General features: G+C 30.0%; 2 protein-coding genes across 2 annotated transcripts; one reads left to right on the top strand and one right to left on the bottom strand.

Moving 5' to 3' along the window:
- Positions 1-30,591: 30,591 nt before the first annotated feature.
- On the bottom strand, positions 30,592-36,653 carry LOC129959384 (uncharacterized). Its single transcript, XM_056072204.1, has 4 exons — positions 36,552-36,653; positions 34,592-35,636; positions 32,785-34,374; positions 30,592-30,719 (listed from the first exon to the last, which is right to left on the bottom strand). The coding sequence occupies exons 1-4, from the start codon at positions 36,651-36,653 to the stop codon at positions 30,592-30,594; spliced, it is 2,865 nt and encodes a 954-aa protein (XP_055928179.1).
- Positions 36,654-56,737: 20,084 nt separating this feature from the next.
- LOC129959383 (uncharacterized) lies at positions 56,738-57,907 on the top strand. The gene has a single exon (XM_056072203.1). It carries the CDS (start codon positions 56,738-56,740, stop codon positions 57,905-57,907), a length of 1,170 nt encoding a protein of 389 aa, XP_055928178.1.
- The last annotated feature ends 14,182 nt before the right edge of the window (positions 57,908-72,089 follow it).

Raw genomic sequence — 72,089 nt, 5'->3', positions numbered from 1 at the left:
GCATTTATGTACTTTTCATTGCCCTGTAACTTTATTTATATATAATATTATTCAATCTAAAGATTAATATTTAGTTTTGTTTACCTATAATCATTCATAACACATTTATTTGTTATTATGCAAATTTCTTTCTAATTCAACAAAATATAATATATAATAGTTACCTGATTGACAATGATTATATAAAAAAGTCATCTTCTGTCTTTAGATTTTAAGCTACAATACTAGATTTTGATCCACTTATTTATTTTTCATTTGGTTTCTATATTATAATTTTGTCTGTGTTTTTTCAGTGATTATATCTCTGTTTTCTAAATATCGCATGTTCAAAAATTGATACAATATTGCAGTATTGATGTTTGATAATATTCAACTTGAAAGTATTGAATAAAAAAGTGGAAGCTTTGCTAAGGAAGAAAATCCAGCTGGCAGCCATGGCAAACTAGATAATCTGTTCATCTGTGATAGCAGTTATTTGCATGCATCACAGCTGTGATAGATCTTCTTGAATGGATATGCCAATAAATTATTCACAGGTATCTTAGTGTAATATTGATTTTCATATTGTATTGAGATCTGTGATCCGCCTTCCCAAACAACTCTTTTAAAAAAATTTAAATAGTAGCATAATTATTAATTCTTTTAGGTGTATATTCAGTTTTGATATATTTACAATAGAAAATTGAAATGCTATTATTTCATTCTTTAAAACTAATTCAAAAAATGTCATGTATGTAAATATTTTGAGCTACACCTGCAAATTTTTTAACTTTTTTTAAATTTTTCTATTTTTAAATTGAGGTTATTTAATTTGTATTATACGGATTTTAAATGTATTTTTATTTCATATATAAATTAATACTTTCAAAAAATAGAATAAATGCCTTAATTCTGAGATGATTATAAATGCATTTTAACATTGAGTACTAAGAAAACGAATTTGAATATGAAATAATTATTCATATTTATTAGCTAATGAATATTAATTATTCTAGATAATTATTAATAATAAAATTAATATGATTTTGTGAAATTACTAATCAATATTTCGCTTTAATATTTAACTTAGCAAAAATTATGAGAAACACACAATTGAAATGCTTACCATAAGAAGTTCATTTAATTGTATTTTTTAAAGTTATTAAATAGTATTTTAATATGAAACTATTTTTAATGCATTCTGTAAATTGGTACTCGACAAATCTGTACTATTGTTTTTTTAATTTTTATTATTAAATAGAATTCACAATGAGAAGGTATAGCTTTCGAAAGATAAAAATATAAATACTGCTTACTGATACACGGTTCCCCATTTGCTTTCTATGTAGAAGAACTTAAATGATTATCCTACTTTATATAGTATAAAAGTAATCCTGAAATCCTATCTCAATTTCATGGTCATCTACTCCAATTTAATTCCTCTCCCTTTCAATATGGGTTTCCTGTTACTTTCTTTATTAATTTTCTTATCTTTAATTTTCTACGGATTAGGTACCACAGTGTAAAATTATTACTAAAATTTCGTCTTTCTCAGCTGATTATCTATTTCTGTAGTTGAAGGGCTAAATTATTACTTTTAATATGAAAGGTGAACAACTGGTCACCGAAGGCGGTTAGTTTCTTTTAAGCTAAAAGAATATCTATCAGTATTTTGTTTATTTAATGAAAAGGATTAATTTTGAATAATATTAACCTCAAACGTCGAATTCTGATGCTATAGTGTGATTCTTCTTTTCTGTTTGAATCAAAGATGCCAATAATGAGGGGATTCCCCCACCCACCGACTTTTCCATCGAAAATGTCATTGCTGAAGGCGAGTACCTCCATTTTAAAAATGTCAGATCACTTAAATTGATGAGAATAATATTAATATATTTTTTTTTCTAAATTAATAGAAACATTCTAAATTCAATAGGTTAGAAATGGTGATTGATTATTTAAGTAAAGATCCTTTGATTGTTTTTTAGTTAGTTTTCTTCCGGATTGAAATCTAACGGAGATCCATACCGAATCTGTAATGCAAGTTGAAAGAAACCATTTTTTTTTCTTCTTTTTTTTTTCTAAAATAGTTGAGATCTGTTTGTGGAATAGTATGATTCAGTTGACTTCGTTATTTATTCAAACTGATATTATCAAAGAAATATAGACAAATTTGCGCAGTTTAAAATAAGAAAAGTGACATTTTGATACTTTTTTATCTTTCGATATCTGTTTCTATGTTTGTTAAATTATATTTTCAGATTTTTTTTTAGTGTTATATCAAAAGTATAAATTTATTGCGACTTATTATGCACTTTTGTACCTCCCTCTAAAATTGAATTGAATTTTATTTGTTATTTCAAATTAATATTTCTTTATCAGAAGATATGCTAGATTAAAGAATATGCCATTCGAGTTATTGAAAGCTGACATTGTTTATTTCAGCTCGAAGTTCAGAAAGGATATAAAAATTTCCCATAATAGTTATCTGTTTATAATAAAATTTATTATAATTCATAAAAGAATTAAGTGATTTATGAAGTCAAGCCCATTTTTACTTAATAGAAAAACGAAGTATGCATGTATTGAGAGAATGTATTGTAATAGTCAAAGATCCGACTCGAGATTTTAACTAATCTCAATATCTTAGTTTTAATTAATTTCCTGAGTCCATAAAGCACAATTTGGGAACTATGTCTGTTCATAAGTCTGTGAACACAATAACTCAAAAGCGTCTTTAGCAAGACAAATTGAAATTTGGTTGCATGTTCTTTCAACAAATTTGAAGATTTCTATTAAATACATTGATGAATGAAATCCATTGATGTGAAGTCTGTCTATTTGGCTATTCGAATACAATTGAATAAGATAGACAGTAAATAGCTATACGAATTAAATCGGTATAAAAATTTAAATTTTAAATTAGATACTTATCGAATTTTGAATTAAATCCGTCAAAGAGTTGAATGTTAGTTAGTCCTACGCGATAATATAAAAACACAACGAGTTAGATAAATGAAATTTAACATATGATCGCGATATTAAAAATGCATTCTGCGTTAAATTTTGATTTCAATTGATTGAAAAAAGGGTCTTAGCAATACATATTTGGTTTTCTTCACTGTACTGTGAAGCACAAAACTCATATGCCATTGTCTAAAAATAAAAATCTGTGAATTTGTGGCGTTGACGGTATTGTCCAATGCCCATGATTTTATTTGGGGAGGGAGGTGATGCCTTTATTAGAGAGTATACTCGAAAGTTATACTTATTCATTGGGCTACTTTTGTACAGTAATTTTCGTATTTCTAATATTAAATTATACATAATTTTTTGATTTTATATAGAAGAAACCCGTCATTCGAAATAATAAATCTACTTTGAGCAATGAATTGCCTTGCGGTTTTTCAACAACGAGCTTGCATTTACTTTCAGCCTAAGAATTTTACTCAAGCGTATTTAAATTTTTTAGCATGAAGCATTTCGCTCATTGATTTTTTTGGGGCAATATTTTTTTTCTTTCAGTACAACAAATTTTAAATTTTACATTATAACTTAGTGAATAAATTTTTAAAGAAAAGTTTCATATGATGCTTTCAAACGTTTTTGTTTGGTTGTAATGCGTTGAAATTAAAAACTGACATTAATACCCATTTTAAAAACATTAATTTTCATCTAATTTTCACGAAGCTTTGAAATTATTAATAAAAATTATTTTGCCAAATTTAAATAGCAGATCATATATTACCATATAAGAATTTTGTTATTTGTCAAATGCGATTCAATAATAGTGATGATAATGTTTTAAATCTTTATTTCATACCGAAATAACGGAACCTACTAAGCAACCAATAATAAATAACACTTTTTGAAACATTTTATTCATTTCGAAAATAATATTTCTTACGACATTTGGCTTGAAATTTTACTCTAATTATCTTCAGTATTGCATCTTCAGTATAAAACATTATATTTATTGCTTTTTTAGAGTTGAATTTTTCATTATAAAACATGATATGGAATTTTCTGAAGCAATACTAAGAGATTCTTTTTCTTAGAATTTTAATTAAATTTTTAAAGAAGTTTACACATTATATTTCTAAAAAGTTATTCATTCTTATTTTGAACCAAATCATTAGAAAGGAATTTGAGACAAATATATATTCCAAAACCATCTTTAACTTGCAACTTATTTTTACTAATCTCTTAATATACTTAATCATTAAATAGATTACTAATCTACTAGAAGATTAAGTAGATATACTAAACTACTTATTCTTATTTTATAACTTTTAAAATTTTGTCAAACCAAGAGATTATATCATATATTATGTTTTGAAAATTTTATTTCCATCAAAACAATTCGATAGAGGAAATAACAAATTTTTAAATCTTCATTTAATGCTGAAATACAAAAGTGTGCTAAATAAAATTCGGAATCGAAATATATTTTGAAAATACATTTTGCAAGCTTTCAACCTAAAAATTTACTTTAGTTCGTCATAAGCATTACTTCCTTAGTATAAATCATTATGCTTTTTGATTTTTGCATATTGAATTTCTGAAAAGGTAATCTGAGGTTTTCTATAATAATATTAAGATAAGTTTTTGGGCTAAAGTTTCATATTATATTTCCAAAAATTTATTCCAATCCAGTATAATCTAATTTTTTCCAAAATAATTCTCGATAGTTTCAATTCATATTCTTTATTGAGATACATGGAAGATAAGCTAAAGTATCTGTGTTTTAGTCAATCATCAATTTCTCTTGACAAATTATCATCACTTTCATTAGCAGCAAGCAAAATTGCATTAATATCTTCTTCAGTGATTTCAATTTCTTTCTTTCTTTTTTTTTTTTTTTCATAATGCAAAAATTACTTGGATGACTTCAAAAATAGATTTAAAATACGTAAAATATAAAGTAACAATTCATGACTAAATAAAAATTTTCAGAATAGCACTTGAATAATGAATTTAGAATTTTTTCTTATATATATATATATATATATATATATATATATATATATATATATATATATATATATATATATATATATATATATATATATATAATAACTTCATTCTAAAATATTCTCTTATTTCGTGATCCAATTCCACTTTCAGTTTAATTAATCCCTTTGTAAAAATAATGCGCCATCAATACTACGTATCAAATGAAAGTGATATTTTTGCCCTTGTCTAAGGTCACTCCAACGGCGCGTGGCCGGAAATCCTATGTTATATAAGGCAAGTCATCATCTGTTCGTCCCTTTTTTCCCTTTTCTTACTTCTGTGTGTGCCGCGCTGAGTTTTCTTGTATATAATCATGCCTGCCACTCGGAATAGAATAAAAGGTAATTAAAATAACCGAGTCTCTTCACTGTTTCGAACCTGCATTCTACTTCAATCAAAATTCATTACATATTATTTAGCCGATAGGATTTCAAGGACAGGATCTATTATATATATATATATATATATATATATATATATATATATATATATATATATATATATATATATATATATATGTATAAAATAAAAATCAACTTGAGGCTACCTTTCTGGATTTAAAAATCGAAATTGCTAATGATAAAACAATAGTTGGTATATACGATAAAAGGGATGATTTCAACTTTAAAATAACAAAACCATGCAACTACCATTCCAATCTAAACTCTAAAATTTTCAAAAATCTAATTTTCTCACAAGTTAACAGGATCAAAAGGGTTTGCAATAATAAAAATTCTTATATTGAAGCATCAAACAACCTCCTTAAAAATTTAATTAAAAATGAATTTCCTAGAAATTACTGTAATGTCAATTTTTTAGTTAAACAAGGTATGGTTTGGGATTAATCCTTTGGCTTAAATAAAAATAGAACTTTCCTTGCATATTGGATCACTCAATAGATGGCGCTGGGAGCCTACATCTGTTTACATAATTTACCGCTAGTTTTTTAAAAACAGGGAATCCCAATCGATAGTTTAAAGTTTCCTTGACTGTTGATGGTATGTACTGGCCTTTTCGTCTTTAATTTTAGTGCTATTTTTTGTTTTTATTGTTATTTTTGTTATTGTATTTTTACTTTGTTGTGGTTAATTTCTTCTAATTTGTTGTTTTATATTTCCTTTCTGTTAAAATGGTATATCTCTTGAGCATAATTTCAGGGGATTTTGGGGTCACGAGGAATCATTATTAGACAATGTCTGTATTTCCTCACAGAAAAATCCCTTTCTTTGAATCCCTGCCTGAGGGTGACCCTTGAAAAGTCTTGAAGTCTTCAGGCCGGATTCTTTTATATTTTTTATAATTTTTTTGGTTTAATTTTTATTTTTTGTTTTTCCTATTAACTTGATTCTAATACTTTTGTATATATATATATATATATATATATATATGAGCATAATGAAATTAAATCTAAATTTAAATTATTTCGGAAACGAAACTAAAAAAATTATCTCGGAATCAAACAAAAACAAACTAAAAACTGTATTTATTTGGTTTAATTTTGATTCTATTTTTTTTTTTTCCTTTTAACTTGGTATTTATTACTAATTAGTCTCTCTCTATATATACATAAATCGAGGCAGTTTGAAGTTTTTTGGGTCTTCCTATGTTACTTGAAACCGATAGTTTCTACTGAGCATCAAAACTTCCGATAGCCCCTTTTACAGCATAAGATGATGACTTCCTTCCGCAATAACAAAATTCACAATACATTTCATGAGCAAACTGCCTTGATAATTTAATAGTTTGCTATTATATCCTTACAAAACCTGAAAAGAGGGTCTGACATTTATCGGAAAAATAAAGAACGTGTCGGTATTCTTACATATCATTCATCATTAAGAAAGCAGTGGAAAACATTTCTTTTAGTAAATAGCCATAAAATCTTCCCTTTTTTGAGCTAACAGTACAGGAATATAGACACCAAAACCCTTTAGAAACACAATAATTACTCAAACCTATTAAGTGAGTGCCTCCCCGACCCCTTCCGGCTTAAGGTACAGGGGAGTTGGCTGCGAAAAAGCCACTAACGTCAGAGATAAAACAGACCTCTTACGATGCTGTAGCCGCACAGTAGCACAACCCCCGACAGACAAGGCCTCTGCGGTCTTCCGTGACGTCACAACGAGACGCTACACTTCATTCCTTTAAAGTTAAGTCTCCGCGTTAGAGAGTCAGGAGAAATTACTTTTCTCTTGTTAATATCATTTCATATACATCCATATCATGCAATTCAACACACATATATTGTAGAATTCATTAATAATTAAAATGCAGCCTTTTTCCACATCACCCTGGAGGTACGGCACTTGGTATGCATTACCTTTTTTTGCATTATTTGCAGGGCGGGTTTCCCAGTAGGTGTATCTTCCCTAGATTTAAAACTATTGATTTAGCAAAAAATGAGTGAAAAAAAAATTGTTGATGAATTTATAAACAACTCCGTACAAAAATGGTTTTATAAATATTTGCTGTGGCGTCAACTCCAAGAGAGCAATAAAAACAATATTTCACGAAACAGTATTCTACTCTATTGACACTTAAAAAATATCAAATAAATCTTTGAAACATTAGAAAAGCTTTCTTTTTTAACTATATATTTTATCATTACTTTGTTAGAAATATCTTTACTAAATTTATCAAGTTTTCTTTCCTTTTCGGTTTTAGAACAGCTTTTCAAACTATCATTTAATTATTCAATAATGTATTGACTGCAGACCAAATTACCAATCTATAAACATTTTCTGGTTTATGTCCGGAAATGCCTTCTCCATAATCATGTACTTGTTCTTCATTCACTAAATCATTAAAAATTATATCTGCTGTAAAATATTTTTGATTAGAAAATTTCAAAAATTCTTCTTCACATATGGTACATAAATTTTTAAATTATAATATAAAAATACACTTGCAATGTTTTTGTTGATTAATTTCAAAACAATTCCATGCGAAAATGGTTTTATGAATATTTGCCGTAGCGACAACTCCAAGAAAGCAATAAAAACAATATTTCGCGAAACAATGAATATAGCAGTATTCTATTCTATTGACACTTCAAAAAATATCAAATCAATCTTTGAATGGAGTTTTTACATTAACAATATCCCACCATCTATTTATTATTCTTATATATTCTGCTGTTTCTTTGTAATGTGGTAACTCATATTTCTCTCCCAAATTCATTAGACTTTCAGGTATAAATTTATTGAAAATTTTAAGTACTCATTTGACATTTTGTTTGTCTAAATTATTGGGCTCCAATGCTTTTAAGGATAAATTGTATGCATATTTAACGATGTTATTCTTTTCAGTTTCATACAATAATTTTAATGCTTTGAAGGATGCTGTATTAAAATCAATTTTATTGTCAGATTTACTACTAGAACTTTGAATTATTTCATCATTAGAGTGAATGACATTATCATTAGTTTCTAGAGCATTTTTAATACAATCTTGTGAATTTTTTTCTGAGATGGTTTCTTTAAAATTGGGGTAAAACATATCAACATTCTTCCGATTGATCCAGTTATTGCGAATATTCTTCAATAAATGGACAGTATCAATCATGAAAAAAAGAGGTTCTTTATTTACCAGATGAGGATAAACAATTGAATATGACCGTAAAGGAGAAGCGAACTGAGACATTGCTTTTCAATTGATTGAATTGTTGTCTGTTACTGCACATATCACTTTAAAACCAATGTTTTCTAATCCAATAATAATTTTTTTAATGAATGTATATAAAACGTCTGCTGCTATTTTATTTACAGCAAGAATGTGAACAACATCTTTATATGACGATGAAATACTATTTATCATGAAAGTCCTAACACTCGTGGCGACATTTTCTGATTTATAAGTGATACCAGATACATTTCCCCCTTTGTAATCAAAGTAGGGTTTGATGTGCATCTCATCTATTTGAAGAGTCACATTTTTATCTGGAGATACTATGAATTGTAATTTCTGCTTAATGTACCTTAACAAATGCAATTCGCTCTGCTCTGACTGAGGGCAAGTGTTGATAAGTATACATATATTTTTCAAAGTTACAGGATGAGGTAACAAAATATAACCAGACTTTCTGACAAATTTATATGCATGAGGAGCCATTGAATAAAATAATGAGCAGAATATCATCATTTCAGTGAAGCACCTTTTACTATGTTCATTTTGAATAATCAAGGCAGATTGCTCTTTAATAAATGCTACAACACTGGTTAAATTTTTTTGGGTTATATTTAAATTATCCCTAAAACTATGAATCTGTGAAATAATATCTGAATTCAGCAATGAATTATTTGTCTTCATTTCTGGTAGATGTTCTAATATTTCATTTAAATTGTTGATGTTATTGACTTTTATATGTAAAGAAGAAATATTTGAAATATTTGACAGGCTTGTTTTTCCAACAAAAGTCGACACATCTAATAAATCATTTATTACAACAGACAATGCCATTTCAGGACCAGAACTTAATTCAATATTCATGTATAAAATTTTGTTTTCTTTATGAATGATATTCCAGAAAATTTTCAAATTTATTAAAGAAATGCGCTGTGACAAGATTTTTAAATTCTTTTGTTTTATCGCATTTCTTTTTTTTTCTGTTATGCTTTCCTGGAGAGTGTTTTCTGTATATTGTTGCTCTAATTTCATTTTTTTTTTCTGGATTTTCCCTATTAAATGTTAAAAATGACATGTCAGAGGCACAATTTGGCGTTCTGAGTGGAATTGCTTCAGTGACTAGTCTCGGATAATTAAGAGGGGCACTTAATAATTTTCCTGACTTCGAATCAAATAGGCTAGTTTCTCTTTCAATATCATTTGTTTTAAAATGTATTTTACAGACCTACAGTAAAAGAAATTATTCGTAAATATTGATTTCCTTTAATGTTTAATTTAAATACAGTAACAAATATTCAGCACAACAATATATAATTATAAGTATGGTGTGTTTTTATTTTGTTTACTCTTAGGTATTTATCGTAATGTTATTTTACTAGTTTTATGTACCAGTTTCTCTTTCAATATCATTTGCTTTAAAATGTAATTCACAGACCTACAGTAGAGGAAATTATTCGTAAATATTGACTTCCTTCAATGTTTAATTTAAATACAGTAACAAATATACAACATAAAACAATACATAAGTACGAAGAGTTTTTATTTTGCTTAATCTCAGATTTTTATCATTATGTTAAATAATAAAATTTAACTATGTAAACGTAATTATAGATATAATAGTAAATAAAGCATGTAAACATAATTATGGCAAATATTGTAATTATTATTGACAATAATACTGCCTACATAACAGCATTTTATGAAATAATTCTTTTTATAATGCACTTGATTAAAATCACGAATAAGGGATATTACTGAGCTGTTAAATTTCTAAAGTGAGAATAAATGATTTTTCATTTAGAAACAATTGGCATTAATTTAAAATAATTCAATGAGCTTACCCTACTATGATGCGTCGAATAAAATCCTTCACGATGTATGGCACTTAACCATTTCTTTTTAAGCTCTTCATTTTTAGGAAAGGCAAAAACACTTACTCTTGAGCCATTCCTGTAATTTCCATTACAGTTTGGAACACAACAGATCAAAGGCATTTCTATTCCTTATTTTTAGTAAATCCATATGATTTTTCTTGCAAATAAGAAAAGGCGCTTCCTGTTTACTCGAAGACAGAAGAACCACTGGCTAAAAAATGGCGTGGGAAGGAAAGAGTTCGTTTCTTATCAGTAAACTTGATGAGGGTGAAATTCTTCCCTCGGTCCCCAAATTCCCATCCACTCGTGTAACCTCTCGAGACGACGTCACGACTTTCTGTGATGTAAGTGTTCAGGCCTTGTCTATCGGGGGTTGTGACAGTAGCCGCTTTTCACATTGATCTCCCCACCAAAGAAAGCAGGCACCCAAAATCGTCCCTCTTGAAATTCTCAAAGCGCCCCTTCCTCTAAAATAAAAACTTCTAATATTTAAATTGTGACGAGTGGGCGGAATGAAAACAACGAAATTATTATTTTGTAGTCTGTTTAACAAAATAATGAAGATCTTGCTAAATTTGTATATACAGATACATTTAGAATTTTTAGGAAAATTGTTCGATTTTGTTTCTTATCCGAAGCTTAGTGAGCGTTGCGCAAGTATGGAACAGTACTTCCAGGGCTAGTCATCTGGGGGGGGGATGCTATGGACCGGGGACCAACATGATCAAGAGCTAAAATAGTGTTTTGAGCGGTAATAGCGGGATGGAAAGAAGAGAGGTAGAAATTAAACTGGAACAATCGATGGGTTTTGAAATGTACGAAGTTTACAGATATATGACAGTTTAATGCAAGTGTGCAACATATTATAAAGTACGGTCATTTACCTCACCTACTAGGTTATATCGCATATATTACTTTGATAATATTATAAAATGTTTTATATTGTTAGATCTAGTCATATCCATGCTAAGGAAGAATCCCTCTGGGTGTCAAGACTCAGTTTCCAAAAATAAAATTAGCTTTTCTTCTACTTTTTTTTTTTGGTGTGTGTGTGTGTGTGTGTGCAAAATTTCAAAAAGTCATGAGTATATCTGTTTTCTCGTCTACGAAGTAATACTGGTTACGAAATTGCTTCGACTTCAGAAGTTACAATTCAAACTTCAACTGGCGAAGAACATTCCGCACAAACTACACAATTTTGCAATTAAAGCGTAGAAACGGTGAAACTCTTTGAAGAACCCTATGTTTATACAAATATGATTGAATCATATAAAACGACGATGTCAATAACACATTTGATCAAGTTTATATAAGTGATTCAGGTTTGTGAACAAGCATTATAATTGATCAATTTAAATGTTTTGTGTTAAAAACCGACCTGTACAATCACAAAAAAGTTTTTGCTAAGAATGCTGAAGGCAGATCATTTTCCATTACTTACTACTTTTTTTAAAAAAATGCCAAATGACGAAATGCAGCTTCGCATCTGGTTAATTTATTCAAAAACACAAAACTCGGTATTTTTTTTTTTTTTTTTTTTTTTTTTTGCTATACATTATTTTCTAGAGAAAGTGAAAATTCTACACGATTTATAGGTTTCTATTACAGTTGGAAAAAGTTATCAACTATAATTCAGGATCATGAGCGTTCTATTTGTCATTTAATTCATTTATTGCTTGGAACAGTTTATTTCAAAAGAAAATTTAATAGGCGAATAGACAATTTAGTTAACACATTAATGCAAATGGAGAAAGATAGACATCTGACACATGCTTACAAATTATATATGGATTTTCCATTCAAAACTCAGTGATCCACAAGGATTGAAGTAAATCACAAAAAAAGGAATCAGAATTAACACAGAAGACGTCTATCAAGATTCAGAAAATACTTGGAATATATCAGCAAATGAAGATAAAAGCAAAGAATATAAAGAGGTAAAAATTCATGAAAATTGCCCAATACCAGAGCATTGTTTGGAGAAATGTACGACTATGGCATGCGACTCATTACGTGGTCATCTTTATAAATGTACTTGCCCAGATGATAATTTGTGCAAACATATCCACAAAATTCATTCTACCTTTTTTACAAATAAATCCATTTTAAAATCAAATGTTTTTTCAATAGAAGAAAGAAATATCAATGAAGATAATATGACCATTTCTGCAAAAGAAATGAATATAAAATCTACAGAAAGACAAATTATTCAATGTCAAAATCTTTGTTCTGAATTAACCAAATTAATAGAAAATCCAGATGTTCAAGAACTAATGCTTAAAAATGTTATATCTACATTGAAATTTTTAGGAGAAGGCTAACGTGGAGCCGCAAAAACAAAAATCAGCCTCAAGAAATGCTCTCCAATGCTTCATTATTCAGTGCCATCGAATAAAAAAATGACGTACCTAGATGAAATTTTACAAAACTTCTCAAAAGAGAAATAAAAAAGAGTTTACAAAAAGCAAAAAAAAAAAAAAAAAAAAAAAAAAAAAAAAAAAAAATCTAACTGAAACTTCTAAAAAAAAAGGAAAAATACCAATGATTTGATCATTAGCGATAAGAAAAAACGAATATCGAATGAAGGCAGTAGGGGAAATAAAACTGAAAATGAAATGTCTAATTCTGTAGAAAATTTTCCAATTAGTAGTAAGAATCAGCCAATTTTGGAAGAAGATAGTGATATTTATTCTAACACTTTTACGGGTGATGTTTAAAAAAAAAAAAAAAAAACGGGTGATACTTTAAGCAAAAAAAAATTAATAATGTTTTTTTTTTTTTTTTTAACTAAACAAAATTACGAAGAACTCATGTGAAACAATTATTAAAATAAATGATGTAAACATTTCCATTTCTATGCTGAAATCGCTTGACTTAAGTGTAACAGCAGAAGAAGAAAAATATTTCAATCTCTCTCTCCATCTTTTAAGATAGGATCGTTATATAACGGAATCATTGATGCCCTTTTTTTTCCCCCCCCTTCAAATTAACTAAAGATTCAGAATCGTGTAAAGCAATAGGACTCAATTCATTCAACTTTACTCTTCCATAAAAAAGATATCTTGAACTTTCCAATGATTCAGGATATATAGAAAATGAAATTTTTATTAATTCCGGCGAATTTAAATAATCATTGGATTCTTTTAATAGTTAATATAAAAGAAAAAAATACTTGAATTATATGATCCATTAGGTCCAAATGTAAGTGAAGATGTCTGCATATTAATTCGTGAATGGAGTGCATTAATTAAAAAACTAGTGAACACAAAGGAGCACTGGAAATTGATTAATCCACGTCATTTGATTAAAAAAGATAGCTACAACTGCAGAGTCTTCACTTGTTTTTTTGCATATCAAAAATACCATAATTTAGAAGTCGATGAAAACTTTGATGCCACTAACTTCAGAGAACTCATCTTTGAAACTATCACCGAAAACTTTCAGTGCTAACATAATTTGAATTTATGTTTATGTGATGTGATTTGCATATCTGTGCAAATGATGGGGACTAGGCCTGATTAGATTTCTAATTGGGGACACCTCTGTGATGACTTTTCAAATTTGATTTTGACAATTCATCAGAAAGAAAAGCAAACCAGAGCTTTCCACCTCTTGGGTCTGGTATGGAAGAGCAAGCAACTCATTTTGTCTATCACAGCGTTTCTCAATCTTTCAGTATTCGTGGCCCAGTTTTCAATCATAATTTTCATCGCCCCCCCGCTTACAATAAAAAGTATACATCAATAATGTATATAGAGTATTTTGTATTCTGTTTTTGAATTATTTTTTACTAACTGCCAATATTAATTGGCGATAAACCACATCTGGCATTTTGCAAAGCGGGCAGTGAATAGATGAAGCGAATGAAAGCGGGGAAAATTTAAATATTATATTTGAAACGAAAGCCAAATTGGGAGATAACGTTAAAAGAATATGGAAGTAGAAAAATTCTTTATTGAAAGTTAACCTAGACAGGGTGAGCTAAATTTAGAAACTGGGAATACATTTTTTCGAATAATAAAAGAAATAAAACAGAAACATGACTAAACAAAAGAGAAAATAAGTAATGTTTGTGGAAGAGAATCCACACGACCGATGCCGTCTCGAGCATGCGCAGATGTCTCCTCATAGGAAGAAGGAAAATGTTTGATAACGCAAGTTTCAATTCCAGTCAGTCTCATTCGAGTCGATCCTTCTATCGCTATCGAATATATCGTGAATGCGTATGTTATATATGTTTTCATGTTAATTGCAATTCACCATATTAAATATTTACGGCAACCGATTTATGTAGATTCATGGATAAATTTTTAAGTGGAAGTAAGCGAGCATTAGACGACAGTCAAGCATCAACACAGTACACAGAAGAGCGTATTTCCGAAAATAAAACATTCTCAATGCTTAAATTTTGGGTTTACCAGTACTGAAGTAAAGGAAGAATAAATGCCCCTGTGTATCATTTGCTCAAAAATGTTGGCCGTAGGCAGCATGAAACCTAATAAACGACATATGGAAACGCTTCATAGTGAGTACGTCAACAAACCCAGAGAATTTTTCGAATTAAAATTAAAATTATATAAAAACCAAAAATCCTTTTTTAAAGAAATTTTGTCTGTGAAAAAAAAAAGCTCCAATTGAATCTTACAAAGTTTCATATAAAATAGCCAGATGTAAAAATCTTCACACCATTGGTAAAGAACTTATTTTGCCAGCAGCAATTGAGATTGTAGAAACTATGTTTGGAGATAATTTTTCAAAACAATAGCTGTCCGCACCTGTTTCAAATGATACTGTTGCTCGTCGAATTGGTGATATAGCTGAAGATGTACAGTATCAGTTTTTTTCGAAGTTGCGTGACAAATTGTTTTCAATACAGCTTGATGAAGCAACAGATAGTAATAAAGATGCTCATTTAATTGTCTTGTTCGACGCTGTTCGATTTTGTGATAATATGTCAGTAGTAGAAGAACTACTTTTCTGCAAACCAATAGAACTCAAAACAACGGCCCTCGCATTATTTGCTATTTTAAATGATTTTATGAACGAGGCAAACATAGAATGGAAAAATTGCGTCGGAGACATGGGTTCAGTACATTCAGCCTTACTATTTTATTGCGAGGTAAGATGGTTATCAAGTGTAAAATTTTTGCAACGTGTTTATGAATTAAGAGAAGAAATCGCCATTTTCCTAGAAGAAGAAAACATACCGGAGATCGAGAATTTTCGCAATGGTTTATTTGTGATGAAATTGAGCTACTTGGTTGACATATTCGAGAAATTAAATAACTTGAATCTTTAACTCCGAGGAGTAAATACACATATGCTGGATACGAGTCATAAAGTTAATGCTTTTTGTGGAAAATTGGAATTGTGGAGCAGAAATTTAAAGCAAAGAAATCTAACAATGTTTGCAAATGTGGATGATTGTACTAAAACTTGCAAGGCTGAAGACGTAGTAACCACTGAAAATCATTTAGCCATGCTGGCAAAGAATTTTAAAAAGTATTTTCTTGCTGATGACAAACTGATGGCAAGTTAAGAGTGAGTTAGGGATCCATTTCATAAGACTCCTGAAGGGCTCTCAATTGATGAGGAAGAAAAATTCACAGACTTCACGACAAGTGATATACTATAGACAATTTAGTAATAAATCACTATTTGAATTTTGGGCAGGAGTAGAGGATGATTTTAATTACACTAAAAACAATGGCATTTCGCATTCTATTACCATTTTCAACATCCTACCTTTGAGAAACTGGATTTTCTGCTGTGGCTACTTTGAAGACAAATATAGATGTCGGCAGAACTGAGAGTGGCTATTTCTAATATTAAGCCTTCCTTCGAAAAACTTTGCTCTGCAAGACAGGCCCCAGGGAGTCACTAATAATTATTAAATTTGTTTTAATTTAGTATGTCGTTTTACTTTAATAAGTTATTAAATATGTCGAAATGTATTTTGTTTTCTATGTGTATGTGTGCTTTCCTTTCAGTCAGTTAATCAATTTTTTTAAATAATATTTTCTCTTGGATATTCTCGCGCCCCCTAGGGGGGCGCGCCCCACAGGTTGAGAATCGCTGGTCTATCACATGAACCTGTATCTATTAATCACTCTCTCTCTATATTTATATATAATCACAAATAGAAATGTGATGTGTTGTTACTCTATAGAACAGACCATTTCACCCAGAGCTACTTAACTTGGACAAGTATTTTAAAGAAGTGAAACCCTAGGAGCGTTTTCTCATCTCTAGAAATTTTAATTTAAACAAAATTTTTGCGTTTTTCTGAAATAATTTGCGAAAATACTACAGAACAAAAAGAATTTTTATATCATGATAAAATTCTTTAAAATTATCTTTTCAATAATACTTTATGTTGTTATTAAATCATTTTCATTATTGTTATTAATATTTTATCTCAATTTTTTTTCTCCATTGTTAATGATCAAAATAGGAAGATTTGGCATGTATGATATACTACATAAAAAAATTGGTATAATATTTTGCTAAGGTATACATGGACTTATTATATAAAGTATCTTATCGAAATTTCTAGCAATCATTCATTTTAGCAAACCAATTGGTCACGAAAGCATTCTTTCTCTTTCTGTCTCTATCTCTATACATATGAGATAAAACTAATTAATATTAATCATATTTAAAGAAAAAAAAATCGAAATGTTATAAAATTAGTCTACACTGATGGTTAGTATATTTCATTTCTTTATAATTCAACTTTATTATAACTTTATTGTGAAAATGAGTCATTCTAATATTTAGATGATAATAGTTAATATTTGTATGATTTGGAAAACTGAAAATAATAAAAATAATTATACTTTCACTGATTGCTTATATGATTCAAAAGATGTGGATTTCATTCATTTGATTCATTAATTTGAACAAGCAAAAGAAAAGAAGAAAATGTTGATTGCTTTTGACTAGCATTTCAAAAAAGTGTTGATAAACTTTTTTTTTTGAATATTTTATTACTTTTTCCTGACATTGCCATGAAAGGAAGGTCCTAAGATATTCCAGCTATCATCGTTGAGAGTTATATAGATGTGTATAAGGGCTATTGTTAAAAAATAATAACCATAAAAATGGAAGCATCAGCTTATTTTCTCTGATCAAACAGCAATTAAGATTGTGGTGATAAGTAGGATCGACTGTAAGAAGTTTGAGGTCCATTTGGAAACAATATTTGTAAGTTGTTCTGGTTTTTTTACACTTGCATCACAGGAGTTTTTTTTCTCTCATACTTGTTTCTAAATTCATTAATCTAGAGTGAGTAGTAATCTTAAAAAAATGCATAAATAAATAAGCAAAATTTAGGAAAAAAATTGTGGTCTATTTCTTTGACATATATATATATATATATATATATATATATATATATATATATATATATATATATATATTTTATATATATATATATATATGTGTGTGTGTGTGTGTGTATTTTTATTAAATGAATCTAGAATAATAAGCTTTTCTAGTCTTTTCTTTCTTTTAATACTCATTCTTGCCATTTTGAGCTTTCAGATTTTAATCATTCTACAACTGTTTCAAAACCAAATTCAAACTCTGTCACTAAGGTATGCTTTTCATCTTCCAGATTTTGTTTAAATAAATGTAAGAGAAGAATTGTGTACATAGACAACATATAAAGTAAGCATATATGTATAAATGAAAACATAGACAGCCAACTGCCTAAGATGCAAACTGAATATACTGAAAATAGTTATGATTCTTTACCAATTGTTTTAAGAAACAATTAATAAAGAATAATAAATAGCAGAAATACACAGTTAACAAGAAATGGACCTCAGAATGATATGTGTAAATTGCATGTCGTAAATGTTTAGTAATGTAAAATTATTTAGTTAAGGAACTCATTAAGACAATTTCACAAAATATTTACTTTACAGCAACCCTTAATTCGAGCTAGTAGAAATAAAATTTATCTAATCTTATTATTTCATCGAAGCCTGTTTTTTATTTAGCTATTTTTGTTTTTATAAATTCTATTGTATTACTTTTTATGGTATTTCTAAAGAAAGAAAAAGTGTCTTAATACACTAAATCATTAGGCAGGCTTTTTTTCATTATTTACACTTCTCTGCAAATAGCAAATTTATATTAATTTTTATATTTCTCTAAAAAATGTCTACATAAAATTTCCTTACGTTTCAAAACTCACTATTACAAAATAATGCTTTATGCCAGCGTTTCTCAACCTTTCAGTATTTGCGGCCCAGTTTTCAATCATAATTTTCATCGCGCCCCCCGCTCACAATAAAATGTATACAACAATAACGTATATTGAGTATTTTGGATTCTGTTTTTAAGTTATTTTTAACTAACTGCCAAAACAAGAGTAAAAGCGAGCAAACGTTGGCGAGAAACCGCATCTTGCATTTTGGACAAACTGGCGGATAACAGATGAAGCGAATGAAAGCGGGGAAAATTTAAATATTATATTTGAAATGAAAGCCAAACAGGGAGTTAACGTTAAAAGAATATGAAAGTAAAAAAAAAAATCATTAATGAAAGTTAACCTAGACGGGGTGAGTTAAATTTAGAAACTGGGAATACATTTTTTCGAATATTAAAAGAAATAAAACAGAAGCATGACTAAACAAAAGGGAAAAAAAAATAAGCAATGTTTGTGGAAGGGTATCCACACGATCTATGCAGTCTCGAGCATGCGTGGAGCAAATGTTTTCTCATAGGAAGAAGGAAAATATTCGATAACGCAAGTTTCAATTCCAGCCAGTCTCATTCGAGTCGATCCTTCTATCGCTATCGAATCTATAGTGAATGTGTACGTTATATATGTTTTCGTGTTAATTGCAATTCACCATATTAAATATTCACGGCAGTAGATTTATGCAGGCTCATGAATAAATTTTTAAGCGGAAGTAAGCAAGAATTAGACGATAGTCAAGCATCAACAAGTACACAGACGAGCGTGGTTCCAAAAATAAAAAATAAAAATAAAAAAATTCTCAAGAATACTTAAATTTTGGGTTTACCAGTGCTGAAGTAAATGAAGAAGAAAGGCCCCTGTGTATCATTTGCTCAAAAATGTTGGCCGCAGACAGCATAAAACCTAATAATCTTAAACGACAAGTGGAAACATTTCATAGTGAGTACGTCAACAAACCCAGAGTTGATTTTCAACAAACCCAGATTTTAATTTTAATTCTTGGAATTAAAATTAAAATTATATAAAAAACAAAAATCATTTTTAAAGAAACTTTGTCTGTGAATAAAAAAGCTTTAATTGCATCTTACAAAGTTCATATAAAATAGCCAGATGTAAAAAACCTCACACCATTGGTGAAGAGCTTATTTTGCCAGCAGTAATTGAGATTGTAGAAACTATGTTTGGAGATAATTTTTCAAAATAATTGTAGTCCATACCTCTTTCAAATGATACTGTTGCTCGTCGAATTGGCGATATAGCCGAAGATGTAAAGTGTCAGCTTTTCTCGAAGTTGCGTGACACAGAGAAGCTTTTACTTCGAAAGCAATGAGTCCTGGTCTGAATATTGTGTTAACTACGGTTGCAACCGCAGTAAATTATATAAAAATGAGACCCATGAAATCGAGAATTTTTTCTGCTTTTTGTAAAGGCATGGGTTTCAGTACATTCAGCATTACTATTTTATTGCGAGGCAAGATGGTCATCACGTGGGAAATTTTTGCAACGTGTTTATGAATAAAGAGAAGAAATCGCCAATTTCCTTGCAGAAGAAAACAGACCGGAGGCCGAGAATTTTCGCGATGGTTTATTTGTGATGAAATTGAGGTACTTGGTCGACATATTCGAGAAATTAAATAACTTGAATCTTCAACTCCAAGGAGAAAATACAAATACTATGTTGGATACGAGTGATAAAGTTAATGCTTTTTGTAGACAATTGGAATTGTGGAACAGAAATTTAAAGCAAAAAACCTAACAATGTTTGCAAATGTAGATGATTGTACTAAAATTTACAAGGCTGAAGAAGAACATGTAAAAGTTGTTTTGTAACCATTAAAAATCTTTTAGCCATGCTGGTAAAGAATTTTTAAAAAATATTTTCTTGCTGACGACAAACTGATAACAAGTTACGAGTGGGTTAGGGATCCATTTCATAAGACTCCCGAAGGACTCTCAATTGATGAGGAAGAAAAATTCATAGACTTCACGATAAGTGGTGAAACTAAAGGACAATTTAGTAATAAATCGCCATTTGAATTTTGGGTAGGAGTAAGGATGATTTTTCTGCACTAAAAACAATGGCATTTCACATTCTATTACCATTTTCAACATCCAACTTTTGTGAAACTGGATTTTTTGCTGTGGCTTCTTTGAAGACAAAATATAGAAAGTGGCTATTTCTAATATTAAGCCTTCCTTTGAAAAAATTTCCTTTGCAAGACAGGCTCAAGAAAGTCGATAATAATTATTAAATTGGTTTTTAATTTAGTATGTTTTTATTAAGTAAGTTTTGATTTAGTAAGTTGTTTTACTTTAATAAGTTATTAAATATGTTGAAATGTATTTTGTTTTCTATGTGTATGTGTGCTTTCCTTTCAGTCGGTTAATCAATTTTTTAAAATAATATTTTCTCTTGGATATTCTCGCGCATTGTTTAGATGATCTTGAGATTTATAATTATTATCAAATATGAAAAGGAATTTCAGTGAAACAATATAAGTGTGAGAAATTCCTTGCAAAATGAAAACTTAAATCTATTTCGTGGGGGGGGGGCAACTTTTTAAGTTGTACAATAATTTAAGAAGTGTAATTTTTTTAAATCATATTTCAAGCAATGGAGTCATGTTTGAAAATAACTGATGAATGAAATGTTTATTTAAATTCCTTTGTAATACAACATTTTTTATTCATTTCTGTTAGTTACAGAAACACTTAAAAATAACACTGAACAACTTGCAATTTAATTAATAAAACTATATTATTAATAGACAATAGTTTTATAATACTATAATAAAAGACTTAAGGAATATCCCCAATTCTTTTGAGAAATGACTATGTTATCGAAATCACAATCTCATCTTTTAAATAAAGAAAAGTTATTATATATTTATAATTTTATTAAAAATTATTTTATTACATGTTATTGACTAAAGGAAGAACTTTATTTCTATTTGAAGGACCAATGATTTTATTTAAAACAATACCAATGCAAAATGGTGAAGAATTTCTATCAGTAATTCACTTGAAAACATTTGTTTAAATTTGCCAGAACTTTAACTGGATATTTGAAAAGGCCATTTTAATTCATACCTATAACTTATAATACAAATCTTTTTGCGCATACACATATTTATCATTTATAAAATGAATATACGTTCTATTCAATATGAAATATTTGTTTCAAGGCAACATAGATCATTAGCCAATTTAATCACAAACAAGAAATGACTTGAAATGAATTCTATAATATTTTAAAATTAAACACAGAATTAGTCAATAAAAGAATGAATAGGAAACCTATCTAAAATACTAAGAATTATTATAGTACAAACTCTTCATTTGAAGTGTTAAAAAATTAATCTTTTACATTAATTTTCTTAATCTACTTAAAGCAATTAATATAAGAAACAAAAAGAAAGTGGAAAATTTATATCTATTCTGATTTAATATCACAAGTACTATTCTACACAAATCATAAATACTGTGATGTTATTTTCAAATATCTCTAAATGCAGCAATTTTCTTCTATGTATAGAATGCAATTTCTTTTTCGATATTTGTTCAAGTGATTATTTAGCAAGACAGTTTATAAAGGTGCTATATTTAATATAACCAACATATTTCAATAACATTCATAATAATAAAATATAACCATATAAAAACACAAAAAGAAATATAATATTCAATCATCGTTTCTAATACAAGATTTTTAAAAATTTTCACAGCACTGAGAAAAAAGCTAAACACTCAATATCTGAATGCATTGTCAACTGAATTTCATGAAAAAAGATCCCCTATTTAAAAAATCTATTTAAATAATAATTATATCTACACATTAACAGTATCATGAAGCAAACTTTCAAAAGTAATAAAAAGTAAACTTTAAAAGTAATAAACAGTGCAGGATGTTTCTACAAATTTTAGTTAATTCTTTTAAAGATTGGTATGAAACAAGAACTATTTCTATATTCTATTGTCCAATACATATTTCATGATAATTATGAATATTTAGAAATTACAGCAATTATTTTCTCTTTTTAAAAAATTTTTAAGATATAATTCTATGAACTCTCGAAAAAATCAATAATTCTGTTTCTTAGCACTAATTAAATCATTAGCTAATTATATCTAAATTAAATACTAAGAAGTATATGAATAAAGATAAAATAACAAAAATGCATAAAACGATGTGTTTGTCAAAAAGAGGTAAACAGAATTAAAAAGAGTGAACTGTTTGTAAAAAAATTCATAAATTAAATAACTCTTTAAGACAGGCACAAATTTAATGGAAAAATTTTAAATTACTACACAGTATTAAATATTGCTTAAATAATAATTGTAATTGTTTTCTTTAAACATTCTTGAAGTCAGGAATACAATAGCTTTCAATACTTATTCTGACTTTACTGCTGTCTATCTTCTCTAAAATTTCTAAAAATGCCATAGACAGCATGGAAATAATTTTTAAAATGCTTGTTACAAGATTGAAAGTATGGGGAAAAAAATTTTTTTTAGTATGATAATTCATCTAAAGTGGAGAATATTTTGGCGCTAGAAAAATGACTCTCCGATGGGAGAAGAAAAAAAAATGAGAATAATTCAAGGTCGGACGACTATTTTGTTTTGCAGCTAGATGGGGAAAGTGGGCCAGATGTTAGAGTTAATCCCCGAAAGTGATATTCTAGCAGTAATGAAGAGTATTTAGAACATAATAAATTTCGAGAAATGCAAAGAAAAGGTTTAACATTAAAGAAAACCTTTAAAGACGCTAGTGTAAAAAAGAATAATTTCTTTTTACGGGATGAGTTATTATTTCACGAGGATAAAAATTTGTGAGAACCGCGTGCATCAGTTAGTATCATCTGAAAGTTATCGGGATAAAGTTCACCATCTGCTCATCATGAAAATAATTTAGACATGAGATAAAGTAGAGAACGAATTAAACTATCTTTTTAGAAGTCAAAGGTTTCTAAAAGATACAGAAAAGTATTGCAGAACATGTGGAAAATGTCGACTAAAAAGTATGGAGAGATAGGCGGATAAATTTCCTATTACACTCGTCGTTGCAGCTCCATATCATTTCCATATTGTAAACGTAGATTTAATTGGAAAAATTGTACCACATTCGGAGAGAAGGCATAAATATTATCGATGTTTAATTGATCAAAATGCTAGATGATTAGAAGAAGTGCCATTAAAAAAATCTTTAAAATAAAACTATGTGTGATGCCCTTTTGAAATATTCATGTATACCGGAATCCTAGAAATAATTTTTACTGATAAGGACACTAACTCTATGTCACAAATGACAAAAGATTCTGAAGATAGGCTAGGGGCAAGTCCCCATTTTTTCATTCCAGCATCGAATGGTTTAGTGAGAAAATGGGTTTAAATAGATGTTAAATCATGTATTAAGCTCAAATTCTGCCGATTGGGATAAGCATATTACATATTTACTTTTTCCGTACCGTAAAGTACCTAACTGTACTACTGGGGTAACCCTATATCAACTCATGTATAAACGTATAAACGCGAAGGTAGAGGTCCTGTATCTGTCCTAAAATCTTCTTGATCAGATGAGATACTATTACTCTTAAATCTGAGTAATTCAGTAATAGATTATCTGCAAAAACTAAAAATAAATTCAGAAAGAGCAACCGATCGTGTATCTTTGACTATTGCAGACAAATAAAATTCTTATGCCTATTTTTTAATCATGGCAAGAGAATTAAAAATTCAAGAGAGGTGAGTTAGTCTATTTGCCTATCTCTGATTCTTTTTACGAATTATATGCAAGATGGACTGGACTTGGTACAAGAACTGATGGAGTAAATTTCAATTCTTATAAAGTTAAATGATCACTTGGTAATGAGCAATAGTGTAATGAGCGATACTATATAAATGTATTTTTTTCGTCGGTAACACAAGATTTCATACCAAGGAACGACTAAATGACAAAACAGAAAAAGATGAATTTTACAGATTTAAGACCTTTAGCTCATATTATCGGCTTAATATTGATGCAATAATCATATAAAATGCCATTTTTATAATTTCTATGATACACGATATTCGCCAATATGCTTTACAAATGTATGATATGTAAAGAAAATTCTGTTACAAGTACTTATATACATAATTACACGATATAATTTGAGTCAAAAAATTTTAATTTCTATTACTGATTTTAATTTAATAAATAATCTTAAATAATAATTGTTGATTTCAAATAATTATTCACCGGAAATATTTAAGATAATTAAATAATTATTCACACTGTAGGTAATGGGATCCTTTGTTAGTTTCTAAATACAATTTTCATATACTTATGCAGGGTATAAATTTCTTTGCTCACTTTCGGCTCAGGAGGCGACGTTTCGGAGTTGATTAGCCATTGCATTTTTAATTTAAATAATCCAGTAGCTGCTCACAAAAGATTAGTAACAATTTTGATGCGCAAGTGTAAGTTAAAACAACGGACTGGATGCTATATGGGACATATAGACAGAAAAATTATCAATCATAGCGCAGATAAAATATACAACAAAAAAGAAAGGCAAAGAAGAACAATTATTTTTTGCATACATAATAAAATAGTATATAGCAGAAAATATCAAAAACAAATTTAAAGGAAGTACTTCGTAATTATGTCTTCTTTTGTCGCCCTACTGCGCAATGAATATGTTAGAAATTTATGTGTTAAAACATCAATTCAAGCGATTTACATGACAAGCAAATCAATTTACATGAATAAGCATATCTTTCATTAAATGTTCATAAGTTTCAGGTAGGAAATTGTTCCTATTTTATTGGATACATTTGATAAATTCGGATAAATATGATTATTCAAATTCCGTCACAATCAATAAAATATTTCGAAAGGAGCAGCTGGGCCGATAAAGCGGCGATGCAAGCACGTCTTAAAATAATTGATATGAGCCTATTTTTCCAATTAGTAAAAAATATCAATTTTTTGAGCTATAAAATCATAAGAATACAATGCGTGCTCTCCAAGAACTATTTAAAACACTAATTAAAGTATAAATAAATACTTAAATAACGTGTACTGTAATATTAATCATTCATGAATTCTTTATGTTACTTTCCAGATGGTAAAATGCACATATTTACTTTAGTGAGTTTAATGTATAATAAATTTGAAAATAAATGCTCTTTAATTGCAAATATGGGTAAGGAAAGGAATTATCTGTTATTAAGACGACTTCAGTTTAAACAAACTAGAACTGGAAAGTCGAAAACTAAAATTAATTTTCGTATATAAGAATAGGTCGATTTATATTACATGGAAATTGTGACATGTGCAAGTAGAGATTGTTTTTTTATCTAAGCAGAATTTGTTAAGTCATACAGAATCATGAGAAATGTATTAATTACCATCACTTTGCTCTGCTGGGATGACTTTTCATTGCCTTTTAGACGTTATTAATTTAAAGAAGCCTTTACTGAGGACCAAAAATTTTGTAATAATTTTTATCCGCAAGTAGAAACTACTTTAAAAGAAAATAAACAGAAACTATGGCTCTTTATTTGATGTCGATTCGGGCATACAGACAGCATCATTCTCAATTACCATGCAGCATGGAACAGAAAAAGAGAGAAAAAACAGACAGAATGGGAGAAAGTTAAAAAACGGTTTGATAAAACTATTAAATTTTATATGTCATAAAATAAAATAAATTATATTATAAAACACCAGTTCCGAGCTTAAACAGAGTAATTCAAAATTATATCTTCTTCCATCTTAATATTACGCAATGAATATCCCAGAAATTTATTAGTTCAAAACATGAATTTAAGAAAAGATAAATTTTATTTATGGATGAGCAAATAATTAATTGATTGTTCATTAGTTTTAAGGAGTTTCCCTCTTTAACTTTCGAGTTATTAAATTTTTTCGGATCATATTAAAAATTCGATTATACTTCTCTCACAATCCCTGAAGTATTTTGAAGAGTGTAGCTAGTCCGATTAGTTGGGGCCACAATCAAGTTTTAAAATAATCATTTCTATCTTATTTTTCAAGTAAATAAATTATTCAAAAAGCATGAATTCTTTATATTGTGAAATGTGTGGACTACAATGCATGCTCTCCAAGAACTAATGCAAACACTATTAAAAGTATAATTAATTACTTAATTATCATGTATTGCAATATTAATCATTCAAGAATAATTTATGTTACTTTCCCTGTGGTAAAAGGCATATATTTGATTTTCTGGGTACTATGAATGATAAATTTGGAAATAAATGTTCTTGAATTGCAAATATGAGAAAGGTAAGGGTGTATCAGTTATCACCAAGACTTCAGTTTGAACAAGCAAAAACTAGAAACACACACACACAAAAAAAATAGAATTAATTTTCATGTACAAGTATAGGTTAATTTATATTAAATGGAAATTTTGACATGTACAGATACAGATCCATTTTATCTAAGCAGGTTTTGTGACATTACGCTGAACCATGAAAAAATAATTACCATCATTTTAGACTGCTGAGATGACTTTTCACTACTTATTAAGGAATTTGGGAAATGATGAAATTTGGAACAGCAAAAAGAAACAGAGAGAAAGAGAGAGAGAGAGAGCGAAACAGTATGAAAACGTGTTGCTAAGAGTATTAATTTTACATATGCAATAAAATAAAATACATTGTAATATAAAACAACACACAGAAGTTTGTAGAAAGTAATTCGTAATTATATCTTCTTTCATCTGAATATAACGCAATGAATATTTTAGAAATTTATTAGTTCAAAACACCAATTAAAGCAAACACAATTTTTCTAAATGAATTATCAAATATTTTAGTAAAAGTTCTTTAGTTGTGCGGAATTTTCCCCTTTCATTTCTGAGGTATTAAATTTATTCGTATCATTTTAAAAATTTGATTATTCAATTTTAGTCATCATCAGCGAAATTATTATAGGATGATAATGTGTGTTCTCATGGAACTATTGAAATAATTAATTATGGTACAAGAAAGGACTTTCTCATGATGTATTGCAACATTAATAATTCCTTAATTCTTCAACTTTTGTTTCATTTCGTAAAATTCGTGTATTATTTAACTGAGTATAAACAGTGTTATATATAAAATTAAACGTTCGTTAATTGCAAATATGGGAAAGGGAAGAAAATCCGTATGGTCTTCTTAACTTCAATTTAATCAAAATAGAGCAGGTAAGCCAATATTCAATAATAATTTTCATGTGTATATGCAGATACATAATGCAATTGGTACATAAGAGAGGGATGAATAAATAATTCAATACTTTTGTTTCTTGGCAGGCAATAAGCTGAAAAAGAAAACAATTAAAAAAAAAACAGAACCTAGAAATATATTTAAATTATCACATATTTTCTAAATAATGAAAATTTTTGGTAGACTAAAAGCTTCTTTTTATTTTTTCTAAATCAAAACGTCTAAATAGAAGAAACACGAACTATAATCACATTCGAATTTTTTAAAATTTATTTTAGTTATCTTCGTATAAAAATGTTATGCAATGAGAATTGTCCAGTTTTTATTGTTCAGCTTGAATTAGAATTGCAATGATGTTGCCACTGCTAATCACACTTAAATCAACATTAATGAAGGGCATGAGTTTTTAGAAGCCCAGTCCTCGATTAAAAGAAAAAAAACACTTCTAAAATTTTATTTTCGCATTCTCACAATATTAGTGTCGATGAAAAAGATTCGAAGGAACAAGTTTATTCCAATCAATAAACTGATTAACTGAGTTAATTAATGTAGTCAATTAATTGCCATCTCGAAATTTTTCCATTACTAAAACTGATATTTTTCAATAATTCGATCCAGCAGACATTTTTATATTCCAAATTTATTCCTACTTCGCAGTAGTTGTAGAGACATTATTAATTTTGTTTGATGAAAACACCAAACAGAGCCAATCCATTGAGGATCTTATTAAAATTTTTTTTTTTTTTTTAAATAAGATTTTTTTTTTTGTCTTTATTTGCAGAAATTTCAAAAGGATAATGAACACTATTAATCCTTAATACGCGCATAAATTTACAAATTATAAATATTTTACTGCTTGTTTCTTTTAATATTGAGGCATTTTCATTGCTTTTCAAATCAATTCATAATTCAGCCTTTTCTGTTGATTCCGACCTAAGAAATTAACAGTCATTTTAATTTTAATTATTAAGTTTTTTTAAGTATTTTAAGTTTAAAAATTATTTTCTTAAATATTTTAATTGTTTTATGCTTTAAGCAAATGTCAATATTTTTAAAAAAAAAAAAAGATTTCTAATAACATTATAATAATAAAATTTTAAATTATGCGAGTATTAATAATTTAAATCATGCATATTATGCGAGTAAAAGTTAATTAGGTGTATGACATTTAACTTATCTGGCTAAAGAATTGCCTGAGATGAAACAATATTTGGAAGAAACAAGTTTTACTTGTTCGTATGAAAATTATACAGGACAAAAACCTGTAGTCTTCAAGTGAATGGACCACAATATTTTCACGAATCTTCACATTTCAGACCATTCTGAGCCCGAAAGAAAGAATATTTGAAATTATACTCGCCTGTCTGTGAGCAAAAACGGAACGAGTTGGAAGAATGAAATTTGTAATGTGATCTCTAGATCAAAATTATTAATTTGAATCAAATTTTGGACGAAATTCATCTAAAAAAGTCTGTCTCATTAATTGTTTCCCAAAATCTGTGCCAAAATAATAAATAAAAAAAGCTCTGGTTGAATGAAATGTTGTATAAGCTTAATCATCAAAGCATTTTTAAAGAACAGAAAAAGTTGTAATTCTGAAAAAAAAAAAAAAAAAAAAAAACTCTAAAATACATATAAATCAGCATTTTTTTTTTATTACAATGATAAAAAATACCTTTCCAAATATTTAAAAAAATTGAGACTATCTATTGACTTTTATTTATAAATATGAAATTGGTCATTGCAACCTTACTTGTCAACTCTTAACCTAAATCTAAAATATTTTTACTATAACTGATTGATATTTGCATTTAATTTAATAATTAATAAAATAAATTCCACTGTACAGTATTTGCCCAACTAGCTACTAATAATTAACTTTTTACAAAGGGAGAAAGATAAATAATGTAAATGATTTTTAAAGATCGCATTTCAACTACATGCTTATTCTTTCTGCTTATATATATATATGTATTATATATATCATTGTACTTAATTAATTAATTATTTACGCTCCATATTAAAATTATCTGGTCAACATTTATTCAAAGGCGGTTTCATAACGTCATTTCAAACTCGAGTTTAACGACAAATAGATCGATAGAAACAATAAAGTGATCGTATATTATTTATATACGATGCTTCAACAAGTAGGCGTGTGAAGGCGTTACCTCTAAGCAGTAGGAATTTTACAGCATTTCTTTTTTTGTAAATATTTCAAAAACTATGACAGATATGCTCATCATTTTTAGGATTCCCTTGTTTTAATACGTCAGATTTATTACCATATCAAAATTTTACTACATTAAAATCCTTTTTTTTAATCACAGTCATGTCATAAAAGGTTAATTTTATTGTATATGAATTTACAGTGTAGTAAAATCACTTTGTGTAGAAAAATCATGTTCTTTCAATGAACTAAAAAAATTCCAGCTATTTATAATAGTTTCCGAAATATTGCCAAAAGTTTTAGTGACTCCTTCCTCTATCTATGAAATCGTCATTTTTCGAAATTTTATAATTCTCAAAATTTTCATCAGAAAGTTACAAAATGTTTTGGAGCCTTATTTGAAAACGAACAATCACGTGTGCGAAAAAAAATTGGTTGATGCAATGGAAAAATCCGAGGTGCTAATTAATTAATTATGTTAATTAGCCTATTTATTCAATCCGCCTATCGAAATAAACCAGTAACTTTGAGCCATTTCCAGCTGCAGCCAGTTTTGTGAAGATGCGATAATGAACGGAAGATGTGAAGTTACGAAAGTGCCCAATTTTCTTGTTGAACACTTTACAAGGAAATATTTCAATATAGAAAATTTATCAAATAAATTAAAAATCATTTCGCTATAGAGAAATGTGTGTTAAAAAGTGTGTAGCATCAAACTACAAGTAAAAATCTTCTTTAAAGATAATGTATGAAAGAAAAATACTTCTTCAAACATACCTTTAACTAAGGCAAAAGAAAATGTGATTAAATAAATTGATGTAACAATGAAATTAGCTTGAATTCCACAACAATGAAGAGTTTTGATGTAAATCTTCAAAAAGAAATATGATTTCAAATACATTCACCAGCGACTCTCATGTAAGCTGTCGCTTTTTTACGCGAAAAAACAAATTCTTCAAACTGCTGGCGAATGATCTGAAGTAGTAATAAGACTTAAGTGAAGCAGGCGTAGAGTTCTTTCAATGAAAGCTTTATTCTTTCATGATAATCAGGTATGAAGCTCAGTTTTTAGATATTTCTTAATTATTATTGTTCAGTCAGTGCATGACAATTCCATAAATGACGAAGCAGGAGTTGAACTTTCATAGGTTTATTTTCACACATATATGGACACAGACATTTCTAAGCTACCACACAAACACATCACAACACAAAAGACGGGAGAGTGAGTATGTACATGTCGCCGGGTCGGCGTCTCGAGTACATCTGGTTAGGGGAACAGAATTTCCCCTTTTCTCCACCGGAGGGAGTCAAAACTCTAACATCCACCCCCCGGATGAAGACCTTCATAAAACTGCATACAATAGTTACAATAAAACAATAAATTCACAAAAATACAAATTATACAATCAGTATAAATACAAATACAATTCTGATACTTAAATTCCATTATATATACATTATAAACTAAAACAAATAACAATAACATTAATACACTTCATTTCCAGAGGGTAAAATAGCTACATCACGAACATTTCGTTTTATTATATTGCCATTTGGTAATTTAATATTGACTACTCTAATTTGGTTGTCATTACCTGGGAAAACTTCAGTAATTCTTCCTAACAACCACTTTGTTCCAGGTAAATTTTCATTTTTTATCAGAACAAGTGTTCCGAGTTTTACATCATTCTTATTGAATTTCCATTTCCAGCATTTAAGTTAATTAACAATGGTTCGGCAATTCCATTAATTGGTCTGCCAATCAAAAAATGACCAGGTGACAAAGTTTCAAAATTGTCGAATTCTGGAGATAGTGGAGTAAGGGGTCTAGAATTTAGGACACCTTCAATTTCAGCCAAAATTGTTAGGAATTCTTCCAGAGTTAGTTTTGATTTCCTAGTACGCGTTTTAAATGAAATTTAAAGGATTTTACTCCGGCTTCCCAAATACCTCCGAAATTCGGGGATTTAGGTGGAATGAACTTCCATTCAATAGATTCTGAAATTAAAAATTCACTTAAACATTGATCAGGAGAGTTGACAAGATTATACAGCCTTTTAAGTTCTTTGTTTGCACCGACAAATGTTTTGGAATTGTCGGTAAGAATTTTTGCACATTTACCTCTCCTTCCAAAGAAACGCTTTAAACTTGCAATAAAACAGTCAGATGTTTGATCTGTTACGAAATCAAGATGCAAGGCTTTAGTACATAAGCACACATAAATTACAACATAAACTTTGTTCAATATACCTTTTCTCTGATTTTTGAATTTTAAGAAGAATAAGCCAGCAAAGTCAATACCAGTAATGTTGAATACATGATTAGGGATTACGCGATCAGCTGGTAAATCACCCATTAATTGAGATGTTAAAACAGGTTTGTTTTTCACACAAGTAATGCAATTAAATATCACCTTTTTATTCTATTATGTTTACCATTGATTGGCCAAAATTTCTGACGTACTTGATACAACAAAGCCTGTGCTCCCAAATGTAAATATTTCTTATGATAATGCACTAAAATATTGTAAGTTAAAATATGATTTGACGGTAACACAATAGGATATTTTGAATAAACATTTAATTTGGAATTTTTTAATCTGCCTCCTACTCTTAGAATATCATTTTCGTCCAAAAATACATTTAAGGTTGACAGTTTACTTTTCTTTGAAACATTCTTACCTCCTTTCAAATCTCTAATTTCCTCCTTAAACTTACCACGTTGAACCATTCGGATTGATTGGTTTTCTGCGTGAATTCTTTCATCAGTCGTAATGGGCCCTGCAGTCCTTGACTGAGGGTGCCTGCAATTAGCTGAAAATCTAAAAATATATGAAATAATACAAATCAGTTTTACATTGTCATTTGTGATTTTGAGAAGTTTGTCGAGAAAATCATCACAATTAGTTCCGGTTACAGTCATTACTAGGTTGCTCGCTGGAACATAGTCCTTCTTTAGTTCGTTTGCTACTTCAATTTCGTTGAATTCGCTGCTCACTGTGTTGTCAAGGCATAGATCTGGGTTAAACAACCAGTCTGGACCATACCACCAAACATCATCTTGCGCTAACACTCGGATAGACAGTCCTCGGGTTAACTTGTCTGCGGGGTTCGTCTTTCCTCTGCAGTAATTCCACTGGTCTCGATTGGTTTTCTCCTGGATCTCCCGTACGCGATTTCTCACAAACTCCTTCCATCGTAGAGGGTCTCCTTTTATCCAATGAAGGCTGATTTGCGAATCCGACCAGAAGAAGATGTGGTCAGATGTAATCCAGGGAAATGCTCGTTTTAAGTATTCTGCTAATCTGGCAGAAACAAGGGCTCCCATGAGTTCAAGTCTGGGCAGATTCAATTTTTTCAATGGAGATAGGCGGCATTTCGCCACTATGAAACTGGAGCTCACCTTCAAGTTGGTCACTTTCCTGAAGTAGGCCACACAACCATAAGCCTTTGGGCTTGCATCGGAGAAAATGCGAATTTCAGCCATTGGAGTCTCTGCATCAAGGAAGTAAGGACGAGGCAAAGAAATCTGGGGGATAGTTTTTATCTCATCCAGCCATGACAGAAATGTCTCTTGAATGTCCGGTGGTAGTGGTTCATCCCATTTCAGCTCCCGTTCCCAGGTGTTCTGAAGTAACAACTTCATTCTGACAGTAAAAGGGGTTATCATCCCCAATGGATCAAACAGCATCCCACAGATGCTCAGAATCAAACGCTTCGAAAGATTACTGTCCTTCATCTTAGAAATTTGATGAATGTCTATAGTAAATTTATCGTTGATATTGTCCCAAATGAGTCCAAGAATTTTTAATGGCACACCTAATTCTTCGGATGTTTCACGACGGTCAACATTAGCTTGTTTCCAAGCTTCATTTAGAATTGGGGAGTTCGTAGCCCATCTTCGAAGATTCATGCTGGCCTGACTTAGAATGTAAATCATTTCTTTGCTCAATTTTATAGCTTCGGAAACGCTTGACGTGCCAGCTGCTAGGTCATCTACGTACAAATAGCTCAACATTTTACATGCTTCTTCATATTCACTTTCGAATTTTTCTAAATGCAGTTTAATAACTGCGGCAAGTAAGAATGGGCTGCATTTCACTCCAAAGGTGACTCTTTTATATTGGAATATTTCAATATTGTGAGGGCTGAAACCGGGATTAGGACAATCCTCTTTTATCCATAAGAATTTTAAAAACTGCCTATCTTCCTCGGCGATCCCTACTTCTAAAAACGCGCTGAATATCTGCACTAAATGCAATTTTGTGTAACCTAAACCGTAACAAGATTTCAAGTAAATCAGGATTTAAGTTCGGTCCGCTCTCTAAACAATCGTTTAATGATAACGCGCCTTTTCCCTTTGATGATGCGTCAAAGACAATCCTAACCTTTGTACTATCCTTCCGTTCTCGCACTACAGCATGATGTGGAAGAAAATAACCAGTGTTTATATTTTGGTCTAAATTCAAATGTACTCGTTCTATAATACCTTCTCTTAAGTGTTCCTTAATGATGCCATCGTATTTAACAAATAATTCTTTGTTTTTACTTAATGTTTTGCTTAAACCGAATAAACGACGTTTCGCAATTCCATAATTACTGCGCAATGCCTTATTATCCTCCTTCCATAACAAACGAGTTTCGTATCTTTTGTCTTTATACGTCGTATTTTGTTGAAAAGATTTAAATGTTTCTTTATCCATATTTATCCGAATCGTTTCTAATAACCACAAATCTTTTACCCTATCAAAGCTCGATTCCTCACCCTCGACGATCAAATGGTTAGCAGATATCTCCTTACAATCAATTCCCATCTCCTTTCCCAGTAGCAAATATCCGAAAATACTATCAGCTGCAATCAATCTTTTACTAATCCTTATATTCCTTTCGCCTAAAATCTCTGAAATATAATCCGAACCAATCAAAACATCAATCCTCTCAGAAGTACTAACATCTGCTAACTCAATTCCCTTTTTGAACGCTATGTTTCTAACAAACTGCGATGGAGTATGAATTTTCGCCGACGTAATCGAGTCATTAACAACCGCTTGTATTTTAACACACCGAGTCGGGTGTTGTACATTCCTTAACGTAATCTCCACTATATCGTAAGCACGACGCTCAGCGGTTTTACTTCCGAAAGTGTGAATAGCTATTAGAACTTCCCTGCCCACTGTTTTCAATCCCAATTCCTCTACCACCCCTCTCAAGATGAAGGATTTATTGGCCCCGCAATCCAACATGCAACGCAGGTGCGTCCTACTCCCCCTTCGTCCGGTCACCACAGCTGAAAATGTTTGTAATAAAACCGATCTAGGGACCCTATTTTTTCTTTTATTTTGTTCGGTGCTGAAAGATACCATGGTAGAAGCGGTATTATTTTCTTTGGGGATAGAAGTCCCTTCTTCGACTGGAGGAGAAATATTCTTAGTTACGGTATCGGGTTGCTGTCCTTCGCAAATTAAGGAATTATGCGAAAAAGAACCACAGAGCTTACATTGATAGTTACTATTGCAGAATTTTCTTATGTGATTCTGAAAACATACAAAGCATTTTCCCTTAGCCATTAACGATTTTTTCTTTTCATTAACATTAACGGAGCAATCATGGCTCATGTGTTTTTCAGTACAAAAGATACATTTTTGATTACTCATTATTTCATCGGAAGAAGGATAATAGTTTCTTTTTGGATTAAATTTACGATTCGATTCAGATTTATGGTGAAATGAATTAGCGTGTGTCGTTAAGGCATTCGTATGCGAAGAATATCTATTTTTGTAACCTTGATCAGGTTTGCTTCTAAATGAATACTCCTTTACATTAGAAATTTTAGGGTTTGCTATTAATAAAGAAGCTTCCCTGCACTCTACTTCTATTCTTAAGAATTCTACTAAATTAGTGATATCAAATAATTCACCTGCCCTACGGTGACGATTATAGTTTAAATTTAATTCTTCGGGTAGCTTTTGTAATATTACAGGGCACAATAGATTACTATAGGTACCTGTAGCTACATTTAATGATTGCAACGATCTAATTTGGGTTTCTATTGCATCGTACATTTTTCTTAAGCCTGTTTCATTTGAGCAAGTTTTTTCTGGATCAATCAATAAAAGTTTATGCATATGAGAAGATATGATTATATCTGTTCGGCCAAATCTTTCTTTTAATAACTGTATCGACGCATCATAATTTTGCTCAGTTAATGAAAATCCCAATACAGCATTTAAGGCAATTCCACGAAGATACGTTTTTAGATAAGTAAATTTCTCAATTTTTGTTAATGAATCATTTTTATGAATTGCGACTTCAAAGGAATTCCAAAAATCTATAAATTGACTGCAATCGCCCTCAAAAGTTTGTATATTTAATTTCGGTAAATTAACACTCTGATTTCTTAAGGGGATAACATTTTCCGCATTATTTGTAACTGGACTGTTTGTCCTTACTTGTGGAATATCCCTCAAATTTTCAATTTGTCTTTCTAGTTTAGATGTTAGTTCGATTGCTTTGTCTTTGTAATCTTCGCATAACTCAATTTCTCCTTCCATTTCGCTTAAATCTATAATTAATTGAATACTCTCATCCAAGCTAATTAAATCCTTCAATTTTTCCGTGAGCTGAGCTTTCAAACTCACAAGCTCATTAATTTTTGTTTCTTTCGTATATTCATTACAAATTTCTCTGCTTAAGGAATTTTTTATTTTAGTTAAATGTTTCGTGAAGATAGTACGTAATCCTTTCCTTTTTTCCTTTAATCTATTAATATCCATTTTAAACTTAATAATTCAAGAAAGCTTAGAACAAATAATAAATGTGCCCACCTCTGGTTTCAGCTCCTCACTGTGCTTCCTCCAAATTGTCACGCTTTCCAAAAAAATTTCAATTTCCAAATTTCAACGTATCACGTCCAGGGTACACCACGATGTTCAGTCAGTGCATGACAATTCCATAAATGACGAAGCAGGAGTTGAACTTTCATAGGTTTATTTTCACGCATATATGGGCACGGACATTTCTAAGCTACCACACAAACACATCACAACACAAAAGACGGGAGAGAGAGTATGTACATGTCGCCGGGTCGGCGTCTCAAATGCATCTGGTTAGGGGAACAGAATTTCCCCTTTTCTCCACCGGAGGGAGTCAAAACTCTAACAATTATTTTTAATTAAATCCTTGACCAGGAAGTACGCGCTCACAAGGAAGGCAGAAAACAGGAGAAGAGAGGGTATGTGAATGCATCCAGGACAAGGATGCATTCACAAGGATGCATCAAAAGGAAATTTTAGCTTAATTTTAAATGAGCATCTCAGTTTCGACTAGGGTAAACTCTAAGCGTAGGAAATAAAGATTTCACAATCCCTACTTTAAAAAAAATGAATGCGTTTACTTCAGTGTTTATGCGATCAAAACGATCGCTGTACAGATCAGACTATTTCACATAAAGCTACCAAATTTGGCATATACATACTTTGGAGGATAGAAATGCACAATTCGGAGCGACTTTAAAAATTTAAATGAGAAGTTTAATTAATTAAGATTTAAGCCTAGTTTTGGCGTCTTTCAGTGATAATTTTCAAAAATATTACGGTATAAAAACAATTATTGTATCAAATTACAATTCAAAAAATTATCTTTTCAATGATGCCTATTATTTTTATGGTATAAATGTGTTTTAAATTTAAAAATAAATATTTTAAGTCTATCTTGCACTATATATCATAGTTAAAGTGAAACTCAAATCGCTTTCATTGTTGCTACTAATACTTCTTAGGAGATTTATTCCATCGTTGAAGATCAAGATATGAAGGCTCTGCTTATTTCTCCATGTTGAGTAGGTTTCAATAAAAAGTATGGTTTTAATAAAATCTTTGAAATTTTATTGTGTTTGCAATTAAGATTGAACTCCGTAATCAAGCAATGGTGGCTAAAGTGTGATGTTTCTTAAACTTTTTTCAACCAATTTTAAATACCGTTGCCTTCTTTGTGATATAAATAAATATATAGGCTGAAATTTAGGGAAATGTATAGCAAAATGAATAAAACGGTGCATGGCTTCTAAATTATCATGAGTTATGCATTTACATTAAAGTTTGAAGTTTAAAAATATTTTCCCGAAGAAGGTACAAAAACACAAAATACTTAAATGCAAATTATACAAAATATTTAATTGAAATTTAAAGCTGCCACCAGCTGCCCACCAAAAACATCGAATACAGGTATATATATATAAAGAAAAAATTATTTCGGGCGTAATTAAGACCTTATAATCGTGATTCAAATAAAATATCAATTATTTTTCAAATCGTCTAGACTTAAATTTTCATTACTCAAAAGCGAGTTCTTTTACTCGCCACTCTTTTAATAAATACTTACCATCGTTTATAGCATTTTTATATATATTTATATGCCAAACTTGAATAAATTGTTAAAATATTAAATGTTCTATATTCATACAAAGCTCTTATCATTAAATTATCATGTCTATATCTGGAATTTATATTTAAGTACCAGAATGACTCTGCACCGTGCCTCTGAATAACCACTTATTCTGTGTGGCACGATATCTGTATTTTCCTCCCCGTCCAACGAACAGCTTACGACACGCCTTCGCAAACAAACCTGCCAATGATACCAGATTAATCAACGCCCAGTGAAGGATAAACACCGCAGAAGGACGACACTCGAGTGCTCTGAAAGAAAACGAGAATTAAATGAGATAAACATTTAATGTTCAAAGCAAAAATGTCCGAAAATCGTAAAATTATGTTTCGCAGTCTGCTGGTACGGGTAAGATTTTCTTTGCATCATGCATTCTTGAATTTCTTTTTAATTGTTTAAAAAGAATTCTGGTTAATGGTGGTAAAATTTATTTTCCCTAAGCAAATTGCGAGCAATCTAATAAGAACATAACAAGAAAGTCACTCTCTTTGCTAGGATTTATATAATTTCCAATACAACATAAACTAACAAGACTTAATTAAACTAATCCTATCTACTTAAATCTTAATCGGGGGGGGGGCAAATTTCTTCATTAGAACTAAAACCAAAATCATCTTGAATCTAAGAAATAATGTACAGTTAAGAAATATGATAATCATAAGTGATGAAATCCCATATATCATAAGAAAAAACAATGAAATCAGTATATCTTTATATGCAAGCATATTTTTTACTGTGAGGGCAAAAGTTCAAACATTTCTTTTTATCCTATATTCCTTTTTTTCTTTTTATTCATTTAAAAAGAAACATAGTTAAAGATGAGAAAAAACACTCTCGACAGCAAGTATTACGAAAATGATGTAGTCCAGACAATAAAGCAACTGAATTGTGTCAAATTTTGGATAAAATCAGTCAATGGAACAAGATGTCCTAAAATGCATATTTAAAATTTTTTACTAGATGAAGATTCTAAATAATAATAAAAACACGCTAAATTGTGGAAATTTGTAATTATTGAGGTTAAAATATACCATATGATCAGAGCCGTCTTACACAATGAAGTAAGTGGGCTATAGCTCAGAGGCACTTATAAATTTACAGTAACAGGACGGCTACAGAAAAAAATTTTCCTCACATTTCCCAGTCTAAACGAGAAACATTTTCCTAACTTATGGCTACTAATTATATTAAGGTCCTTGTTTTCTCCTTACTCAGAATAAATGTATTTGCACAACATACATTTATTCTGAGTAGATGAAAAAATAATATAATTTTACGAAATTTAATTTTTAAAAATGGAATGCGTATCCTAAAAGTCTATTAAAATAGTATATTTAATATTCCTTATAAGCAAAAAATACTGGAAATTGCCACAAAATACTTTGCATCTGAAATTGAATAAGAATTCTAAGAAAAAATAAAATATTCGCATGTAACATTACGTTAACCGTAAAGGTTATTGCGATTTTTTTTCAAAATTTTAAAATAATTCTAAAACTAATTAGATCTCTGCATAAGAACATGTTACAGCATAAATATAAAAATAGTATAATTATACGAATCTAATAGCATGTATTTTAGTAAAGGTTTACAAAAGAAAGAAAATAGAAACTATTAAAGTATTACTTCAAAACATTTTTCTTTAACAAGTCATAAATTAATTGCACTAATCAAAAACTTACGCTTTTATAAATGAATATAAAAGTATTTATATTCAATTATTAATATAAATAATGCAAGACATAAGATACTAACTTACAGATAATAATTCCAGTAACCAATAGCAATTGATTGCCTATTACATTTAAAATGCAAAATATTAATAATAATAATTAAATTCAAAATTGAAACATCAATTATTAAAATACTTAAAAATAGTTTAAAATCACCAGTATTGCTTTAAGAGAATTAAAAAGTTTTAAAAGCTTGTTTTGCAAAATTTTGAGTTCTGCAATTTCTTTCTCAATTCTTAAACTCTTTTTGAATTGTCTCAATATTTGTTTTTGTTTTTTTGTTTTGTTTTTGTTTTTTTTTTTACTTTTTATCCTTTAAACTGATATTCTGCTTCCCTTTATTTTCCCAAATTTCCTTTCGTTTTTTTTTAATTTCATTTTTTATTTCCCTTTATACTCTTCGTATTGTGAGTTCTTCGCACTAAAAATCAATTGCTATGACACTTCATAATTACTTATTCCACCAATTGCTTGAGCGTTATCACAAGCCATTCTGCTTGCAATAAGTGCTTGCTCTTTCATATTCTCCTACAGAGAATTGATCGAAAATTCTCTCCACATTATTGTTGCCAAGGGAAAACATTATCATTTTTAGTAATGATATAGCGTCATTATTAGATTGCAAGAGTAGGTCGAACCAAAATTTTTAACCCTCTCTGTTCCACGAAAAGTGAAAAAAAAAAAAAAAAAAAAAAAAAAAAAAACTTTTCCTGAAGTTTCATTAAGGTTGTTTTTAGCCACATGCATCAGCTTATCACTCTTCTTATAATGATGAAATTCTAAAAAGTCGCCATTCCCTTCAATGAAAGCTGTCCCGGGTTGCTGTTGTTGTAATCGCTTTGGCGACAACCGGCTTCTGATGAATAGAAATCACAGCGCGAACCTGATTTCTCGGTTCTGTCACTACCCTGTACATGCTTTTATTTTAATTTTGAACTTAATAAATAATTTAATTACAATTTTGAATCCGTTGAAAGTAAAAGCATGATTAGAGCTTCTAACTAGACAACCAGCAACGTGCAATATTACCAATTTTGCCTTCTGCTCGGTCGCAATTTTTGATGATTTAATGACGTAACCAATTCGTTCCATAATAATCTTCCCATTGATGGAATATTACGTATAAAAATAGTTCGTAGCAATAATTTATGAATTTTTGCTAATTATTTATCCAGTTGAATGATTCCAATATCCAAGATAAAGAAAAGCAGTAGCTTTCTTTATTTTGGAAATAGAATTAATTGAATAATAACTTCTTTTCAAAATTCAGAGTTAAACTCGGAGTGGCTGCTTAATTTGTTCAAATATGCGCAAATATTTGGTTTTTAATCTTACACAATAATTAATTTAGTTCAATAAATGTCTGTTACAGATATGATCGCATTTAAGACTGACTCAAATTTAATCCGTGAAGAGAACAAGAAAACTTTCTTACATTGTTTTACATCTTCAACATACTACCTCTATTTTCTTCAATTAATTTCAATAAGTTTTGTATTGTACAAGCACTAAATAATTAAACATTAAATTCACTATATCAAGTATACTAAAATTATCAACCATTACTTCATTTTTATTTTATTTTCTTTATTTATTTTAGTATCTTACGTCTTGATATTTCTTCCATTGGAATTGCATTTAGGTCATAAAAAAAAATCGTTCAAAAACAAATCACGCAAAACTCGAAAAAAAGTTGTCTATGGTTCATAGTAATTAAATATTTCTTTCCTTAGGAATTAGTTACTACGTATTACCTAATACGCTATTTACACATAATGACTAAAATTAGATTGTTTAAAATTCTTGAAATATAATGCTAAATAGAATGACTTTTCCATTTTTTTTTAAATCAAAAGATTCATTCCTATATTTACATCAGTGGGTGCAAATCATTTAAAATAAATACATTTTAAAATGCACCATCCAATTATAAATCCTATTACAGGGATAAGCGGTATTCTCCTTTAGAAACACAAGCTTCAAAAATTGACTTATGTTTATGAAAGGATTCCCTCAATTCTTTTTTACGATTCATTTACCAAAAAAAAAAAAAAAAAAAAAAAATCTATATTGCTTTCAGGAAAATCGTTAAGAATTTATTTGTATCATGCATTCAATAATTCCTTTTCATTGGTTGAAAAAGAAATCCGATTAATAACGACAAAATTTTGGTTGCGAAAGCAAATCGCGAACCAACTTGCAGCAAGAAGGTGACTCGTAAGGGTTTACATAGAGTATAATACCAAATCATCTAGCTTAATCATCTAACCAAATCATCTCACAGAACTAATCCAATCTAATTAAGCTCAGATTCCAAGAAGGATTTAATTATTTGATTTAAACTATACAAATTGATTCACAAACTAGAAATTAATGTGCATTTTAGAAAAGTAAGCTTTTTACCATATGGGAAAACGTGTGTACCATTTATGCATTACAGCTCAATATATATTAAATTTTTCAGAAAGAATCTCTTCATTTTCTTTGTGTCATACACTCTTGGATTTTATTTTATTTATTTAAAAAGGAAGACCATAAAAAATTATTTTCCTTAAGCAAAGCACGAACATGCTCATTGGAAGACACACATCATGTTGGGGTCATATGAAACTAGTTGCTTAGATTTAACGATTAAATGATGTTTTAATTGTTTAGAATAAAATATTCATAATTCTGCATCAATAAGTATAATGTATTTAATCACATTTAAAAATATATAATTAAATTAATAACTCATATTAGAGAGAGGGATAAGTGAGATAGAATAATATCACAGATATCTTTATAAAACAAGCCTATTAAATTTAGTTATGCTTTTAAAAAATTCACTCCGACTGTTTACTATAGATCATTTCTCGAACAAAAAATATGCAATGCCATCGGGAAAGACCCATTTCTATCAAGCATTCTAGAATTTTTTATTGGTTTAAAAAGAAATTTAGTTTAAATGTTACAAATTTCTATTCCCAAAGTGTATAATACTGTAGCAAATTGTGTATCTAACACCAGATGGTGCAATTTTGTGTATTGTAGTTGCTTTCTCCCTTTTACTAGAAGCGGATAGCGAGAGAATGATCTTATAATGTTATCGGAAATTTTAGGGCTAAATATATGCCAGTCCGCTCTAACAACACCTCCCAAGGCACAAAGCCTCTAGACGGCTGGAATGAGTCATCCAAAGAAGTCTGCCGATCTCAACAGCCTAACGGTTAGAGAGATGTAGTTTCATGTTTTCTCTATAGTAAACACATCGCTCGCTTGGCTGTTATAAAATACTGGTTCAATTAAATATAAAGCATTTTTATCTTTATAATATTTCTTAAAATTCAAATCAGATTTTTAAAATTTGATTCTAGCAATTATATTACGAAATATCTATACAATGCAGCATTTGAAAGTAGCAGTAAGACTAACTTAATAATATTCTGGAGAATTAATATACGTTATTCTTCCCTTTTTTTACAAAAAAATGAGCATGCATAAGATAATTTAACAATTTTATTTAAAAACATTTTTGCATGAGATATGTAAACTCTCATAAGAAGAAAAATTCAAAATTCAAGAATATTCTGGAGTGCAATATCTATGTACCTTTGATAAATCATATTTGCGAAATTGTCACCATATAACTTCTCTCATAAATCTTAAAAGAAATAGTCAAGAATAGGAAAGTTTAAACCATTTTATTTAAAAACATTTTTAACATGAAGTATGCAAACTCTCACAAGAAGAAAAATTCAAATCAAAAGATTTTCTGGAGTGCGATATCTATATAATTTCTCTCATAAATCTTAAATGGTCATGAATAAAACAGTTTAAACCATTTTATTTAAAACATTTTTACAGAAAGTACGCAAGCTCGGACAAGATGCACAGCTAATTAAAAGAGATCCTGGAATGCAATTATTACAATTTCTCATAAATTTTATAAAAAAAATAATGAATAAGGGAATTTAAGTCAATTTATTTACATAGATTTTTACATGAAAAGCAAATCAAGGCCTTCTCAATTTTTAAATGAACTTCAACTGTGTCAACAAAGTTATTTTATGTGAAATAAGTTAGAAATGTATATACAGAAAAGACAAAGCAAACACACATGTTATATTACAAGATGAACACAACATCACTAATTAATTATATTATATATACTTTACAACAAACTACATAAAAATACATTATTAGAATACAGTCACTTTCTTCATGAAAATATTCCATATTGTTTATAATACATTCCTCTCTAAAATGTAGCTCACGGACATGTGAAAGCGTAGAAGACAAATTAGAATTAACTAATGATGAAATTATATATATAAATATTTTTAGTATGAAGATAAATGCCCACAAATTAAAAAATTACTGCATTATCATTTTGTTTTCTTTAATGTGTGTTTTCAAAATTTATGAATTGAGATGTTGTATTTATCATGTTTGTACAAATATTTACTTTTTGGTTATACAGTTTATTTAATAATTGCAGTTAAAATTATGGGATATTGACTTACAGATTAATTAAAACTTAAATTCATATTAAAACAGATTGAAATTTTCATTGTTAAACGTACAAAATTAACTTGCAACAAGAAAAAATATTAAAACATAATTAAAATTATACTTTAGGAATGCATCAAATCGTTGCTACAGTTATCTTATGTTAGTTATGTTTGTCTACAGTTATGTGCCGATATTAAAGATTATTTTTGAACCAATCGATCAGTTGATTGATAAATTAAAAACAAATTCTAAAAATTTAAGCTGAAACAAAGAGAAAATGGGAGAAATAGTTCAAACTGTTACTAATAACATTATTCACTGTTGAAAGCTGTAAATAGAGTGCATTTATACATTCAAATATAAATTCAAATTGAAAATTATATGAATATTATCTTTTAAGAAAATTATTGAATAACGGTTACTTTTGAGCCTTCGCTTGACTTGAAATCCTTACGAAGGAGCCTGTGAGTCAAGTCCATTGTGCTTTTAATTTTCCATCCTCCGGAAATTTAAAGATGAACACTTTTGGACCATTGTCAGAATTTCCTTTGCAGTTGAATATTGAACAGTGGAAAGGCACTATCATATTAAAAAAAGTATCTCTTTAAGAAAAAATAAATGCGATGTCTGCCTAATACATAGTTTACTGAAAGAAATACAGAGGATGGGCAGCTGTCGCCAACGGTTTGAAGGCAGTTTACGCACCTGCTAGCTTGCAGTCAGCAATTATTCGTCAGACTTCTTCCTATGACCCATTCGCTCGCATTTCAGCCAGAGCTGAGGCTTTGTACTTTAAGAGGTGTTGGCTCTAATCGATGACATCTTTGTGATCACTCTGCGTTGATATAGAAGAAAGTATTAAGGACGGGGTCATTGTTTATTTCTTGAAACGAGATTGCTATTTTCGTTGCGCTTATTGTATGAGCAGATTTCTCTTCAAAAACTTGCTATCATTCAAATGACGTTTCATATGAATAATCGCAACCAAAACAGAATTTAGTGTGCAGTAATTGTTCAGGTGTTTTCGTGTAGTAAACAGAAAAATTTCTAATGTTCAATGGTAAATTTTCTAAAATCTTCCATCTTCGATTCCCAAATGCGAGAAAAGAAAGAAAGAAAAAAAAAAAAAAAAAAACTTCCCTTTGATTTCAACTCTAATTAAAATTCTTATTTATATTTTTCATTTCTTACTACGGTTCAGGATGAATATTACTCATTTTCTCCAGTTAAATGTGAGCATGTGCAGGAAAACTCATTCCAACTCCTAAAATTTTTAAGTACGTTAACATTGCACGATCATTCTCTCGCTATCCGCTTCCCCTTTTAATTGTTCAAGTATAAATAAGTAGTTTCTCTTCTGTCTTATAAGGGCACGGTTGTGTCAATCTATTTCTCTTCTTATAATGTAGCATAACTTCCTTTGAATCAGGGATTGGACCATTTAAAAAGGTTCAGTCTATGAATATTTTCATAGCTCTCTCACTTCTGCTATATACATTAAGTAAATCAGTAAGATTCTCTTAAAAGGAAAGTCGCTCTCCCTACTAGGAACTGCGAAACATGTAACGCCTCCTATCTTTTGGCTTTCTTGAGTTATTACGTTAGTGGACGACTATATATAATGGCAAAACACTTTAATTGTTCGACTCGAAGACATCTAACAGGTGGAGGATAGTAAAAATTTCGAGATTAAAAAGTTTGAAGATTAAATTTCTTTCAGTTTGTATATTAAGTTTAGCAAAGAGCTAAAACGGAACGAACTGGATGGTAGAAACTCAATATATAATCATTATAGCAAACTTTAAAGTCAATAGCTATATTCAGATAAACTTCATCTTGAATATTACCTCATGGACTGCTTTGATATACAAGCGAGAACTAAAAAAAGCAGAGAGCTTAATGGATGAAATTCGACATGTGGTCTATACATGACATTTCAGATCTATTTTAAATTTCGTCCTATTTACAAGTGACATTTGGAAAAGATAACACAAAAACGAAGTAAGATGAAAGAGTATAATCAGGCTTGGTCCCGAAACATTAGATATACATGAAACTTTGGACAAAATCAACAATGCTAAAGGATGTACTCTCGGATTTCCCGATTAGGCAGCTGCTTAAGGCTGCAGGACTCAATGAGGCACAGGTTGATTAAAAAGGTGTTATCATATTGATTAGCAAATACATTTTTTTAAAAAAAATCTAATTCAATGAAATAAAAAATATTGAAACGATTTTATTAACTCTTTATCATATATAATTGATAAGTTCCTATCTGTTTCATTATGCTAATTTAACTATAGCATTTATAAGCAACGAGCGTTGTTTCAATAGTACTTGTACAAACATAGATGTCGCATTATTAAGAGTTATAATAAAAAAATAAAAGTATACCCATGTTTACAATAATAAAAAATTTAACCAAAAATAAGTCATTATAACCACAAATAAACAATTATATGTTGCTTAGTTAAAAAAAAAAAAAAAAAAAAAAATTGGCACACAATTATTAAACCCATACGCTGAAATTATACGCCTATATTAAATTAACAAACCTATACGCCTTGCTTCTAAAAGACAGCGTATGATATCAAACAAGAAATTGAAATAAAGATTGCATTCAATGATATTAATTTCTATATGCATACACGTATATCGGTGGGATAATAAAAAAGCACTCATGTGGTATCAAAGTAGGTTTAGTTCATCCCAACTGAGAATATTAATTTTTTCATCTCGACTGGGAAAAATCTAGTCATTATAATTATAGTAACAACTTTATTTAGAGGTATGCAACAATGTTTCAGTGAGTTCATTCTCACTGTTTTTATTTTTTTCCCCTCTCTTCCATAGTTTGCAGATTGTGCACAGATGGCGCTTCTTTAGATTCTGCATTCAGTATTAAAACTCCGTTATCGGAAAACGCATTTTTAAAAATTTTCTTTTTCATTTTTCTTTCAATTACTCATTGTGGGAAAATCTGTATAATTTCAGATACTTCTAAATTTTTAATAGACTTAGGATAAAAATGGTTTGATAAAATGATGATTAAAATAGTTATTCATAAATTATTTATAGATTACACATTAACCCATTCACATACGAATTTACTTAATTTCCTAATTAGATGGCATATCTTATTTGGGACAAATTGGGAGTTCATATTTAAGATCTAATTGTTTTTTAATGAAAATGCATTGATTTTTACTTTCTCGTATACGTATATGGAAAGTATAGTAATCATCAAAAATTTTGAACTCGAGATTTTGACGAATCCCTGAATTCGAAAAGCATATTTTTAGAAAATACCTGTCTATCTGTTTGTGTCAAAAATAACTGAAAAAACTCTGAGCTAGACGGTTGAAATTTGGTATGCCATCTTTACACCAAATTTTTAGATTTCTATCAAATTTTGAGTAAACTCTGCTCAGAGGAAGACCGTTTGTCCGGCTGTTCGAATATAAGTTAACACGATAATTACAAAACGAAGAGTGTTAGATCGATAAAATCCGGCACACAAGTTTAACTCTATAGTATTAATTCCTGTCAAATTATGAGCCAAATCGAATGAAGGATTGACGGTCTATCGGTCTACATGCAAGCTCGAGAATTCAAATGACTTAAATATATCAAATTTGCTATGTGATTTTGTGACCTCAAGTGCAGTTTTGTTTCAAATTTTGGTTTCAGTTAGTTGAGAAAAACGTGTCTAAAACAAAAATTCGATTTTTGGATACTATTAGCGCATACCAGGGATCAACCGCTAAATAACTCGCCAAAGATGACACAACATATTCAGTAAAAATGGTAAATTTACGCCAAAATAGTATATTTCGTAACTATTGTACGCGAATGCCATTTAAGGCGTTCTCTGGCGTGACAAGTTTATTAGAGAGTGCACGAGATAGAGCGAAAACTCCAGCTGGCCTTAAACTTAAATAAACATTGAAAAATAAATGCATGGAGAACGTTATGTTTAAGTAGTCCATTTTTCACAAGTGCATTTTTCATATCTTATATAAAATAGTAAGTTTGTAATTATATTTACAAAATATTTTCTCCAATCTTCGTAAGAAATAACATATTTGTATTTTTTCAGAATTTTATATTGTTCGTGTCCGAACTATAGTAAATTTTTGCTGTGTGCGCCCTCTTATTCGCCTCAGATCCGAAATACAACCAAATTCCTGCTCGTTGTTGCAGTTCTTATAAAAATTATTTTAGGTAAGGGACTATGCTAAAAAGATTGATTATTGATAAAAATATCGAATTTTTTTAAAATTTATTATTTTGAATTAAGACTTTCTTTTATAAAACTTTCTGAATTTAGTTTCGACATTCATTTTATATAACATCCATGGTAAGAATATACATTTGTCCATTTAACATGACACGTCATTCTGGCACTATCTGCATTTCTATCTATGTACCACAATCTAGAATGAAATATAACTATTTTTTTTCCAAAATTAGATCTTAGGGCGAATAAATCTCAAGAATCTTATTAAAAAAAGACTCAAATATTAACAATCTTTTACTGATCAATAAAAAAAACGATAAAAATTGAAATTTGCAAACATATTTTTAAAATATGTTTGCAATTTTTTAAAAATGAATGAAAAGGTCAATATATGAATAAAAAAGAAGCTAAATACTACTATTTTTAATTAAATGCAAAAATTAATTATTATGGGTTATTTTGAAGCCAAATTAGAGAAATAGTGCTTGCCCCCCTGTCGGATTTGTCTTGCCACCCCCGGCGGCAAACCTCTGCCGCCGCCCCTGGCTTTTCCCTGTGATTTGGGAAGGAATGGTATTTTTTCCAAACAATGTGTCGACATGTTATCTTAAAACATATTTTTTAGTAATCTTTCTACTTATTTAATGGATATTTAATACAAAATCCTTTTCATCTTTTATAAGTGTTCCTTTTTATATTATTTCATTACAGCGAACGCTGGATAAAAATGACATAGTGTTAATCGTTCAGTACAAACGAAAAATTTAGACTATTTATTTTCTTCAGGTGGCTTTTACTTGTTTTCCACTTTTTTTTTTTTTGTTACTTCTGTTGTTGATTTTAGATGGTTCTGAATTTCCTGGTATTAATGAAATTATTTAAAAGTACTTTCTGCCTAACGAATGTTTCTATTGATACATCTTCAAAGCAGGTGATGTACTGATCTTTAAAAAAAATTAACATTAATGTCTTAACTTATATTCCTTTACAGAAGACTTCTGAACAATATGAAGACATATTTTTCATTAAAATCTAATGTTTACTGTTTCTGCAAAAAAAAAAAAAAAAAAGTATTCTTTAAAACTTTATATGATTGATGAATACAGTATCTTTGTTGTCAGAGAGAAATATTCTGCTAATGATTATATTTCTCTTGACACTCCCAGAACAGCTTACGTCTATTTTTTTATAATTTCCAAGTTCAACATTTCTATTTGTCTTTATATGTTACCATGAACTAAAAAAATAAATAAAATTATATTCTGCTATTGCTAATTTTAAGTTATGATGTGAGAACATAAAATAAAATTTGATTTTATTGAAAGTTGTATTTTCAAATCATAGCTAGTTAAAAAATGCATTGACGAATTCAAGCATCCAGAATATATATATATTTAATAGAATAAGCTTCTTGATATAAACTTTCTGTACAAGTATTTTCTATAACATAATTAGAGTTTAGAGTAGACGTTGTTGAATGAGAATTTAAACTCAAACATTTTGGAATGATATTTTGCATTGCCTGCAGTTCCATTTAAAGATACTTCTAGCTAACTTTTATGGCATAAAAATTTCATTCCCAAAACTATCATGTTCTCATGTCATAAATAATACATATTTAAGACACTGTCAGGGAACTTCATATGTTTTGCATTTATTTTCCTTTAAACAATTTCAGTTTTAAAATTTCTAAAAATAACTATGAAATGGGAATTTTTAAAAAAATATATATATAAAAAATCTATGTAAAATATTGTAATATTTCGCAAATAATTTCGCGGGATCTATTTTAGAATGTAACAAGTGCTCAAAAATTGATTATTCCTAAACAGTTGCAGTATTTCCAATTTCAATCTTAAACATTTTTTAATTATAAATAACAGACTATGATTTGTGAGAAAATATAATAGCGTTCAAACTAATTAGATAAACAATTCCTTCTTACATCTTTCTGTATTTTATTGATTTTTGATTCTCAGATTGTAATTATGGTAGTCATATATTTCAATTGAAATATTTTTTTAAATTATCTATTGTCTTATTCTTCATAAAGTATACAATTTTGCGTAGCATTCTTGTATGTAGTTTGTTCATTTAATATGTATCTTTATTCATTGCTCTTGATAGTATTAATTCCATTCATTAACATTTTACATCCTAAATTATAGAAAAATATAACAACTCAACAGACATATAAAAATTTCATATTAGTATTTCAATTTAGTTACATGCTGAGAAATTTGCTTTTTTATTATTTGATTTTCGAAAGTTATTTAGTAATATTTACATCCAAGACATCTCATATTATGCAATGTCAATGTTTATTGGACTAACTCAGTGAAATATTCACATGTAAATGTTTTACATTGTTATTTTTATAAGTTATGAGACTTATATATAATTCAGTAAATAAACAACAGATTGTAGTTGCTATTTTTGTTTTAACTGCTAACCATTTACCAAAAGAAATGTTTAGTAAGCATTCAGCTAAGTGAAGTCCTAAGGGTACGAATTTGTAAATATTCTTATTCTGTTCTTTAACACTGTAACATCCCTATATTTTATGTGAATAAATATTTATCCAATATCTATAGGTAAGCAATGTCTCCTTCGTTAACTGAGAGTACATTACAAGTTCTATGCTTAGCAGCCATTCATACCTGGTTTCGATAATGATTTCCAACCAAACCGAATGAAAACAAATGTATAATTTTCTTAACAATCTCACAAAATCAGCTGGTATATAAATATTTAAAATAAGTTTTAATAAAAATACTTTCATTCGTATTTACTTTGTAATAATTACTTTACTATTAATAATTACTTGTAATAATTACTTTGTTTAATTACTTAAAGCCGCTGTTTCAACCTATTAATAATATTAGATAATCTTCTATTCTCTTTAGGTATTCCCAGTAGGCTTGATTGAGAAAAATCACTGGGCAGTTGAATATTATCTCCAGTATTTTCAGCAACGCCATAACTAGAACCAAGGTTGTTCTTATTTGTTGACACAAAAGAGCATTCATCTGTGTGAAGATTAGGATTAAGATTGTTCTTATTTCTTGACTCAGAAGAGCATTCATTTGGAGGATCAAGGACTGTTTCTAAACTATCGACAGATTGTGAAACAGTTTTTTCTGTCGCAATGTTCATTTTCTTTAATGCAGGAAAGAGTTTAGTTTCTAGAGTATCATCTTTTTCCTCAACCCGCCTTTTTAACTTACTGATAATATTAGACAACCTTTCATTCTCTTTAGGTATTAGTAGGCTTGATTGAAATAAATCATTCTCTAGTAGGCTTGATTGAGATAAATCATTCTCTAGTAGGCTTGATTGAGTTAACTCACTGTGCAGTTGAATCTTATCTCCAGTATTTTCAGCAACGTCATTAACCGAATCAAAGTTGTTCTTATTTGTTGATATAGAAGAGATTTCATTTCTGTTATACCCAGGATTAAGGATGTTCTTATTGGTTGCCCCAGAAGAGCATTCATGAGGAGGATCAAGGACATTTAGTACAGTTTTTAACACCGTTTGAAACAAAAAATGTAATCTATCAGGAAAGAAAGCATTAGTGTTCGAGTCAATGTTCTGATCTATATGTATATTCCTACTATGTTCAATATTGGATACACACTTTTCATCAGATTTTGTAGTGTCCTTTCTAAGTCCTGTCCTACTTTTTCTAGTTTTGCTTCTTCCTGTGTAGTATCTTTGTTTCCTTTTTTTTCTCTTCTTTCTTCTTTCTACTCTCCGCTGTTCATGCATGTTACTGGATTGAAATAAATCACTGTGCAATTCAACCTTAACTCCATTATTTTCAGCAACGTCATGACTAAATTCTAGGTTGTTCAGATTTGATGAAACAGAGAACATTTCATTTGTGTATTGACCAGTATAAAGATAGTTATTACTTGTTGATTTTGAATAACATTTATTTTGAGGTTCAGGGACTGTTTCGGAACTATCGACAGATTCTGTTTTTATTTTTCTTTCTAAGCCCATTACTTTCCGTTCTTCTTTTGTAGCATCTTTTTTTCCTTTTTGTGGTGTACTTTTTTCTTTCTTCAGTTCGATGTTATCTCCAGTATTTTCAGCAATGCCATGAGCAGAATCAAGATTATTCTTATTTGTTGACACAAAAGAGAATTCATCTGTGTGAAGATTAGGATTAAGACTGTTCTTATTTGTTGACGAAGACGAGCATACATTTGGAGGAAAAAAGAATGTTTTTAAATTTTCGTCAGACTGTGAAACGGTTTGTTCTATCTTTATTTGCCTTTTTAAGACCTTACTTTCTCTTTTTATTGTTCTTTCTGCGTTTTTAGTTTCTTTCTTTCCTTTTTGTGATGCTCTTTCTTCTTTCTTCAGTCCGATGTTACCTCCAGTATTTTCAGCAACGCCATGAGCAGAACCAAGGTAGTAATTATTTGTTGACACAAAAGGGTATTCATCTGTGTGAAGATTAGGATTAAGATTGTTCTTATTTGTTTCCCAAGACGAGCATTCATTTGTAGGAAAAAAGAATGTTTTTAAATTTTCGTCAGACTGTGAAACGGTTTGTTCTATCTTTATTTGCCTTTTTAAGACCTTACTTTCTCTTTTTATTGTTCTTTCTGCGTTTTTAGTTTCTTTCTTTCCTTTTTGTGGTGCTGTTTTTTCTTTCTTCAGACCGATGTTATCTCCAATATTTTCAGCAACGCCATGAGCAGTGTCAAGCTTGTTCTTATTTCTGGACTCAGAAGAGATTTCATTTGTGCTGTGATTAGGATTAAGGTTGTTTTTTTCTGTTGACATAGAAGAGCATGCATTTGGTGGATCAAGGACTGTATCTAAACTTACTACAGATTGTGAAACAGTTTTTGTTGTCGCAATCTTCTTTATGTTCTTTAATATAGGAACGTTTTTATTTTCTAGAATATCATCTCTGTCTTCACGCCGCCTTTTCAACTTATCAATAGTATTAGATAATCTTTCACTACTTTCAGGTATTGAACCCTCCATTTGTAAGATTAATGTATCTTTCAGGGGGCTTGATAGAGAAGATACTTTTATTTGATATTTCCTTTCAGGGCGTAATAAAGCAGCAATTTCTAAAAAAAAGGAAGAGCAAAAGATAAATATTTTATTATTAACAAATGAAGAATCTCATTCATTTTTAGTATCAAATTTTCTACTGACTTAAGAATTAACAAAAGAAATGGTATCATGAAACAACAAATTGATGATAGAGTGCTCAGAACAATTTGATATCTAAATAAAAAATGGCAATAAAATTGTAAAAAAACAATATTATCTACAATATATACAAGAAGGGCCATAGAAATGAAAAATTAATATCAATTTTTTTAAATTTTGATTATTATATATATTTTTTAAATTTAATAACTCATAAAATGACTTTGGTACAAACATTAAAGAAAGGGGGGGGAACTAATTTTGTCTCTAAAGAAACAATATATTTGAGTATGTAATAAAAAAAATAATTAACATTCGGATAAAAATAAAAGTATAAATACAAATAACTCTAAGAGTTTTTTCTTTTTCTGTCACACTTCATGTTTATATAAATGTAGCCTAAAGACAAAAGACATTAAAAGATATTTTTGAATTATTCCCAATTAGCAATTTCCACTCAACTTTCCTCTTCAAATAATTTGAAAGACATATATTTATCCAGGAATAGATTTCATATCCAAACGCTCTCTGTAATAAAGTTAATGAAAAAAGTGTGCCATGCATTCACAGCTTTTAAATTATCAAAAACAGATTAATTTCTGTATAAAAACTACTACTCAAGGGCTTTACTGATTTTAGATTCATCGAAAAAATATCGATATTTTTGAAAAATCGATTTTTCGATACCAGTTTTCGAAAAATATCGTTCTATCGAAATTATGAACATGAGTAAGGAATCACGATACAATAATTCAATATTCACAAGGAATCGCGATACAATGACTCAATATTCACAATTAATATGTTTTTTCGATTTCGTTTTGTTTACCGGTTGGTGGTTTTTTTTTATTGCTCTTCATTCTTTCTCACCTTCATACAGAATATGAGTTAATAGTTCTACAAATACTGTCATATTCTAATAAATAAAAATGCTTGCTTTAAACGCAGTGTTATTGGATGCAACAATAATTTGTCAGATACTGAAAAATTACATTATCTTCGTGCTTCTCTTAAAAATGAAGCAAAACTTTTTGAAGCAAAAGATGATAAATTTATGTCTTTATTCCAGGCATTGGAAGAAAAATATGAAAACAAACGAATTATTGTTGATAACTATATTCAATCAATTCTTGAAATCGATAAGAAAAATTAAATTGTTTATAGAATAAATAGAAATTTAAGAGTTATGAAAAATTTAAATTTTGAAAGAAACAATTTCTCTGATATCATTATTTTAAATATTGTTTTGATAAAATTAAATCTTGAAAGTCAAAAATAGTTTGAGTTTTCTTTGAAAAATACCGAAGTATCTGAATTGGATAATTTATTAACTTTTATGGAAAAAAGAAGTCAGGTCTTGGAAAACGTTCATAGGAATAGTTTACTGAAAACTAAACACCCTCGACTCAAGTTCCAAACAAAAGTTTTGTGTTGAATTCTAATGCGAAAAATAAAAAAGGTATTTTGTGCAAATTCTCGCATCCAATATATACTTGTGATATGTTTAAAAAACTCTCCCCTAAAGAGAGATATGATGTAGCCTAAAAACAACTTATGCCCTAGTTGCTTAATGACGGGTCATCATTTAAATAGTTGTTCATCGAAGTACATTTGCAATCAATGTGGAAAAAAGCATAATAGTCTGTTACATATTTCTAAAGAATTAAATAGTTTTGGTTCCTTCTGTAAGCAGAATGCTTCGTGGAATGACTCATTGCCGGCGCCAATCTCTAATATCAATAAATCTCTCGATTCAAGTGTTTCTGCCACATGGCTCAGTAGTCTTGAAAGTATAAACAAATCAAGAGGAAAAGAATTATTGCTTTTCAATACCAGCTGTTTTTTAACGAAAGGCAAAACTGTCTTGTTAGCTACAGCAAATGTTTATATCGAATCTAAAAGTGGAGAAAGATTGTGTTTGAGAGCAATTTTAGACATCGGATCGGTTCTAACTATGCAAGCACTCATTGTGCAAATTAATTAGATTTAAAGAAAGAAAAAACAAACATTGCGGTTTCTGGCATTATTGGGCTAGAGATGTCCGTTAAGTCGAAAATAGAGGCCAATGTTTCAAACAATAATTTTAGTTTTTCAAGGTCTTTAGAATTTCTTGTTCAAAAAATAACAGATCTTACCCCGTTGAAATATATAGATGTATCTATCATTAATTGGCCAAAGAATGTTAATTTAGCTGATCTATCATTTAATAGTCCTGGGCAAATTGACGTTTTATTGGGTGCGGAGGTCTTTATCGAAATTTTGAAACCTAATAAAATACAGCTTTCGGAACAAAAAATAATATTGCAGGATTCTGAATTTGGATATGTAGTTAGTGGAGCAATTGAAAATCCAATAGCTGAAAATCGAATGTATTGTGGCCTATCAAAAAAAAACTGAAAGTCTAGGTGAAACATTAGAAAAACTTTGGAAAATTGAAACTGTTGAAGAAGACAATGTTATTCAAGGAAACGAAGAAAAAATATGTGAGGAGCAGTAAGTCAAAACTCAAACCAGAACGGATAGCGGTCGTTATGTGGTTAAAATGCCAATGAGAGAAAAAAGTAATTCTCAATTAGGCGAATCGAAAGACATCGCTCTTCGGAGATTAAATTGGTTATATAAACGATTAAAGAAAGAACCAATTATGTGGGAACTATATAAAAATTTCATAGATGAATATCAAAGCTTGGGTTACATGTCGGAAGTAGTCGACTGTGAAGAGCCTGATATTACATACTACATTTCTCATCAAGGTGTATACCGCCCACAGAATAGCTCACCTCCTCTCCGTGTTGTCTTTAATGCCTCACAAGCCACTCCAACTGGATATTCTTTGAACTCTCTACTATTAAATGGTGGAATTCTTCAAGAAGAACTGTTTTCAACTTTGTGTCATTTTCGAACTCATCGCTTTGCATTTATAGTGGATGTTAAAAAAATGTATAGACAAATTTTAGTTGAGGATTCACAGCAAGATCTTTTGAGAATTTTATGGAAAAATAGTGACGGTGATTCTATCAAAATTTACAAGCTGAAAACCGTGACATATGGCACAAGTTGCGCGCCATTTTTTGCAACACGAACCTTGAAACAATTTTTCATTGATGAAGGTGAAAAATTCCCCTTTGCAACACCTGTTGTCATGTCAGACTTCTACATGGATGATTGTTTGTCTGGATCAAATACATTGGATACTCCGAAAGAATTACAAACCGAACTTATTCAAATGCTCGCTTGTTGTGGGATGGAGCTGCACAAATGGTGCTCTAATAGCCCTCAACTTTTGAGTCATAACTGTGTGAATAGTGACTACTTGTTCGATTCCTCAAATGAAGTAAAAGCTCTGGGATTGTTGTGGAAACCTGAAGTTGATTGCTTTGCCTTTAGAATGACTGTAGATAATTCTGCTAAATATGCAAGGAGAACTGTGTTATCAGTTATTGCAAAAACTTATGATTACCTTGGCTTTGTTGGACCTTTAATTACAAAGGCAAAGATTTTCATGCAAACTGTTTGGTTTTTAAATATAGATTGGAATGATTCACTTCCAACAAAAGAATCAAAAGAATGGACCCAGTTTTTGGACTCACTTCACAAGGTTAATGATTTGGACATCAACAGATTTGTTCTTATGGAAAATTTAAAAGTTGTAGAACTTCACCGATTTTCAGATGCAAGTGAAAAAGCATATGGAGCCGTTATATATATATAAGGTGTATCGCATCGAATGGAAAAATTACTTCTAATCTTCTTTGTAGTAAATCCAGAGTTTCCCTTTTAAGGCAATCAAAATTTCTAAACTTGAACTGAATGTTGCTGTGCTGTTGTCTAATCTTATAACAAAGGTTGTCAAGTCCTTAAAACTAGCTATATCAGCTATTCATTTGTGGTGTGACTCGAGCATCGTATTATCCTGGATGCAACAATCACCACATCTACTCAAGGTGTTCGTTGCCAATAGAGTGAGTAAAATCCAAGAACGGACAAATGACTTTCAGTGGCACTGAACATACACGCTCTATATTTATGTCGATTGCTCTCACATTATTAAAAAATCACCACACAAGAATAATTTTAGACTCTTTTTCCTTTTATTCTGGCTATCATTGCTTGGCAGCACATTCTTGCTGCCGCACACACCCTCGCTCACGATACACTGAAGTGTTTTTCCCTTTGCCGCAAGAGGGCAGCACAGTGACAGGTCGGAACATACCACCCGCCTTGACATAATGTTGTCAACACACACACACAAGGAAAACTATGGAATATCACAATTCAATGCACAATGCTGAATAAAAACACACAAATTCAGATTTTAAACACTACAAATTACAAGGTAATAATATTAATCACACAATAAACAACACTAATATAAGATTACACATCAATAGGAAAAATACAATTACATTAAATCACTATACAATATTACACTGATTAAATTCTATTATCCATAGGTAATTTACACAATTTGGAAATAGTTCTTTTGAAAACACCCTTCTGTGTTTTCACATCACAAACTCTTACGTAACCATCCTTACCGAAGTAAATATTCAAAATACGACCAATGGCCCATTTGGTACTTGGTAAATTTTCCTCTTTCAACAGTACCAAATCACCTATCTTGACATTGGTTTTAATTATTTGCCATTTCGTACGATTTTGTAAATGGTTTAAATAGGTAATATGCCAACGTTTCCAAATAATTTGGACAATTTTCTTTACTCTTTGCCACAATTTTAACCTATTAGTGTCTATACTCATAATATCTGGTTCAATTATTGCATTGATAGGCCTGCCTATTAAAAAATGTGCCGGGGTCAAGACCTTTAAGTCATCTATATCTGAGGAAATGGTGATAATGGTATGGAATTTAGAATTCCTTCAATTTGATTTGTAACTGTCAAAAATTCCTCATAAGTTAACCTAGCGTTGCCTACTACACGTTTCAGATGGTACTTAAAGGACTTCACTCCAGCCTCCCAAAGGCCTCCAAAATCGGGTGAACTGGGTGGAATAAATTTCCATTCAACTCCCTCTGAGAGTAAATACTCAGCAAGAATTTTATCTTGATAAATTACAACCTCAAGTAATCTCTTAATTTCTCTATTCGCTCCAATAAAAGTTTGAGCATTATCCGAATAAATTTTTGATGATTTGCCTCTCCTTGCAAAAAATCTTTTTAGTGTAGCAATAAAAGCTTCACACGTTAAGTCACTCACAATCTCTAGATGAATTGCTTTGGTTACAAAGCATATAAAAATACACACATAGACCTTGTTTAAAATACCTTTCCTCTGATTGCGATATTTTAAGAAGAATGGTCCACAAAAATCAACTCCACTCACATTGAATGGATAGTTAGGTAGTTAGGTGTTACTCGATCTCTCGGCAAATCTCCCATAATCTGGTCTAAAGTAACAGCTTTAGCCTTAAAACACACAATACATGAATGAACTATTTTTTTACACAAATCACGACAACTTATAATCCAATATTTTTGACGTATGAGATATAATAATAATTCTGGTGAAGCATGCAAATTTTTTAGATGAAAATGTTCTGCAATTAAATAAGACAGTCTATGATTTTTAGATAAAAGAATTGGAAATTTACTATCAAAATCTAAATTACTGTGGCTAAGTCTTCCACCAATTCTCAAAATGCCATTTTCATCCAAAAAGGGACGCTGCATTTTTACCTGACTGTCAGTATTGACAAAACCTGATACCTTGAGAGATTTGATTTCTTTGTGAAAGTCTTCCTCTTGAACAATTTTAAGGAGCTTCAATTCAGATTCCTTTAATTCAATAGCTTTTAAGATTCCAAAATTCTTAGGAAAATTAGCTCTACAATTATTCAAGAACCTGTAAATATAACTTAATACATGCAATATTTTAGTATAACTATTACTACAATTAAGAATATCAGTAACAAATGAATTATTCAATGTAGTAACTAAAACACTTTCACAGTCAACTTTTTTGAGTTCACAGTCTACATCGTCCTTTATCACAGAGTCAGAGATTTCTCTGCACGTATACTCACTGTTTTTTAGAAAGGCAGGGCCTTCCCACCACAAGTGACTCTCGAGCATTTTGGACGGATTTACACCACGACTGATAAGATCAGCTGGATTATCTCCTGACGAAACATATCTCCACTGCTTCTGACACGAAAGGTCTTGAAGTGTGGCTACACGGTTTGCCACGAAGGTTTTTAACTGGGACGTCTCTTTTTTAATCCATGACAGCGCAATCATACTATCGCTCCAATAATAGGTATTGGACACTTTCAATCGAAGAGCCGACTGGATACGCTGCATCAATTTCACCAGCAGCACAGCAGCGCAGAGCTCCAATCTCGGGATCGTGAGCTTCTTCAGTGGAGCCACTCTGGATTTACTGGCCACCATCTTGACAACAACCTCACCATCAGGTGTTTGGGATTTGCAGTACACAACAGCTCCAAAGGTAGCTTCAGAAGCGTCGCTGAACCCATGAAGCTCTATAGCTTCGACATCGGAAAATGGAAGAATACATCTGCTCACCTTGATGTTGTTAACCCATCGAGCGCCGGCTGTCTAGCTTAAGAATGCTCTTAAAACGGCGGCAGTCAAAATAATGGTTGAACACAATTTACTAGAAAAGAAATTGGCAGAACGTTCGTAAACCGGCCTGGTATATTTTTACTTTCCCCCGACCATTAACAGCAGGGTGTAAACTTTCCCGCGTCACGACTATCACGTCCCCCTAAGCACCGGGGATTTTGAATAGTACTGACCGATTAATCAAGTAATAAATCTGTCAACGCAGGGCAATTGCCATGCGGTTTTTCAACTGAGAATTTGGTTTTCGCTCTGAAGACTAAGAACTTCTCTTTTAATCTGCAATATTTGCAAAAAATAGAATTTGTTCAAAAATAAATTCCGCATAAATTCAAAAACAAATAAAAAAATCCGCAATATGATTTTATAATTTTTTTTAAGTAATAGAAAAATTTGTTCAATAAATGATTTAGAGGAATTATCATTTATCAAATTGCATTACGAATATAATATATTCTTTTTACTGACATTCAGAGAATTTTACTTATGTTTCATCTAATTTTTAGTTTTAAGCATTTTACTCGTATATTTGGTATACGAAATGAAAATAGCATTGCATATTATATATATATATATATATATATATATATATATATATATATATATATATATATATATATATATATATATATATATATATATATATATATATATATATATATATATATATATATATATATATATATATATATATAATATTGTTTTCTGATTAAAACAGATTGTAAATAATTTATTTTTAATGATTTAATAATACGTAATAGTAAAAATACTACGTTCATTTCGGAAAATATAATCTGTTATTGAAAATTTTTAAATAAAAATTTGCATGATTTTTTTGTTTTTTTTTTGTTTTAGATTTTTGTTTCCTATTCCATTTTTTTAAGTTCTGAAAATAATAAAACAATCTTTGGTCAATATATAGTAGGTGAATATTTTATTGATAATATGTTTATGAAAATATTATTAACTTGAATATTTTTGACATATTATCTTATTTTGAAATAATTAAAGCAATAAGGTGAGATAATAAGTTTTTAAAGATAATTTTAATGCTGAAATATGAAAACTTATTAATGCATCCATTTACTCACAAGGTTTATATCTGATAAAAATTATCATTTCATTCATATTTTTAGTAGGTGAATATTTTGAATGGCAATTTCTTATATCATTCCTAATCTTGTCACAAATCTTGATAAAAAGGACTCAAAGTCAGCGCAAAAATAATTTCCTAAATCCATGCATTTCTCTGCCGACAAATATTGGAAAGAAACCTTTCTTTCATTTAACTCCATCAATGAACTCAAAATTTTAATTGTACCCATTTTATTAAGTTACAACATTATGATTTTTTATGAAAATTCGTAAATTATCTCGTAGATAAAAACGAGACTTAGCTGCATATATCGAATAATTAAGAATTACCCATTTCAGACCGGTACTTCCATGCTCTTCATGTCTGAACAATTTAAACGAATTTCATTGGCAACATTTATAATATATTTCACTTCATGTGAATTTCAAAAAACGGATGCACAATAAAATAAAAGAAAAACAATCTAGAGTAGGTAATCATAACTTCAGCGAAGTTTAAAACCCGTGAGTGAAAAATAAGGTTTTTATTTCATTTCAACAATAAAAGTACTTGCTATAAATTTTGGCACATTAATTAAAATAAAACAAATTATAGATATTAATGAATCTGTAATAGTTTTGCCAGTTTGTGGAGGAAGGACAGAGTTCTTCATTTAAAGGATCTTATCCTCCGGTCACAAAAATTGGATGGAAGAAAAGTGGCTTAACAATGTCATTACATATTAAGAAGATTGCGCTAAATCAGAAATAGTATATATAAGTTATTTTATATATATAAGAAAAATAGAGAGAAGCGTGAATTTTAACGTCATAGAATTAATTAGCAAAGACTGGGTCGGAGAATCATGTTGGTGTGGTAAAGCAACAAGTTATTGGTGGTCTAGTCACAGATGACTCATTGGGGTCACATGATGTTAAAATCTTCTTATCATCTGTAACTATTTTTTTATCAAAGCAAAAGGTAAGATTCACACATAGCTTTTAAAAAATTCAAAAGCTAATATTTTCGTAAATTATTAATTTTTAAAGCATGACAAAAATTTTAATTAAAATTTTCCAGGGGTAATTCAAAGAAAGGAAAATTATTTTGAAATTTGTATATCAATTTATCGAATTTATGTATATTTTACATCAATATATTTCATTATGAAAGGAAAGAAATTATGGAAGTGAAATTAAATTGTCTTTATTGTTGCTTCTATTGTTGATATCAAGATATGATTCAACTTATTCTTTAATGTTGAGTATATTTCAGTGGTATGCTTTTGTTAAAAAAAATTGTTATACTTTAGATAAAGTGCAAGTGCAAAATCAAGCATTGGTGAAAAAATGTTAGCTCATTTTTAAAAATTGCTATTAGGATCGGCCTTAGGAGGTGCATTAGAAATAAATTTCCTAAAGGAAGCAATTTTTCTATTGGAAACAATCTTTACTAGTGTCTGATCAATAGCCGAATTTCAACCAAAATATAAACCAATTTAGTAAGAAAATCCATTTGCATTATATTAGTGAACAGAGAAATCGATTTTTTTTATTTTACTTGTTAGTTATTAATTATTATTAAATATATTAAGAAGTACGTCTTTAAATGTTCTATGAAAAAAAATTTAATAAATATGAAAATCAAAAATGATAGAGCACACAATTTTTTTGAACCAAAATTTGAACTTGAATAAAGAGCAAAACTTTAAAACTTTTTTCATAGATTATTGCCATAATACCGACGTTAATTTTATAAAAAGAACAGTGCTTTCAAGAGTGATGAATAAATCTTTTGAATCCAAGACTCATAAATTTCAAGAATGGTAAAGATTAAAAGAAATACTCGTAACATCCTTCAAGAATTCTTTCGTGTCTTGCCGAATGCCTAGCAAGGGAAAATATCCTCCCTTTCAATGCAAAATTAGTACTTCTATTGTACAATTTGCCTGCCGCATGTTTTATATAACCCATTTTGAGACACAAATGTTTCTTCAATAGGCTATTGTCGCCAGATATAACGCTTCTCTTTGTAACGTAACTCGGGCAACTGTTAGCACTAAACCTACCGACATTTTACTGCTTGATTTGATCGTAAAACTTCTATTAACAATACGGACAAGCCGAAAAACTACTTTCACATAGAGAAACACTTGCACTTTCTAACGGAATACTAACAATTGAACAGAACCGAAATTCATAGAAATAATAATAATAAAAAAAATATTCTTGAGATAATCTGTGAGAAGTTTCTCTTAAAACATATTGCACAGTAAAACGATAAATGAACCATGGTGGTAATAAAACAGAATATTATGCATTTACACCACATCGGTCCAACTCTTCGACATTGTTCCAAGCAAATAGGAATTTTTCCATTGAGAGTAGACAGTAGATAGTAAAAATGTTGCTGACTGTTATCAATTGACGAGTTGCATATTCTCTACAAAATGTCATCCAAGAAATCTGAAAAATCGAAGCAGCATTAAAAAAAAATCCTTTTAGATGAGGGGAAGGGGCTCTCTAAATAAATCCTTTATCACTTTTTATTGCCTCTGCTTTCTTATTGGCCACATGTTCAAATTCTAATTTCTCATTGGTATTTTCTTCATAACAGCTTGACTTATATAGGCATTCACCAGGATTCTTATTCTTAGATTTTAAATCCAAAGGCTCTTAAGTTTTGCTGGCTATAGTTTTCTGTTTGAAAGGTCTAGCAACTCGAGGGAAGTGCACTGCGCAGGGAACTTGAGTAGACCTTATTAATATTTATTTAATTAAATAAATGTTGATTGCTTTAATGAAAGATTTTATCATCCAGTTTCTTTAATATATTATTGAAATTTGCAATTGAATTCCTGCAGTCAAAGTAATTAATATTATATTTATGAGAAAATTGATGAGCTTAATATGGATTCAAATTCTGACTATTCTGACTGTGATGAATTAATGTTATCTTCTGAAGATGAATACTCTGAAAGTGAATCTGACGATGATACTTTAAATGCGGCTCGCTGTTGGTGTCCTATTGACTTGCAAGCACTTTCACCTGCTCCTCCAAATTTTCAATTTACTTCGACTCCTGGTATCAGTTCAGCGGCAAAAAATTTCCTTCGGGACTCAGATGATCCGATGATGTTTTTCAGCATATTTTTTGATAATGCAGTGATGAGTTTCATTATGGAAGAAACAAACAGATACGCCGAAGACTTTTTCAACAAAACCGATTTGACACCATCATCGAGAGCATTAAATTGGAAAAATACGGATATAAAAGAGTTACATCTATTTTTTGGTTTACTTTTACTTCAAGGAATAATGCCAAAATCTGTGGAAGCAACGTTCTGGAGCATAAGACCCATTTTAAACACTCCTTTCTTTGGACAAATCATGAGTGAGAAAAGATTCAGTTTGCTAATGAAATTTCTTCATTTTGAGAATTCAGATGAATTCAATAAAAATACTCATGCAAATGCAAAGTTAAGAAAAATTTTTGATATCCATAACATGCTGGTTGAGAGATTTAAATCTGCTTATACACCCAATCAATCTGTAACAATAGACGAGTCTTTGCTTGCTTTCAAGGGTTTACTTGCATGGAAGCAATACATTCCAACTAAAAGAGCTAGATTCGGAATTAAATTTTTCCAACTCTGTGAATCAGAAAGCGGTTACATTTGGAATTCTATTATCTATACCGGTAAAGGAACCCTTTTCATGGAAGAATACGAACAATTTGGATTATCTACAAAATGTGTACTGACTTTAATCCATGAACTTAAAAATAAAGGATATCAGCTAACAACAGACAATTTTTATACTTCTTCGGAAGTGGCCGAAATTCTTCTTCAATATGAAACTGATTTAATAGGAACTGTTAGAGGAAACAGAAAAGGGTTACCAGTGGAATTTAAGAACACAAAATTGAAAAAGCATGAATTGAGAGCATTTCAAAAGGGAAAAATTATGGTACTACAGTGGAAAGACAAGAAGGTTCTAACAATGCTAAGTACCATTCATAATGCTGCATTAGTTAGTGTTGAATCAAAAATATCCACTACAACCAAACAAAAGCCTAAGGTGGTAGTCGATTATAATAGATCTATGGTAGGAGTTGATAAGTCGGATCAGTGCTTAGCATACTATCCTTCACCCAGAAGCCGACAAAGGAAATATTACAAAAAAATATTTCGACATCTACTTGACCAGGCTGTGTGGAATGCTTTTCTGCTTTATAAAAAAAATGGAGGAAGTGTAAATCATCTCGAATTTAGAATGCGATTGATAGAGAGATTATGTGAGGAAGTAAGAGGATTACCATCGTCTAAAGTCCCAAAGAGTATTGAAAATGTGGGGAGATTGACGGGCAGACATTTTCAGTCTTTAGTTGCTCCAACAGAAAACAAAAAATACTCTGCTAGGAGATGTGTCGTGTGTTGCTCAAAAACAAACGCAAATGGCAAAAGAGTGAGAAGAGAAACACGTTTTGAATGTGTAATCTGCAAGGTGGGTTTATGCGCTGCTCCATGTTTTGAGATATATCACACTCAATCTGTTTTTTAAATTTCCTTACATGTAATTGCAGTGGATGAAATATTGTAAAACTTGCTCATGATCACATTTATCTTTCAAATATTGAATTATGCCTTTTTATAAATTTCATCTAAAAATTTTGCTGTATTTTAAGTTCGTATTTTTTTTTTCAGTATTTATAGCTTTATGTTAATATTCTCACTTTTAAGAATTCTGTAATGATACATGGAATTTGGCAGTTATTTTCTAATTTTGTCACTTTTCAAAGAAAGTATACAAACTATTTCTGATGAAAAACTTTTAATAATCGCTTAATTATTTTTTTAAAAATATTTCTAGTAAAAAATAAACAGATTTTATGCAGTACTGTTTGTGTTATATTTATTAATCTTAGAAATTTTATTATATTTAAAATTTCTTCTAGAAGACATTTTAAAATATTTATATTCTACAGATTATCAGCAGCTATGTTGCAGATATATATAAAAAAAATGTGTCATCTGTTAGGTAGTAATTTTTATTTATAATTGCATTCATTTACTTTCATTTTTAAGTTTACATGTAAATCAGTATTCATTATTAAGTTCTGAATCCACAGCCTTGTGATACGTTCAAACAGCTAGAAATCGTATCAGCCTTTAAATGCATTTGTTCAATTTCATTAAATAGCTAATACTGTTTTAATGCAAAGCAATAATTATAATCGCACAGATACAATTTATTCTTTCCATTTTTCAAAGCAATATCTATTAAATTCACTCATCATCGAATTTTGTTGAATATAAATAAATATTTCTATAATAGTTCCCCATTTATTAAATATATTTTCTTTCTTTCATACACTAAACTTTTTTTAATAGTCCTTATTATTTCTATGTTATTTTTTTTTTCATTTATACTTTTCGCAGCCCGTCACAAGACACAAAACTTCTTCCCATTTCAATGTGGTTTGTTTTTTATAGAGATTTTAAATATATATTTATAATATAATTATATATTTTAAAAATATAATTTCTAATTGTTTTTTTTAAATATTTATAAAAGAAACGTTTTTTTCCTTCCCGAGCCCCCCTTCCGAAAAAAAGACAAATATGATTTGCAAAAAGCAGTAAACAGCGCTTGTATTAAAATAGTGAAATAAAAAATAATATTAAGCAGTAAAAAGAATAATAGTAACTACATTTATTAAGATACTTTAAATAAAAACGTTTATAAAAATAATTAAAAACACTTTTACTATAGTTCACTCTAAACTATAAAAAATGAATATATAATTAGATCCAAAAGTTTTCAAATGTGCCTTTCATTACGTATTAAATGCTTCGCCAAAATCTATATACAAAGCCTAAGCAATAATTAAAATTACATTTATAAATAAATATTTGTCTCGATTAATAAGTGGAATGAAAATAAATTTTAAAAAATTATATAAGGATTTTTTTTTATATTTTACTGCGTTTTAAAAAATGTATTATTAAAAGTTCAAACGTATTTTTTTAATATTTCATCAACCAAGTACAGAAAATTCAAATCTGTTTTTGCGAGCTAATCACAGTCATTAACTGTTATACATGATTATGACATGTAAATATGAGGGATTCCCTACCTTTAATAAGTATGATAGTTTTCACCTGTATATTAAATTTGCTGTGAAATAATGAAATATTCAAATCAATAATGAAGTATACAGCTCATATCACCAATCGATCCTGCAATCGTGAATTCTTGCGAAGAACGTTATTTCCACTTCTCGTGAGTTCATTCCCCTAATTGGAGGGACCACCCAAATTCTAACTGTCAGCGAAAACCACAAAATGACCTTAACAAGCAGATTACCCACCTCGTTTATTGCCTTTAAGGGGGAAAGCACTGAAGACTTTCTACGTTGGAGCCGGGATTCAAACAGTTTGCGGAAATCAACTTCCTACGTTCCAGCCGGGATTCGAACGACACGTTGGAGCGACTTTCTACGTTCCAGCCGGTTGAAGAGTTAATGCACTGTAACTCGTTTGAAAACTTCTCCCATTCACTATGAATTTCAGGGGGAAGCTGATCATTCCATTGAAGATTCAGAAGCCACAATTTTTGTAGAAAGATTTTCGCTAGTGAAATCGCAGGACCAAGGAGGCCCAGAGGGTCAAACAACTTGGCTATTGTGGATAGAACTGTTCGTTTAGTATGAACATCCGTTGAAGTTATGGACACCTTAAAACAAAAACAGTCATTAGTATGGTCCCACGTGACACCTAAAGTTTTGTTATCACAGTCTGCAAAGTCGTAGTTGCATCCAGAAGTGGTAGACAACTGAGGATGATTGCCTCGCCATTTATGCAAGTTCATGCCAGCTCGTTTTAACATGGAAGTGAGCTGCTGTTGCATCTCTATGCATACGGGTAAAATCTTAGCACCAGATAGCACATCGTCCACATAAAAATCTTTCTCAACAACGGGCGCTGCAAGGGGAAAATTGTGTCCCTCATCCCTTGCAATTTGAATTAGCGTTCGAGTAGCTAAAAATGGGGCACTAGTAGTACCGTAAGTAATTGTCGACAGTTCAAACGTTTTCACTGAACCAAACTCACTGTCCTTCCAAAGTATTCTTTGTAGGTTTCGCTGAATGGGATGAATGTAAATCATCCTATACATTTTTTCAATGTCCGCAATAAATGCATATGGATGTTTGCGGAATCGCATCATAATTGAAATTAAGTCCTCCTGCACAATTCCCCCATTAATTTGCAAGCAATTGAATGAAGTTCCATTCGTAGTTTCACTAGAGATATTAAATACTACACGAAGTTTAGTGGTCATTTTCTCTGGTCTATATACTCCATGATGGGGCATGTAATACACTGTCTCTGGTTCTGTCTCATGCGTCACGTCTCTCATATGTCCCAAATTTTCATACTCATTAATAAATTCTTCATACAATTTTAAATGAGTTTTATCACGAGATAGTTTACTCCAAAGTGAATTTAATCTTTTTAATGCTATACTTTTAGACTCGCCTAAACAACTAGGTTCCTCTTTAAGTGGGATTGTGACTTCCACTAGGCTCTCTATAATGAGTTTTAACAAAATGTTCCTCAGCGATTTTTGCTTCGTGGGATTTAGGGGTCTCTAACTCAACAGTTTCTAGTTCGCAGAATTTTTTCATGGTATTGTTTAAATCTTCATCAATAATTAACCCACAATGAATTTTTGAGGAATCAAATTCCATTACACTACCGCAAGCCAAAAATCCAAAAACACTATTTTGAAAAAACAACTCTGCATTTGATGAGTAGATCTTTTCTGGCCTCAACAAATGATAGAACGATTTAGAACCTAGGAGACAATCAACTTTTTGGGGAACCATAAAATTATCAGCCAAATTGATATTAGAAGGAATTTGTTCTTTAACACTTAAATATTTAATTGGGGTTAACTCAGTGATTTTATCTACAACAAGAAACTCAAATTTTTGCTTAAAGCTCTTATCAGCATTTGAAATTTCAGCTTTAATAAATTTGGTAACAGTCATTGAGGAATTATTTAAACATGAAATTGTTACATTTATTTTTTCTTGTTTTAACCCTAATCTGTTTGCACACTCCGAAGTCATAATATCGGACTGACTTCCTACATCCAGCAACCCTTTAACACATTTCAGATTCCCAAATTTATCTCGAATATAAAATTTAGCCGTGCTTAACAATACAGTTCTCATTTGTTTATTTTAAACAGTACTCGTAGTTGAAAATGTCGATTGCACATTTTCATTAGTTGCGCAAGAAGTTGGATAAAAGGAATTAACTTCCGGGTTTAAAGTTGATTTTGAACTTTCCCCTTTATTAACTATGGTACTAATTTCGCTTTTACTACTCCCACTGAAATGATCAAACTCTTTGGGATAATGAAGTAACCTATTATGAGGTTTGTTACAAAAGCAATTTCTTGCAGAACACTTTTTCACATTGCATATTGGTGAGTGGCATTTAAAACATAAGTTTTGGGATTTCACAAATGCAACTCTATCACTAACAGAAAGTTTTTGAAATTCCTGGCATTTAAATATTGAGTGGTTGTTCTGGCACATAACGCATTTAGAATTAGTATTCGATAAGAACACTTTAGAAACATTTCTATTACGATTCTCAAAATTTCCTTTACCGAAATTCCTTTGCTCAATTTTATTCGTAACTACTGCGCGGGAAAACGAACCGCACTCAGTTTTGGTTCCGGTTTTAGAAGCCACAAATAAATCACATTCTTTACTTAATTCCTGCACATTAAAAACAGTCTCCTTGTTTAATACTGATATGACTTTTTAAATCTTGAGGAAGAGTGCTAAAAATCTGATCAGAAACCATTAACTCACACAATTTAGAAAAATCATTCACATTACGAAGTTGAATGTAATACTCAAAAACAGATCTAACTCTTGAAGCAAATTGCGCATAATTTTCTGTTGGCAATTTTACTGCACTTTTAAATTGTTTTAGACATTCTTGATAAGTTGGTTGAAATTGTTTTAAGACAATAGATTTAATTTTTTCATAGTCACTCAACTCTTCTTCTTTGATATAAACCATTAAATTGCCAATTCTATCCCCTAATAGATTTAATAAAATTTCCGCTTTAAATTTATCACTAACTCCTTTTGTTTTGAAAGCTTTTTCGAGCGAATTGAAAAAGAGATGAAAACATTCAGCATTTTTGGGAACAGGAATTGTCAAAACTTTGATACTCTTAATTAAATTCTCTAAACAAAAACTCTGTTTATTATCGCTAAGCTCACACGATGAGGATTTGAGCTTTAAAAGCTCTATTTCTTTCTCTACACGCAAAAGCGAAAGCCTTTCAATCTCCAATTTTTGTTCTACTGAACGCCTTTCGTTTTCGGCTTGATCCGAATTTTTACTTCTTTCGTCTGAAATCTCTTTAATTAAATTTTTCACAACCTCAATTCTTTGCTTATAAATGTCACTATTCTCAATTATACTTATCAAATCTACAACTTTAGCGGAAGATGCAAATTGAATATCTAGTTCCGTACACAAACTCTTTAATTCGTCTTTCTTCAAACTAGACAAAGACATAGTGAAATTTTAAGTAATTGAACACTTATCCACAATAATTATCCTTGAGAATTGGGACAAGAGAATACGCGAAAACACAGAGAACAGAAACAGAAAACACCACTCAAGCTACAAGTTTCGGTTCCTAAGCCTACTCTAATCCACTTCGCATATTTTCACACACACACACACGCACAAAAAAAACGTAAGCCACCGCTGATCGCTATTTCACCTCCGGCTCGACGGACCATATGAACACACACGCACTATATTTATGTCGATTGCTCTCACATTATTAAAAAATCCCCACACAAGAATAATTTTGGACTCTTTTTCCTTTTATTCTGGCTATCATTGCTTGGCAGCACGTTCTTGCTGCCGCACACACCCTCGCTCACGATACACTGAAGTGTTTTTCCCTTTGCCGCAAGAGGGCAGCACAGTGGCAGGTCGGAACAGGCACCACGAGCGTTCACAAGATAATCCTGCCGATCTGGTATCAAGTGGTCTAGAACCTGAAAGCTTTAATAGGAAGTTCGCTGGTGGAATGGTCCATTATTTTTGCAACATAAACTAAAATCAACTTTGGACAAAGAATTAATATGTAATAACTCAGATGACTA

Source organism: Argiope bruennichi, chromosome X1 (assembly GCF_947563725.1).
Source record: "Argiope bruennichi chromosome X1, qqArgBrue1.1, whole genome shotgun sequence".
Taxonomy (NCBI): Eukaryota; Metazoa; Arthropoda; class Arachnida; order Araneae; family Araneidae; genus Argiope; species Argiope bruennichi.
This window is presented reverse-complemented; position numbering and strand designations above follow the sequence as displayed.

What these genes read in the sequence shown, in the direction of transcription:
- LOC129959384 (XM_056072204.1), bottom strand. Translation starts at nt 36,653, where the DNA reads ATGGAAGGAGAAATTGAGTTATGCGAAGATTACAAAGACAAAGCAATC. An exon ending in ATTTGAGGGATATTCCACAA is followed by an intron (nt 35,637 to 36,551) that starts GTAAGGACAAAC and finishes GTATGTTTTCAG; the next exon opens with AATCACATAAGAAAATTCTG. An exon ending in TAAGGAACACTTAAGAGAAG is followed by an intron (nt 34,375 to 34,591) that starts GTATTATAGAAC and finishes GTTACGGTTTAG; the next exon opens with GTTACACAAAATTGCATTTA.
- LOC129959383 (XM_056072203.1), top strand. Translation starts at nt 56,738, where the DNA reads ATGCCAATGAGAGAAAAAAGTAATTCTCAATTAGGCGAATCGAAAGAC.